Below are 60,948 nucleotides of genomic sequence, written 5' to 3'. Positions count from 1 at the left end.
TTAAGACAATGAATGTCAGTAACAGCTGGTTCCTTGGAGACTGAGGTAGTGCTTGTTTTTGTCACTGTTACCTTGTCGTTGAACCAAGATTCCTCCCTGCGAAACCTTTTTATAAATGTCTTGTCCAGGTAAAAAAAGATACAATGAATGGCTTAAATAATACCTGTTTTTATTTTGTATTTCTTCCCCATGACTTGCATACACTCTTGTACAGTATCAGAACAGGTACAACCATGTATACAATCAGACAAACAAAAACGAGTTGTCTTGTGTCTTATTTCTTATTGACATGAATCTGATGTGGGACTGCCAGATATTGTGGAAATCATTTGGTCTGCCTTTGATGTTACAGTAGGACCTAAATCTTGTCCTCGAGGATGAAGCTAGATATTTAATTTAGCCACTGTGTTCAAGTAGGAGGATTGTAGATTTACAGAATAATGTTATGCATTTCTTTGCTGCATACATAGACAGATCAATATATATTTTTCTGATACTTATTCCATGGATCTAGTTCACGAGTACCAAGCAGACACAAGCGAGGCGAGGCAGGGGTTGAAATCTCTAAATATCACTGTGAAAGCTGCTAAACTCGCTGTACTGCTGTGCTCTTTCCCCTTTGTGATTGTTAGGCTACCGTAATCAGTCATTAACTAATTGTTTTTACTTCAGAGAACAATAGGCCAACTGCTCTCAAAGACAAACTCTGTAACTCATAAACCATTATCTTTCAAAGTATGAACACTTTTGGTAAGACTTCTGTTGCCCTTTTCAAAAGTGTTCTTCCTTGGCAGCTTTTTCGAAGAATGTGAATATTTTTGTATGTCTGTGTGTGAACATGAACTCAGCTGCTCAACACCTTTTTGTCTTAGGGTGAAACTAGATGGGGTGTGCAGAGCCTGACGAGAGGGAGGGAGAGAGAGGAGGAGTGGAACAGGTGTACTGAATGTTCTGGATGGGTGGGGAGTGGGAGGGAGGAACCGACAGAACAACATAGCAACAACCTTATAAAGGAAAAGATGCTCCCTCTCTCTGGCTTCAGTTCATACAGCAAGTGAAGTCAACACCACAGTCCTCTCAGACAACATGCTCAGCCTCATTAAACTGCCCAGAGTCTTCACCATCCACCAAGTCCCAAAAGTAAGTTACTTTACTTCACTACGTTTTAGAATGACAAATCCTACAATATTATTTTCAGAGTCGAGGTTATATTTTATATTTAAGTCCAGTTAATTCAGAAGTTGAACATGTGGACATGGAATTTGAGTCTTGTGTTTATTCTTGACACTTAGCATGTCAAGAATGTATCATTGTGACTCCCCTCAAGAATCCCCTACTTTCACTGGGAAATATGTCAACATCATAACCATTGGGTTTATAGTAAACAGGTTCCTCTCCATATGTATCTAGATATAGCCTACTACTGTGTGGTGAATGAGTGTTGGCCAACTGTGCAGTAACCCTGGGTTTTGTTTTGTTTAGGTGTTCCATGAGGACAGCATCATCTCAGGCTACCGACACCCTCGCAGCTCAGCCACTGACTGCATCCTCAGCCTCTTCCAGCTGACCAATGAAACGCTCAATATCTGGACACACTTCCTGCCCACATGGTATAGCCGAGCGACGCCTGTTACACTTACGGGGTTCCTTGTGAACGCCACATAGGGGCACATGTTTTGGTCACACTTTTTATTTGGATCGTCCCACACAAGATGCTCTGTAGATGGTCATACTATCAACAAACTATCTGTTTAGCAATTGCTTGCTAAATTTGGCTTAGGTTAGGTTTATTATCATGGTTAGGGTTAGGGTTAGTGGATAGTTATTTCAATCAAACGTATTTATAAAGCCCTTCTTACATCAGCTGATGTCACAAAGTGCTGTACAGAAACATTGACATTTGTTTACAGTTATTGAACATCTACAAACCATCTACTTGGGACTATCTAAATAAAGTGTTACCCAGCACTAACACACCTAATTCAGGGTTGAATGGTTATTAGTTCATTAGTGGAATCAGATGTTTACGTGCTGGGTAAGAACTAAAATGTCCTGTCACAGCAGTGGCATGTGTCCTTAAGACAGAGTTGTACTAAATTCAAAACTTTAACATCCTTCATTGATTAAAACAAATTGAGCTCTTTTCCTTAGATTCTTTATTCAAAAAGTCTTCATCCCCAAAAAACAATGATCCGTATAGTTAAATGTGTGTCAGGTAATCCTGTGAATTTGAGTTAATAGGAGATGGGGGGGACTTCTCAAACTATTTAATAACCTATATAACATCTCTTTGAGGATCATTGTAGTATTCAATGCAGACCGAGACGAGAGTAAACAGTTGAACTTTTCTCTCATGTTTAGTGTTATCTTTATCATTTGGGTACGAACAATTAACATAATGTCTTTCAATGACAGAAAAGAAGCAACTGCATATTGAAACATGCTCTCTCACTCTCAATTCCCTGGAACAATGTTGCTTTGGATTTGGACTAAACCAGAAAACGTGATTAACAGGTTTTATTGAATAGCAGCTGAACCATATTCCACAGGCTTGAGGCCTTCCACAGGAAGTGGTAGTTGATTAGCAGTGTAGCATGGTGTATGTGACTGTCTACCTGATGACAGTCGTTAAGACACTTGCCTCTGCACTGCAAGGATCAAGGACTCCCCTTTCTATTTCTCTCTCCTCTCACAGCTCTCAAATGAGTTGCCACAATTAGTGAACAGCTCAGTGTAGCGATGGGGAAAACCACAAATAAGGTTTATTTGTTAATGAGGTGTGCAGAGACATGGAAACACAGCCTGCTGCCTCTGTAACTACTGTGTACAGGCCAGGGAAAACCTTGTGGTAGATACAGTAACTCACTGTGGTTGACTGAACTGGAGAATACGTTCATCTTACAAAAGACCAAGCTGGTTAAAGGGGATTTAAAAAAAAAATTTTTTTTAAAGCTATCACTGTGCTGTTTAGGCAAACAATCCAAAATAATGATTTCATTTTGAAGAATCATAATTAACTTGCATTCTGATTGAATGCTGAAACAAGTACCACAAAATTGTTAAAGGATTGCTCCCCCGATAAACAATTGGTCCTGAAGGAACGTGTCATCCAGGGCCAAACTAACCCTCTGTGTGTCCTGACAGGTACTTCTTATGGAAGCTGCTGACGGTGGTCCTGAAGGAACGTGTCATCCAGGGCCAAACTAACCCTCTGTGTGTCCTGACAGGTACTTCTTATGGAAGCTGCTGACGGTGGTCCTGAAGGAACGCGTCCTCCAGGGCCAAACTAACCTCTGTGTGTCCTGACAGGTACTTCTTATGGAAGCTGCTGACGGTGGTCCTGAAGGAACGCGTCCTCCAGGGCCAAACTAACCCTCTGTGTGTCCTGACAGGTACTTCTTATGGAAGCTGCTGACGGTGGTCCTGAAGGAATGTGTCATCCAGGGCCAAACTAACCCTCTGTGTGTCCTGACAGGTACTTCTTATGGAAGCTGCTGACGGTGGTCCTGAAGGAACGTGTCATCCAGGGCCAAACTAACCCTCTGTGTGTCCTGACAGGTACTTCTTATGGAAGCTGCTGACGGTGGTCCTGAAGGAACGCGTCCTCCAGGGCCAAACTAACCCTCTGTGTGTCCTGACAGGTACTTCTTATGGAAGCTGCTGACGGTAGTCCTGAAGGAACGCGTCCTCCAGGGCCAAACTAACCCTCTGTGTGTCCTGACAGGTACTTCTTATGGAAGCTGCTGACGGTGGTCCTGATGCGAGACGTGTGGAGCGACTCGTTCACATGGCCCCTCCTGGTGTTCCTGATGTCGTGCTGTGTGTACCCGCTGGCCTCTAGCTGTGCCCACACCTTCAGCACCATGTCAACACGCGCACGACACATCTGCTTCTTCTTCGACTACGGAGCTCTGAGTCTCTACAGCCTGGGTGAGTAGACATGTCATAGAAATGGAATTTGCTTCAAAAGAACATTGTTGCCCCTAGCGACATGACTACTATGTTATGCAGGTGTATTCCTAGAGGGAACGGCATTGTATGGATTCTATCTAGTCAATGTATAAAGTTTTGAACCTGCAGGTCTTTTAACTGAGAGTCCTTGTATGATACCCTGATGGAGTTAGAATGGGTAGGAAGCACAGGAGGTTGGTGGCACCTTTATAGGGGAGGATGGGCTCGTGGTAATGGCTGGAGAGGAATCTGTGGAATGGTAAACATTGTTTGATGCCATTCCATTTGCTCCATTCCAGCCATTATTATGAGCTGTCCTCCCCTCAGCAGCCTCCACTGGTAGGAAGGGAATGTAGTCTCATTCAAATGGATGTTCTGTGGTGGGTACACTGGCCAGTCATACTTTTAATGTACAATTTGGAGTGTTGGATTGATCACATTAAACATCTATGCCTGTTTCATTTAATCTAATTCTGTGGTTTCCCCAATCCCAAATCAACCCCTAGTCGCTTGTTAAAATGCCTCCTTACAGATCTGATGGAAGTGCATGTGTGTAAGATAAATGGCACCAACTGCCTGGCCTACCACAGGCTCTATGACCATATTTGGCCCATCCATTCAATCCTTTTGGATTTAGGAGTGGCTTACAAAAGGTGTCTAGGGGTGGCAGTAGGGGATGATCTGGAACAACGCATAATGGTTTGCATTTATATAGCTCTGCACCCAGTTTTAAAAATCCCTTTGTGTGTAGCAGGTCTTGAACAGGACATCATGTACAGTCAGGGTAACTATACCCTCAAACTAACTCATGTGTAGCACCAACCTGCCATACAAAGGGCGTTATTAGTTATGGAAATGCATCCAGGAATGTGCTTAAGCACATGTACCATGGATACTGAGACCTGGACCAGCCAGTCCTCAGATTGGAACCTACACTTCTTCCAGCATCTGCATGCTGAAGGGTGACAGTGTGTGTTTTGTATACACACGTATGAATGCCTTTCCCACATGAGTTCCCACATGGAGGATCTTAATTTGAGCCAGTTTGCAACAGTAGGAAAGATCCCCTGGAACAGGGTGATCAAATTAAGATCCTCCATCTGTATGTGTGTATATTATACACCGATATAGTCTATGGTATATACACATAGTTTGCAGTACCTGTGTATGCACACACATGTTTATGTATTTGTGCATATTCCTGCATGTATGGTTATGCATATTTGATTCCCTCCAGGCTCTGCCATAACATATTCTGCCTACGTGATTCCTGATAAGTGGGTGAACAGTTTGTTCCACCAGTACTATATCCCCATCGCTGTGGTAAACACTGTCATCTGTACCGCCTTAGCCTGCTACTCCAGGTAAGAGAGCTTTCTACTGGAAGGCCACTGTTGTTTGCAGGTTAGTGTTTTTCTCGTTCTGGAGGCAGCTCTGCAGAGTGGTCACTAGCTGGCACAGCCACAAAGTCATCAAATCTGATTTTAAACCTTAACCCCAACCTTAACCACACTGCTAAACCTAACCTTAAATGAAAACCAAAGAGCAAATGTTTGTTTTCATGAATGTTTACAATATGGCCTATCTAAGGGGAAAATGCTCAGTTCTGCCTCCAGGACAAGACTGGTGACAATAAATGTCAACCTGCCTGTTGTTTAGCAACCACTCAATCGCAGGCATCTCATAGTGCTAATGAGGATATTGTATAATTAGCTCTGGGTTTTAAAGGAATGTGATTGTACAACTTGACTCCTAGCTTTGGGAGTTGTGAATTAATAAGATTACAAAATAACAATGTTCCTCCAACCAGAAACAATCACATTTAGTCTAAATCCTACTGTGTGGACTCATATTTGACATGAAACATTTTAATGTACATTTCATGTAGATTTGATACACACACTGCTGTTATGAATTAATTTGGGGGAATGAAACTGCTCCTTTCAGTTCCTTTCTGTCAAAATATCATCAAATCAAATGTATTTATATATCCCTTCTTACATCAGCTGATATCTCAAAGTGCTGTACAGAAACCCAGCCTAAAACCCCAAACAGCAAGCAATGCAGGTGTAGAAACACGCATGATAGGTGGCAAATTGGACCTGTCTTTTACCTCAGTTTAGCTTCACTGTGTAGCAGCTATTGTGACTTCGCTTGTCATCGCACACTAAGCCTACACATTGTTGTTAAAACGCACACTGACTGGTTTGGCTACCTTTCTTCATAATTATTACTGAGTATTCTCTGCTTGATGGCATTCTCACAATGCTTCTCCCTCCTCTTTTCTGCTAAGGCTTGGTTTACCATATATCCAATATAACCATCACAGCATAAAAAGGTAAACATCATGTCATGCGTTTTCTTTTGCTATCTGTCAACTGCTGTGCTACTGCTAACCTAACTCAGTGTGCTACTGCTAACCTAACTCAGTGTGCTACTGCTAACCTAACTCAGTGTGCTACTGCTAACCTAACTCAGTGTGCTACTGCTAACCTAACTCAGTGTGCTACTGCTAACCTAACTCAGTGTGCTACTGCTAACCTAACTCAGTGTGCTACTGCTAACCTAACTCAGTGTGCTACTGCTAACCTAACTCAGTGTGCTACTGCTAACCTAACTCACTGTCTATCACAGGAGGTTGGTGGCACCTTAATTGGGGAGGATGGGCTCATGGTAGTGGCTGGAGCAGAATGGGTGGAATGGTTTCAAATACATCAAATGCATGATTTCCATTTTCACATATGTAGACACTGGTTTGGTGCTGGAGATAATGAATATGAGGTTGAAAAGTGGTGGAGTTGCCCTTGAAATATTAGTGGCACTATGCACCTCCCTTTTCAATTATGTGGGTGTGAGCTAACAAAAAAACATGTAGGCCTCGTCACTCCATAGATAGACTATCAAGTGCAGTTTTATTTGGAAGAGGTGGTAAGGAGAGGGAAGACATGTACAGTAGTTAGCAACAGATCGCGTGTTCTTTATGTGAAGAGGGAGTTGGCTTCATTTACACTGGAATGTGTTTCAAAGCTACAAAAACAGAATCAATTTTGCTAATCTGATCTGACAATGACTCAGCAGTTATATGATTGTGTGAAAGGTAAGGAGAGCAAGTGAGTGAATTTAATTAAAGCCGTGCATTCGGAAAGCATTCAGACCCCTTGACTTTTCCCACATTTGTTACCTTACAGCCTTAAAAAAAAAACGTTTTTGCTATTAGACTAGAAATTGAGCTCGTGTGCATCCTGTTTCCATTGATCCTCCTTGAGATGTTTCCACAACTTGATTGAAGACCGCCTGTGGCAAATTCAATTGATTGGATAAGATGTGGAAAAGCACATGTCTATTAAGGTCCCACAGTTGACAGTGCAGGTCAGAGCAAAAATCAAGCCATGAGGTTGAAGGAATTGTCCGTAGAGCTCCGAGACAGGATGGTGTCGAGGCACAGATCTGGGGAAGGGTACCAAAACATTTCTCCAGCATTGAAGGTCCCCAAGAACACTGGCCTCCATCATTCTTAAACGGAAGAAGTCCACTGGTCTCAATACTCTCCAAATGCACTGTAAGTGATTTGTGACGGGAATATAAAACCAGGAAAATGTCCTGTGTAATATTTAAACAAGATGAGTTCATACTAGATACAAAAATGCACTGAAAAAGTGTCTATTTGGGAGCAAGTTCATAAAGGCTACAGTTTATTCCCAAATTCAATAACGGGAAATGGGTTTCTAATCATTTTAATAACCTTGCAACAGTAATGCAATATTTTGATCCCTAGATGCTGTTAAGAGCATCTTCTATTCATCTATCCTTAATGCACAGAGATGGGGAACAAAGAGATGGCATACGTTGATTAATTAAAATCCATAATTATTTGCAGTGTATAACGAATGTGCATGGAATTGGCTCATTGTGATGACTGATAAAACAACCATAACTTTTTTTTCCTTCAGATTCTCAGAGTGTAAGAGCCCAAAGTTTGGCAAATTTCTCCGCATTCTAGCTTTCGCATTACCCTACCTGTTCGACAACATTCCTCTCTTCTACAGGGTGAGTCATTACATTTCTCACCCCTCTGTGACAGACTTCTTCTGTGCCTGAGGAAAAGTTAAAGTATAGAACAGTGTTTGTCATATTGAAGTGTACTGTGTCAATGTTTGATTCATGTGATGTTTTTATCGTTTTTAGTCAGATCATGGGACTAGGGATGAAAATGAGCTGAAGCTAGTATTGTCTGATTATTGTACGACTATATCTTTTGAAACCTAGCAAGCTCTGTACACTTTGTTGTCTGGTTAATGGTATAATTATGGTCAAGTCAGTGGAATGCAGGTGTACGTTTAAGTATTTATGAACAGTTCTGAAATTCTGTATGCACAGCTATTGGATCTTAATTTGACCAGTTTCTCACAGCAGTAAAATAATCCTGCAGCAACAGAAATGATGATTATAATTATAGATTATAATTCATGGACATTTTTGTATGGGTTTATACGTTTTATGTTGGGGCAAATCAAGTCTGAAATTTTGAACTGTAAATTAAAAATATTTTTTAAAGCTCAAATACACTACAAGTTGGTGTTTCCTGCTGTATAGGAAATGTCCTGCAACAACCGGGTGATCAAATTAATATCCTACACCTGTACCATGCTATCTTGGTTCAACAGCCATGTGGAGTATGACTGTGATGAAGCCTGTCACGTGACGTGAGGATAATACATTCTACTGTGTTTTGACAGCTCTACTTGTGTGTGGGTGAGGGCTGCACTGACAACGATACCAACGCTCTCCACCACACCCACATCGCCCTGGCCTTCTTGACCGCATTCCTCTTCGCCACACACCTACCAGAGCGCCTGGCCCCCGGCAGCTTCGACTACATAGGTCAGTGCATGTGCATGGTCTATCTGGAAAGGCTGCTTGTTTGATTAATTTCAGAATGATTTGTCACTGTATTGTGCAAGACTTGTGGTAATAGTGGATACTGATCAACACTGGCTTGACATTAGTGGTACGACATATGTAGCATTAAAACAACATAGTATTCTTTATATCACTGCCTCTGGGTCTCACTGTGCCTTCCTGTTTCCCCCTTATGCTGTGGAGGCCGGTTCCTCTGTTGCTGGCCAGTTACAGTTCTCCTCATTGAGTTCCGCTTCGTACCTCTCCTGTACCAATACTACTGTAGGTATTTAACCACAGTCCTTTTGCACCCTCTGCAGGTCACAGCCACCAACTGTTCCATGTGTTCGGCATAATCGGCACTCATTTCCAGATGGAGGCCATTGAGCAGGACATGGTGACGCGACGCCCGTGGCTCCTCACGTACTCTCTGCCCATCACCTTCACCAACACACTGGGGGCGGCACTGCTGAGTGTAACCCTCAGCCTTGGCATCATCTTCCTCTTTAGTCTGCCTCTGCTCTGGTCAGCCACCCGGGGAGAACACACTGAGAAGACACAGTCACATCCAATAGCCAAGGGCTGCCAGTACCACTAGCACTAGCCACATGCTAATGACAATGTATATGGGATGTAGGAACTGGATGGTTCAGTTGGTGGAGCATGGTGCCTGTAATGCCAGGATTGTGGATTTGATTCACAGGGCCACCCACAAGAAAAATGTATACAAACATGAATGTAAGTCACTTTGGATAAGAGCGTCTGCTAAATGGCATATATTTGTATTCTATTACTATGATTAAACTGGACACTGTGGTGGGGGTGGGCTTGGGAGAAGAGGTGAACAACTGAAGTGAACCACTATGGCTTCTTGGTGTTGGACAGAGGTGAAGTCCTGACAAGATACAATGTGGAAGGAGCAATGAACTGTTCTTCACATTGTCAACACGGATGAATAAACTGGTAGCTGAACAAGAGCTCCATATATACTGCAATGAGGGACAGACAGAGTTAGTGGTATCTTTGGTAGTATTACATTGACTATAGGACAAGTACACAGTACTAAACACGTAGGCCTTGCTTTTGTTCGCTGATTTACCAATGCTACTGAGGAGCAGAAAGAGACTGGAGCAGTTGGAAGTCAAACTGTATATGAAGAATCAATCCACTGAGGAGCAGGAAGAGACTGGAGCAGTTGGAAGTCAAACTGTATATGAAGAATCAATCCACTGAGGAGCAGGAAGAGACTGGAGCAGTTGGAAGTCACAAACTGTTTATGAAGAATCAATCCACTGAATGTTACATGAAGATGAATTTTCAATATTCCTTCAATTTAGTTTTTCTTTTTAAACACTATTTTTATACTAAATATATTTATCACTTGATCATTTTTATACACAAACAATGGATATGTACCACAAACACATCAACAATTTTAGGACCACAGTCTGTAGCCTAAGGGCTGTTAAGTAGAGGGTTTTGGTAGTAAATTGTAAACTAAAATCAGCACTGAAGGATACAGTAACTTATTAATGAAGTGTACAGTATGTATGATGGTCAGCTACTAAAGTGAAGCTGCCTTTTAGAGATAAAATTATACATGTCAGATCTTTTCTGTAAACTGTTAAGTACAGTATTATTTAAAGCATCACCAAGACATCATAGTTCTCCGTTACACATTAAACGTTTTCTTTGGCTCCTGTAAATCTTGTCTCATTTTAGTTCATATATTTTGAAATGTTATTTATTGTGAATTCTCATAAATAAAAGGTGTCTGTGTATTACCTTGAAATAAACTAGGGAGTAAAAACATCCTGTGAATGCAACACATGAACTAGGCCTACAGCAAACTCCAAACACTGTTTTCTCATTGTAGTACATTTGAAGAAGAGCTCACTTTGTTTTTCTTATTTCATTAATCACATGTCGGCTAGAGGATCACTTTGGATTTTATCATAGGCGCACAATATTCTTGAAAAAGACATTGTACACAATATTGTTTTTTATTGAATGATTATTGAAGATATGGTTAGTTTTATTCCCAACATATAATGCATTTGTGTGCAGCACACACTCAGCTGATCCTATATGTTCGGTCAGGAAAGATAAGAAGGTACTTTTGGGCGACACAAATGTAGGGGCGGGGCTTCCTTCGCATAATGATTAAGCTGTCTGCGTTTCTATTGGCGCAAAACCACCAACACTTACGTGACGTCACACGAGAGGGAATTTTCAAAAACTGAAGAAGCTCATCGAACTTAAGGGGAAAGATAAACAAAGGCAACATTAAAAATGCAAAGACCTGCGTAAGTACAATACTATTATGTAACGTTTTCATTCGTAAGGAGTTTAATAACGATAGCGAACAAGGTAGACAGCAGTTAGCATTTTAGCCTTCTAGCTAACTAAACCGGCAGATAACCTGCATTGATAACTAACTAGCCACAATGGCGTGATATCTAAGTATCATGTCGAATGTAATGTTCGCCAGTTTAGCAAGCTACTCCATAATGCATGGACGTTAGCCAACACAATAAATTGAGACGCCAGTTTGCGAGGTTGACTTGAACATGTATACTTTTCTGAAGGGTGGGCTGATTTTGTAGCCAGCAAATCCGACCCGCTTGCTTACAGCTGCACCAGGGTCTGACAGGCTAACTGTGTAGCTTAATGCACTAGGAAACAGTGCAAGATATATCTGAAAGGTACCTCAATGCAGGACTGAAGAAATACCTTGTACTCCGAATTGTCCCATTATCCCAATAGTTACACCGATAAGATTGAACAACGGTTAGTTTGAAGTAAACTGCCATCTGTCCTAATGCTAGCTACTAGTAGCCACATCGGCCATATTGGAATGGCATGTCAAGTTGAACAAGAAAAGGAGTTGATTGGCTGACACTGCCAGTCCAAAATGACTGCTGTGGCTTCTGCTACCTAGCATGAAAACGAAATGGACAGTTTTCCTGAGAAACATCTGGCGCTGACTCCATGGTTAATCAATCAAATGTATTTATAAAGCCCCTTTTTCCATCAGATTATGTCACAAAGTGCTGTACAGAAACCCAGCCTAAAACCCCAAACAGCAAGCAATGCAGATGTAGAAGCAGTGGCTAGGAAAAACTCCCTAGAAAGGCCAAAACCTAATGAAGAAACCTAGAGAGGGAACCGGCTGTACCTGGTGGAGATTATAACAGAACATGGCCAAGATGTTCAAATGTTCATAAATGACCATCCGGGTCAAATAATAATAATCACAGTGGTTGTAGAGGGTGCAACAGGTCAGCACCTCAGGAGTAAATGTCAGTTGGCTTTTCATAGCCGATCATTCAGAGTATCTATCACTCCAGTGTTTAATTGCTAAATTGTAATTACTTCGTCACTACGGCCTATTTATTGCCTTACCTCCCTAATCTTCTCATTTGCACACACTGTATATAGACCTTTTCTATTGTGTTGTTGGCTGTACGTTTGTTTATTCCATGTGTAACTCTGTTTTTTGTCACACTGCTTTACAACTGCGGCCAGGTCGCAGTTGTAAACTTGTTCTCAACCGGCCTACCTAAATAAAGGCTTAAAAAATATATACAATAATCTCTACCGCTCCTGCTGTCTCTAGAGAGTTGATAACAGCAGGTCTGGGACAGGTCAGGGTTCCATAGCCGCAGGCAGAACAGTTGAAACTGGAGCAGCAGCATGACCAGGTGGACTGGGGACAAATCAACGTTTATTTGTCACGTGCGCAGAATACAACCGGTGTAGACCTTACAGTGAAATGCTTACTTAGAGGCTCTAACCAATAGTGCAAAAAATGTATTGAACAATAGGTAAGTAAAGAAATAAAACAGTAAATAGACAGGCTATATACAGTAGCGAGGCTACATGCAGACACTGGTTAGTCAGGCTAATTGAGGTAGTATGTAGATATGGTTAAAGTGACTATGCATATATGATGAACAGAGAGTAGCAGTATGTAAAAGAGGGGTTGGTGGGTGGCGGGACACAATGCACATAGCCAGGTTAGCCAATGTGCGGGAGCACTGGTTGGTCGGCCAGTTGAGGTAGTATGTACATGAATGTATAGTTAACGTGACTATGCATATATGATAAACAGAGTAGCAGCAGCGTAAAAAGAGGGTTGGGGGCAAACAATGCAAATAGTCTGGGTAGCCATTTGATTACCTGTTCAGGAGTCTTATGGCTTGGGGGTAAAAACTGTTGAGAAGCCTTTTTGTCCTAGAGAACAGTCTATGGCTGGGGTCTTTTTGACCATTTTTAGGGCCTTAGTTATGCTAGCCGTGTCTTGCTGCAGTGTTGTTTTGTTCTGCCACTTTCTCCAAGTCCATCACTGTGTAAATGTACTGTAGCTACTCAACCTCTAAATGCCCCTCATTCGTTTCACAGAAAGGGCAAAACTCCACGGAGGCCTCCCCTGAAGAAAACATCCCACACACAAAAAGACCCAGTTGGTGTAAGTTGGTCACTGTCAGCTGTCACTTCAATTAATAGTTACTAAAGGCAAGGTGATAATGACTAAATAATGTATACGTAGCTAATGAATGACACGTCTTACAGTATGGTGATTTGCTGTGTGCAGGTGTACTGCCGTATCCGCCCTTTAGGAGCTACAGATGAGGAGTGTTGTATTGAAATGATCAGCAGCACCACCATTCAGCTGCATGCTCCTGATGGCATCAAAGCCAACCGCAATGGGGAATACAAAGAGGTACCGGTGTAACACAGCTAGCTACATTACATCTCTCTCTCTGATGCGTCTTCCTGTGTCATCTCATAATGATGTTCTTTCAATCTCTCTATGATGTCATCTCATAATGGTGTTTACGTGTTCTTTCTTTCATAGACCGTCTCTCTATGATGTCATCTCATAATGGTGTTTACTTTCATAGACCGTCTCTCTATGATGTCATCTCATAATGGTGTTTACTTTCATAGACCGTCTTTCTCTATGATGTCATCTCATAATGGTGTTTACTTTCATAGACTATGATGTCATCTCATAATGGTGTTTACTTTCATAGACCGTCTCTCTATGATGTCATCTCATAATGGTGTTTACTTTCATAGACCGTCTCTCTCTATGATGTCATCTCATAATGGTGTTTACTTTCATAGACCGTCTCTCTATGATGTCATCTCATAATGGTGTTTACTTTCATAGACCGTCTCTCTCTATGATGTCATCTCATAATGGTGTTTACTTTCTTTCATAGACCGTCTCTCTATGATGTCATCTCATAATGAACGTGTTCTTTCATAGACCGTCTCTCTATGATGTCATCTCATAATGGTGTTTACTTTCATAGACCGTCTCTCTATGATGTCATCTCATAATGGTGTTTACTTTCATAGACCGTCTCTCTCTATGATGTCATCTCATAATGGTGTTTACTTTCATAGACCGTCTCTCTATGATGTCATCTCATAATGAACGTGCTTTCTTTCACAGACTCAGTACTCCTTTAAAAAAGTGTTTGGAATTCAAACCTCCCAAATAGAGTTGTTTGAGGATGTTGCCAAACCACTTGTGGATGACCTTATTCACTGCAAGAATGGTAAGTGAGTGAAACTGCTCATTTATTTGTAATAATGCATACGTTTTTAAAGTATTCGTTTTCGACATGGTGTTGAGCGGCGATTTGTTTTTCTTTGCTGTCCATAGGATTGCTTTTCACTTATGGCGTCACAGGCAGTGGAAAGACGTTTACCATGACAGGCTCTCCTGGAGAAGGTGGTCTCCTCCCCCGCTCTCTGGACATGCTATTCAACAGCATCGGTCCATTACAGGCCAAGAGATTTGTAGGACTTATTTTCTGTCATATCTCTGGGTGTACAACTCTGTTCCTACAGAGCATCATTGTATGCTTTTGTCCTTGTCTTTTCATCAGAGATTTATACATTGAACTGAATGTGTTGGTGCATTAGCCAATCAAGTGCTTGTGAGAGACTTAACTTTGAGTTGGCCTTTTTATTCAACAGCAAATATGTGCAAAAAAGCCAATATTATTTGACTATTTGAATTTCAGGTTCTCCACATGTTAAATTGAGCGCTAATTCCTATACATCTAGCTTTCAAATGTTCAATCTTGCAGGTGTTTAGGACGGACGACAAGAATGGCATGGAGATCCAAGGTCAGGTGGACGCTCTCCTGGAGAGACAGAAGAGAGAATCAAATCAACAGTCCACCGTGCCCAAAACACCGTCCTCAAAGTATGCATGGGTTTTATAAGCCAAACATGTTTCCTGCACACATTTGTGATCACCCTCAGATGTAACTAGATGCTCGGCTATTGACATCTTTCATGCATTGATTTTAGTGTTTCAGAGACTATTTGGATGACATAAAGACAACCTGTTGAAATTATACTGGAAATGGCACTTTCTTGATTGTTGAAGCTGGTTTGAGACAGGTTTTGTGTTGGTTCTGTCTTTCAGGCAAAAACCTGACCCAGAGTTCGCAGACATGATCAGTCCAGAGGAGGCTTGCAAATGTGAGGGAGTTGACGAGGACAGCTGCTACAGTGTGTTTGTATCCTACATAGAAATATACAATAACTACATCTACGATCTGCTGGAAGACACGCCAATAGACCCCATACGACCCAAGTAAGTCCAGGCTTTGTGTTACCAGTAGTTATGTAATTTAATTAAAAAGATATATAAAGGGAGACCAGTAAATCATTCTGCCAGAGTGGTCCAACCCCACGTCTTTCCTGTCATTTGTATCTTCTACAGTTAATTTTAGTGTTCAGAATGCACCAGTCAATGTAAGATGTATTGTAGGTTGGAGATGTGAAATGTTTTGTGTTTGTTAGGCGACCCGGTGGAGGCACACCTCTACAGAACCCTGAGTTGATGTACGTGGTCTGTGTGAAACTAGCCTGGGACCACACTGATCAACTAGCTTTGTTTCACCTTTGAAGCAGTTTCATATATCTGGTCCCAGGCTAAGTGTATACAGTTTAAAAGTAGAAAAACATGTCAGAATTATCTAGCCATCATCCCTCCACTACATCCCCTCCCAATGTAGGGACCCTGTGTATAATGCGTATGGTACCATCATCCCTCCACTACATCCCCTCCCAATGTAGGGACCCTGTGTATAATGCGTATGGTACCATCATCCCTCCACTACATCCCCTCCCAATGTAGGGACCCTGTGTATAATGCGTATGGTACCATCATCCCTCCACTACATCCCCTCCCAATGTAGGGACCCTGTGTATAATGCGTATGGTACCATCATCCCCTCCCAATCTAGAACCCTGCATGTAATGCGTATGGTACCATCATCCCCTCCCAATCTAGAACCCTGCATGTAATGCGTATGGTACCATCATCCCCTCCCAATCTAGAACCCTGCATGTAATGCGTATGGTACCATCATCCCCTCCCAATCTAGAACCCTGCATGTAATGCGTATGGTACCATCATCCCCTCCCAATCTAGAACCCTGCATATGATGCGTATGGTATGTGGTGTTATTATATAGTATATACATTTAAACATGTCGTATTGCTTTTATCCCTCTGTCTCTGGTTGCCTTTGTAGAGGTAGTGTTTTTAAACTGCTGATTATCATGAGGTTGGTGTTCACACGTCCCTGAATGGCTTTGGGGAAACTGATCTGTGCTGCGGCTGGGAAGCTTGACATAATGCATGTCTTTTCCCCCTTGACTGTTTTGAACAGTCATAACCGTTGTTTTAACATTGTCATGTTGACTTTTTGCTTGTGGTTATAGTCTAGTTTATTTGTTGTAGGCTGTGTGGTGGTTAACCGTATTGTTGCTCTCCACGGTTGCAGACCGCCTCAATCAAAGATTTTACGTGAGGACCAGAACCACAACATGTATGTGTCGGGATGCACAGAGGTCGAGGTGAAGTCCACAGTGGAAGCCTTCGAAGTGTTTTGGCGGGGTGAGTGGGATTTTAGTCATTTCTTTTGAAGGAAAACAATTTTTTTCCCCTCTGTATTAGTCTACAGTATTTACTTCTTTCCAGGCCAAAAGAAAAGGAGGATTGCCGATACTCAGCTGAACCGCGAGTCCAGTCGCTCTCACAGTGTGTTCATTGTCAAACTGGCACAAGCTCCGCTGGACGCAGATGGAGACCACATTCTGCAGGTGACTTGAACCTTGCGTCTTTATATCTCGCCGATACAGTTCTTCATGTAGAAGTGAAGACAAAATCCACTACCTTGACCCAGGGATGGAACAAGGATTTTGGGCACTGGCCAGCCAGGCTAGTACACCACATTTTTTAGTAGCCTGGGTTTAATATCTGTGCCATGCGATATCTGAAAATACAAAATGTCTCTAGCCGGGAGGCTAGTTGGGAGAATGTGTGACCAGTACTAGCCTGGGCTCAGTGGCTTTGGTGTACTCTCCATCCTTGCCTTGACCTAACCTTAAGATAACAAACCAACTCAAACATCCTATAATTACTATGTGAGCTAGCACAATATATATCTGTTGCTCCGTCACTAGTAGACGCTGTGTTAGCTTATGTATGTTTCACTAGAAGACCCAATGCAGAGCAGGCAGGCTAACAGCTATCACTGGACCACATGGACTTCAACCAGTGCTAGCTCTGATAGCCTAGCCTCTGATAGCCTGGCTGTGTTACAGGACAAGAACCAGGTGACTGTTAGCCAGCTGTGTCTGGTGGACCTGGCAGGAAGTGAACGCACCAGCAGGACTAAAGCAGAGGGCAGCCGCCTCCGGGAAGCAGGTGAGCTGACAACGTAGGACCCATAGAAAAATCCTTTACTTTTCTGTTTGCCTAACAGCATCACTGACCTAGCCTGGGGACCACTCTGTTTAGCTAACATTCTGTTTGTCTAACAGCACCACTGACCTAGCCTGGGGACCAGTCTGTTTAGCTAACATTCTGTTTGTCTAACAGCATCACTGACCTAGCCTGGGGACCACTCTGTTTAGCTAACATTCTGTTTGTCTAACAGCACCACTGACCTAGCCTGGGGACCAGTCTGTTTAGCTAACATTCTGTTTGTCTAACAGCACCACTGACCTAGCCTGGGGACCAGTCTGTTTAGCTAACATTCAGTTTGTCTAACAGCACCACTGACCTAGCCTGGGGACCACTCTGTTTAGCTAACATTCTGTTTGTCTAACAGCACCACTGACCTAGCCTGGGGACCAGTCTGTTTAGCTAACATTCCACTCCTTGTGCTCTGTGTCATATGCCACATGTTTAGCATGACAGGAGTGGAATCATGGCTAAACAGACTGGTACCCAGACTAGTACTAACCTTCTGACAACTTCACAACATGCACCCATCTTTACCTGGCATCTCCACTCTTTCCCCAGGCAACATCAACCAGTCCCTGATGACCTTACGCACCTGTATAGAAGTCCTCCGAGAGAACCAGATGTGTGGAACAAACCGGGTTAGTCATTTTGAATGAATCTCTGTGTACTTGATAAAACTGTAGACCAGATGAGTCGAGCACTGATATTATGTCATAAAGTAACACAATGATACTGTGTGTTTTTGTTTCAGATGGTTCCTTACAGAGACTCTAAAGTCACTCATCTGTTCAAGAACTATTTTGACGGTGAAGGGAAAGTCCGCATGGTTGTGTGTGTCAACCCTAAAGCTGACGACTATGAAGAAACCATGGTAACTGATCTGAGTTAGATCCCAATAACAGCCCCAAGAAACCATGGTAACTGATCTGAGTTAGATCCCAATAACAGCCCCAAGAAACCATGGTAACTGATCTGAGTTAGATCCCAATAACAGCCCCAAGAAACCATGGTAACTGATCTGAGTTAGATCCCAATAACAGCCCCAAGAAACCATGGTAACTGATCTGAGTTAGATCCCAATAACAGCCCCAAGAAACCATGGTAACTGAGTTAGATCCCAATAACAGCCCCAAGAAACCATAGATCCCAATAACAGCCCCAAGAAATGGAAATATCAACCAGACGTAACCGTGTGTGTGTTCCTTCAGTTGGTCATGCGCTTTGCGGAGTTGACCCAGGAGGTTGAGGTGGCGCGGCCGGTGGACAGGCCTATTTGCAGCCTGGCGGCGGGCGGAGACACCGGAACCAGGCCTTCAGAGACGAGTTGTCACGACGCCAGGAGGAGCGCCCTGGGGGATCCAACAACACCGGTATGTACACACACATAATCACACGGAGAGAGAGAGAGATATATCTAGCTAGCTACAAAGCAGGAGGGCTTTCACATCTCATTTTAAAGCATCTGATTGTACATGGGTCATGTTAGAACCGTCCAATGTGACCACCTCAGCCAACACTAATGTTAAGTCAATCTGTTCTTCACTGATCTTCCAGAGGATGGCTCGGTGCTGAACCAGCTCCTGGACAGCCTGCCGGCCCTGCCTGCCTGTGAGTTGGTGGACCCCACCGATGAGCAGATCCTGCCCCGCCTCATAGAGGTGCTGGAGAGGAGGCACCGCATCCGCCAGATGATCACTGAGCAGTACACCAGAACTGGTACGGACCAGGCCACTATAGACCTAATTAAGGGTACTTTGTCAGTACAGGACCTCTATTTATTGTAAATGTATGTACTGTAGTTGTCTGTTTAATGTTCTGTATTATGTCATGTTCTGTGTTGACTCCAGGAAGAGTAGCTGCTGCTTCAGCAACGTCTTAAGGGACCCTCATAAAATACTATGGGCTTTAGAGCTGCACCTTTAGTCTCCTATTGTTTGAAATGTCATAGACGTCCTCTATTTAAATTCATCATTGTCTTTTGATGTTTATCTGGCTTTTCTTGGGGCATGTTTTGCTATACGTAAATGTTTAGTTAGTGTAAACATATTGTCTACCTTTAGTGGACAAGAGTAAAGTTACATTTGTACCAATGGATTCATTTCCATTCCTTTCCCCCCTTTACCAACAGCCAACACACTGAAATCCATGCTCCAGGAGTTTGATGGCCATCTGATGGCCAAGGAGAACTTTATCCATGAACAGCGGGGTAAACTAGGGGAGAAGGACAAGATCATGTTCAACCAGAAGAATGAGATGGATCGGCTGGAGAAGAAATCCAAAATGCTGGAATACAAGGTGAAGTCGCAGTCCTCCCTCTCTCTCTTCCCCCCGCCTCGTTCTCTCTTCCCCCCGCCTCGTTCTCTCTTCCCCCGCCTCGTTCTCTTCCCCCCCCCGCCTCGTTCTCTCTTCCCCCGCCTCGTTCTCTCTTCCCCCAACCTCGTTCTCTCTTCCCCCAACCTCGTTCTCTCTTCCCCCCCCGCCTCGTTCTCTCCTCCCCCCCAACCTCGTTCTCTCCTCCCCCCGCCTCGTTCTCTCCTCCCCCGCCTCGTTCTCTCCTCCCCCCCTCGTTCTCTCCTCCCCCGCCTCGTTCTCTGCTCCCCCCCGCCTCGTTCTCTCTTCCCCCCCAACCTCGTTCTCTCTTCCCCCAACCTCGTTCTCTCTTCCCCCAACCTCGTTCTCTCTTCCCCCAACCTCGTTCTCTCTTCCCCCAACCTCGTTCTCTCTTCCCCCAACCTCGTTCTCTCTTTTCCCCCAACCTCGTTCTCTCTTCAACCTCGTTCTCTCTTCCCCCCAACCTCGTTCTCTCTTCCCCCCCCCTCGTTCTCTCTTCCCCCCACCTCGTTCTCTCCTCCCCCCCCAACCTCGTTCTCTCTTCCCCCCAACCTCGTTCTCTCCTCCCCCAACCTCTTCTTCTTCCCCCCTCCTCCCGCCTCGTTCTCTCTTCCCCCCCTCGTTCTCTCTTCCCCCCGCCTCGTTCTCTCTTCCCCCGCCTCGTTCTCTCCTCCCCCAACCTCGTTCTCTCCCCCCCCCTGCCTCGTTCGCCCCTCGTTCTCTCCTCAGCTACATTTTTATATCACTGAAACCCATGCATTCGTACATCCTAATTGAACTAATTTCAAAATGATCCTGAACTTTTTACATACCTTTTAATGCCTTATGCCCATCCCTCTCAGATTGACATTCTTCAGAAGACCACCAATATCTATGAGGGGGACAAGCGGTCGCTGCAGCAGGAGCTGGAGAGCCGGGAGCAGAGGCTGCAGCGGGAGCTGTCGGAGAGGAAGCGCATGGAGGCACGCATGCAGGGCATGGTGTCTGACACCAAACACCAGTGGGAGAAGGAGTGTGTAAGTGGAGTGTTACCCTCCTCCCCTAAGCCCTCCCTCTACTCACTCAGCCCTCCCTCCACTCTTTCAATAGATCTGGTCACTAAGCTGCCAACTAACCACAGACTGTGAGGGGGTCACTCAGCTGCTAACTAAGCCCAGACTGTAAGGGGGTCACTCAGCTGCTAACTAAACCCATGCATTTGGGTAGCCTAGTGGTTAGAGCATTGGACTAGTAACCAAAAGGTTGTAAGTTCAAATCCCTGAGCTGACAAGGTACAAAATCTGTCGTTCTGCCCCTGAACAGGCAGTTAACCCACTGTACGCGCCGTCATTGAAAATAAGAATTTGTTCTTAACTGACTTGCCTAGTAAAATAAAGATAAAATAAACCACAGACTGTGAGGGGGTCACTCAGCTGCTAACTAACCACAGACTGTAAGGGGGTTACTCAGCTGCTAACTAACCCCAGACTGTGGGACTGTGGGGGGTCACTCAGCTGCTAACTAACCCCTGTGGGGGGTCAGACTGTGACTGGGGGGGTCACTCAGCTGCTAACTAACCCCAGACTGTGGGGGTCACTCAGCTGCTAACTAACCCCAGACTGTGGGGGGTCACTCAGCTGCTAACTAACCCCAGACTGTGGGGGGTCACTCAGCTGCTAACTAACCCCAGACTGTGGGGGGTCACTCAGCTGCTAACTAACCCCAGACTGTGGGGGTCACTCAGCTGCTAACTAACCCCAGACTGTGGGGGGTCACTCAGCTGCTAACTAACCCCAGACTGTGGGGGTCACTCAGCTGCTAACTAACCCCAGACTGTGGGGGTCACTCAGCTGCTAACTAACCCCAGACTGTGGGGGTCACTCAGCTGCTAACTAACCCCAGACTGTGGGGGGTCACTCAGCTGCTAACTAACCCCAGACTGTGGGGGTCACTCAGCTGCTAACTAACCCCAGACTGTGGGTCATAAACATAGTTGACGGTAGGTGTGGTGGTTGTCGTTCTACTTACATTTAGTTGAAGTTGTGTAGTTAACGTTTCCTCTTGCGACCTCAGGAGCGTCGTGTGAACGCCAAACAGCTGGAGATGCAGAACAAGCTGTGGGTGAAGGATGAGAAGCTGAAGCAGCTGAAGGCCATCGTATCAGAGAGCAACAACAGCACCACCTCAGAGCAGCAGCGTCCCCACCACCCCAGACAAGCCCCAGAGGAACTCCCGGGAGAAGGACCAGCCTCGCGTCCCCGAGAAGAGATCTCGCTCGCCATTGCCCGTGAGTTGTTACACCCGGTCACTGCCTCTCTTTCTCCCTCTCGCATCTCTCCGTCTCCCCCTCGCTCTGTCATTCTCTCTCCATCGCTCCATCTATAAATGATTGATTTGACGTTATTGTAGTGGATATTGACTGTGGAACTATTCTAATGTTGATGGACTGTTGTGTTGCATGGTGGGTTGAAGATGTATGAGTCTGTCTACTAAGCAGGTGCTGTGTCATCAGACCACATGTACTATTACTCTGCTGTCTCACTGTTACTGGCCACCTGCATGTGTTGTCCTCTGTTTCACACTGCTGATATTTGTGACATTACAGTGTTCAGATAGAAACTTGTTTGCTGTAGAACAGATATGATTTGTCTGTCATGTAGAATAGTGCATCGTGTTGGTTCTATTTGTTACAATGTTATCTACACTGTTGGAGATGCTACAGCCTTCATATAATACTCCCAGACTCCCTCCTGCTACCACCCCCAGGTCAGCACAGCTCAGTGCCACCCCCTCCCACCCTCCTCCTCTGCTGGTAGTCTCTCAGTAGCCTCCGTCATCTCTGAGTGGGAGCAGAGGTTCCCCAATGGTAGGGACCCCCCCGGGACACCCGGCGCGTACAGAACAGCGACCCCATACGGAAGCAGCAGTGTGGGCCGCAGGAGAGGCCAGCGATGGGCCCCTGAGACAGAGGCTCCGGGCCCCAGCCACACACATGGGCTAGACCTAGAGTCAAGCTCAAGGGTTAGTGTGTGTTAGAATTTCACTCTAAGGGACTGGTTTCCCAGACAAAGATGAAGCAATAGTCCTGCTTTTGGCTTAATCGGTGTCTTGGAAATCAGGAGGTAAACTTTAAGTAGCTGGATCTGCCGTGCTTTGTAAACCTGGATAGAACTACACCCTAGACCCGGGTAGAACTGTAGCTGCTTGGTTTGTATACTTACCTACTGTACATGTGCTAGCTATTAGGACCAGGCTGATACCAGTATGGATACTCCTTAGTGTCATGGCAAGAAAACAAAACACAATCTTACCTTGTAGCAGGTTTTTAAAGGCCGAAGAGTTGGGTCTGTTTCCTGGTTTAATTTTTGCCATGGAAACAAAAAATTGCGACGCTGGTATCATCACAGTAGTTAGATCTGCTATGCATGTAGTCCTGTAGGCTTTAATCTGTGTGTTTGTGTGTGTGTAGATGTACTGTAGCTAGTTCTGCTATGCTTGTAGTCCTGTAGGCTTTAATCTGTGTGTTTGTGTGTGTGTAGATGTACTGTAGCTATTTCTGCTATGCTTGTAGTCCTGTAGTCTTTAATCTGTGTGTTTGTGTGTGTGTAGATGTACTGTAGCCTGTTCTGCTATGCATGTAGTCCTGTAGGCTTTAATCTGTGTGTTTGTGTGTGTGTAGATGTACTGTAGCTAGTTCTGCTATGCTTGTAGTCCTGTAGGCTTTAATCTGTGTGTTTGTGTGTGTGTAGATGTACTGTAGCTATTTCTGCTATGCTTGTAGTCCTGTAGTCTTTAATCTGTGTGTTTGTGTGTGTGTAGATGTACTGTAGCCTGTTCTGCTATGCTTGTAGTCCTATAGGCTTTAATCTGTGTGTAGATTTACTGTAGCTAGTTCTGCTATGCTTGTAGATCCTTAAACAATCACCCTGCAGAATTGCATCAATAGCTGCTTGATGTGTGTGTTTGGTTGTCTGTAATGGCCACCACAGGACTGATAACCAGGGTGTCCTCATCACATTTATCATCACCATTATCCTCCCATGTTATGTTACCATGTCCCCTAGTGCAGGCTGCATTATCTACAGTAGGTAACATTTTTCAACACTTTCACATATACAATATTCACACATCTCCTCAGACTATTTGTGTACCCCAGGAAGAGTAGCTGCTTAAGCTAACGGGGATCCTAATCAACTACCAAGTACTAATAATACTCTTATGAAACAATCCATTCATAATGCTATAGATTGCTGCTGTAAAACTCATATCTAACCTGGTTTCAATCATAATGTTGGCAGCTAATGTGTATATACAGTGGCAAGAGAAAGTATGTGAAATACCTGGATTTCTGCATAAATTGATCATATATACAACAGTCTGCTTAAACTTACACAAACAATTATACTTTTCATTTGAACACACTGTAAACATTCACAGTGCAGGGTGGGAAAAGTATGTGAACCCTTGGATTTAATAACTGGTTGACCCTCCTTTGGCAGCAATAACCTCAACCAAACGTTTTCTGTAGTTGCGGATCAGACCTGCACAACGGTCAGGAGGAATTTTGGAACATTCCTCTTTACAAAACTGTTTCAGTTCAGAAATATTCTTGTGATGTCTGGTGTGAACTGCTCTCTTGAGGTCATGCCACAGCATCTCAATCAGGTTGAGGTCAGGACTGACTGGGCCAGACCAGAAGGTGTATTTTCTTCTGTTGAAGTCATTCTGTTGTTGATTTACTTCTGTGTTTTGGGTCATTGTCCTGTTGCATCACCCAACTTTTGTTGAGCTTCAATTGGCAGGCAGACAGCCTTACATTCTTCTGCAACAAGTCTTGATAACTTGAGTTAATTGTTCTGTCTGATAGCAAGCTGTCCCAGGCCCTGAGGCAGCAAAGCAGCCCCAAACCATGAGGCTCCCTCCACCATACTTTACAGTTGGGATGAGGTTTTCATGTTGCTGTGCATATTTCTTTCTCCACACATAGTGTTGTGTGTTCCTTCCAAACAACTTTAGTTTCATCTGTCCACAGAATATTTTGCCAGTAGCGCTGTGGAACATCCTGGTACTCTCTTGGACTCGTCAGATGTTAGCATGTTCCAGAGATTTCTGTAAGTCTTTAGCTGACACTCTAGGATTCTTCTTAACCTCATTGAGCATTCTGCACTGTGCTCTTGTAGTCATCTTTGCAGGACAGCCACTCCTAGGGAGAGTAGCAACAGTGCTGAACTTTCTCCATTATAGACAGTTTGTCTTACCCTGGACTGATGAACATCAAGGCTTTTAGAGATACTTTTGTCACCCTTTCCAGCTTTATGTGGGTCAACAATTCTTAATCTTATGGCTTCTGAGATCTCTTTTGTTCGAGGCATGGTTCACATCAGCCAATGCTTCTGAATAGCAAACTATTTTTTGTAAAACTTTGTTTATAGGGCAAGGCAGCTCTAACCAACATCTCATTGGTTGGACTCCAGGTTAGCTGACTCCAATTTAGCTTTTGGAGAAGTCATTAGCCTTGGGGTTCACATACTTTTTCCAACCTACACTGAAAGTTTAAATGATGTATTCAATATAGACAAAAAAACAATAGTTATTAGTTTAAGCACAGTGTCTATTGTTGTGACTTAGATGAAGATCAGATCAAATTTGAAAACCAATTAATGCAGAAATCCAGGTAATTCCAAAGGGTTCACCTACTTGCCACTGTATATTGACTTACAGTATACTTGTCATTGGTCTTCTATTAGCCAAGCTTACAGGAAGGGTTTTTAGAAAATTATCTGTTTTTATTTGAACCTCCACAGCATAGAGGATTGTCCAATTATACCTGGACATACCACCATACCACCTCAAACTATACTGTCTATAAACCATGGGCTTTATGTTCTGCCAGCCCACTCTACCCACACTAACGCCTGTGTTCTGCCAGCCCACTCTACCCACACTAACGCCTGTGTTCTGCCAGCCCACTCTACCCACACTAACGCCTGTGTTCTGCCAGCCCACTCTACCCACACTAACGCCTGTGTTCTGCCAGCCCACTCTACCCACACTAACGCCTGTGTTCTGCCAGCCCACTCTACCCACACTAACGCCTGTGTTCTGCCAGCCCACTCTACCCACACTAACGCCTGTGTTCTGCCAGCCCACTCTACCCACACTAACGCCTGTGTTCTGCCAGCCCACTCTACCCACACTAACGTCTGTGTTCTGCCAGCCCACTCTACCCACACTAACGCCTGTGTTCTACCAGCCCACTCTACCCACACTAACGCCTGTGTTCTGCCAGCCCACTCTACCCACACTAACGCCTGCCGCCGGTCCTCCATAGACGCTGCTACTACTAACCCGATGGCTCTTAACACCACAACTGTCAATAATTCCCTGATTTTGTCTTTTCCTCCCTGTTTTAAATGGGACCCACCAGACCACGGGGACACCGATTCGCCCGCACCACAGACGCTCACACTCAGCGGGTGGGCAGCGATGGGTAGATCACAAACCACTCTCTAATTTGGATTTAGACACCGTCATGCAGCCAATCATACCCAATGCAATCAAAGTGTCAGCGGCCAGCGAGAAAGCTCTGTCTAAATCCCACAAGTATGTTCTCACGCATCAGGAGCTTGCCTCCGATGGGGAGATTCAGACCAAACTGATCAAGGTAAAAAAAAATAAGAAAAAAAAAAATTTCCTCAATTGGTGTCTCTTTGTTTCTGTCTCATTTTAGACTTTTTCACCTTCTGGGTTTGAATCTTTCCGACTACTATTGAATGATCTTGCTACCTGAGCAATGAGTTGTAGTAATAATGTTTCAAACAGAAATAGAGATTTATACTGCTACAACCATGTACAGTGCATTTGGAAAGTGTTCAGACCCCTTGACTTTTTCCACATTTTGTTACGTTACAACCTTATTCAAAAATAGATTAAATAGTTTTTTCCCCTCATCAATTTAGACACAATACCCCATAATGACAAGGCAAAAACAGGTTTCTGCAGATGTTTTTTTTTTTTTTTACGGACACATTTACATAAGTATTCAGACCCTTTACTCAGTACTTTGTACCTTTTGGAAGCGATTACACCCTCGTCTTCTTGGGTATGATGCTACAAACATCCCCACAACATGATGCTGCCAACACCATGCTTCACCGTAGGGAGGGTGCCAGGTTTCCTCCATATCTGACTCTTGGCATTCAGGCCAAAGAGTTCAATCTTGGTTTCATAAGAGCAGAGAATCTTGTTTCTCATGGTCAGAGTCCTTTAGGTGTCTTTTGGCAAACTCCAAGCAGGCTGTCTTGTGCCTTCTACTGAGGAGTGGCTTCCGTCTGGCCACTCTACCATAAAGGTCTGATTGGTGGAGTGCTGCAGAGATGGTTGTCCTTCTGGAAGGTTCTCCCATCTCCTCAGAGGAACTCTGGAGCTCTTTCAGAGTGACCATCAGGTTCTTGGTCACCTCCTTGACAAAGGCTCTTCTCCCCCGATTGCTCAGTTTGGAGTCTTAGTGGTTCCAAACTTCACAGGTGTGTGTGTGCGCCTTTCCAAATCATGTCCAATCAATTGAATTTACCACAGGTGGACTCCCAAGTTGTAGAAACATCTCAAGGATGATCAATGGAAACAAGATGCACCTGAGCTCAATTTTGAGTCTTGTAGCAAAGGGTCTGAATACTTTATTTAAAATGTAATAAACTGTTCTTTGTCATTATGGGGTATTGTGTATAGATTTAGTTTTTTTTTTCTTAATCCATTTTAGAATAAGGCTATAACAAAATGTGGGAAAAGTGGTGGTCTGAATACTTACCGAATGCACTGTCCCTGATTTACCTGTGGAGGGGAATGCATTTGTATCCCTCACTTTGAGTGTTTCTGCGTGGTACATCTCTTAATCTGATAGTTGTCTACCTCTTCAGGGAGACGTGTTCAACGAGAGGTGGAGGACAAGCCGTGCAGTTCACAGACATCGAAACGCTTAGACAGGAATGCCCAACTGTTTCAAGGTATGCCCATTGGCCAACCCATCAGTTATTATGCTGACACTTTGACAGATTGTGTGTAGCGTTGCAAAATTCTGTTAACTTTCCCAACATTTCTAGGTTTCCAGAAATCCTGTTTGCATGATTCTGTATTTTGTGCTTATTTCCAGGAATATTCCAAGTGGTATTTCTGGAAAACTTTTGCAACCCTATCAGAAATCATCTTCTGTTGAGATGAGGACATATTACCTCACTGTCTCCTCTTCTTGAAATAATAGTTGGCTATGTTTTTAGTGTAGGTCATTCAGAGTCCTGATGTGAATATTTTCTGTTCCATGAAGTCGTAAGAGGAGGTCATCGGGAGACGGGCCAGGACAACATGATGGGAACAAGATGGACTGGAACGACAGAGAGAACAGGGTAAGCTGTCCCCACTACTGTCCATCACTCATTCACTTCGGCTGGAGTAAAACAGCTATTAGATTTTGTCATGATACCTGCTCATAAAGGTATAACACATGTTTTCTCCCAACAGGCACCAGTGGCAAGCACAAGCTCAGCTCTTGGTCTCCAGAATGGCTATCAGAAGTGAGAATTTATATCACATTCCAGTAGGGATTTTGACTGACAACATTGCATGTTTTCATAGTATTGACTAATCAACTGCTGATGACAAATTACACTTCTTTTCTCCATCCCTTTCAGACGCAGGAAGTAGGAACTGGACAGATCATCTTTTTCTATGCTGGAATTGTCTTGTGCGTTGGACTAGTGAACTTACCATCACTTTAAACTATGCATCTTGTTTTTTAAAGTCAAGCTTTTTACAGAACTTTTTCTAGATAAGTGATGATCAAGACCTGAGTTGTATTTAATCATGACTGTAGCTTAAAAGGGACATTTTCAATTAGATTTGTATTAGATGATTTAGAGAACTTGTTCTCTTGTCACATTGAATAGTGTCATTGTATAGCTTACCACCTTCACCTATGAAACTTTCCTTCACTGTTTTTTCACACCCAAAGACTATTTAGATGACAAAATGTAACTTTTTTTTTTTCTCAGTTTCAAGGTACTTGTTGTTGTATAATATTCACACACATAATCTGCAGAAAATCAATGTTAGAAGGCTGCTAGTGCAATGACCCCAATTATATACTTTGCTAAAGCCTGCCGGTCAGTCTCTGTCTGACTGCAAATACATGTATTTTTGAAGGAATGTACTATTTAAAAACTGGGGAAAAATAAATCAAGAAATGAGAATTATCTTTAACCAACTTGTTTATATTACTGTATAACCATGTGAATGGCAGGTCTTGCTTTGGAGGTAGATGTAGCGCTGCAGGCCCCAAACATAATCAATTGAAACCAGTTGGCATCCAAAAAGATTTGGTGTGACGACATGAGTACCAATCTATCAAATGTATTTTATTACGTTTAAAAAAAATTTTTTTAAGTCAGCAGTTATGTTAGGGAAACAGTGTTACACTCTACCTAATATCCTAACCCAACCTTCCCCCATCTTAACAGCGCCACTGCCAGACTCCTGTCTGAATAACTGCTGTCCTTGTAGTTCACATCCACTTATATTTGCCCCAGCCAGGCAGCCACAGGCACCAGCCTTTTTTAAATGGAATGGGTCGCTTGAAGACTTTGCTAAGCATGCAGAATGCTGTGCTAACAAACGGCCATTTTTATGTGGCTGGCACTGTTTGCTTGACATTCTTCGGTCTGTTGATGAGAAATGCCAAACAGAAGCGCTCACTAGCAAGTCTGTATAGTTTGTGGGGCCCCTGCTAAAGTCTTGTGTACTGCAGACGCTCTGCTAGTCTCCTGGTCAGGTTACATTCCATCAGCATGTTGCCAATGGTCCTGGGCATATTTACTATATCTGGCTGCTTTTGGACTGTCAATGGGTTGAAACCTCTTTCTTGTGGGAAGAACATATGCAATGATTGGTTTTGTGTACAATTGCCATCCAGCGTGCAGTATGAGTGTTGGAGAGAGGAAAGGCAGACAGTGTTGTTGTTGTTGCCTGATTTCACTTCTCTGTATGCTGAGTCATTTCACCAAGCCTCAGAAGTATTTGTAAACCTGGCCCATCAGACGTTCCATGTAGGCTAGCTGATATGTGTGTGTATAATGTTGGCTGTGTGTATAATTGGAGCTACAAGGTCAAATTCAATCACACAATTAGGAAACATTTGAATGTTCATTCATATTTTAAGATACATTTTATACATGCATCTAATGTTGCATGACTTACTTTAGCCGTATAATGTAATGACTCAAACGCATTACTGTTTGCCGCACACTGAGGAGCGCTTTACAGGGAATTCCTGTAATAATCATTACTAACAGCAGGTGGCAGCAGATACTGTACATTTTATAACGGGCCTTTTTATACTGGCACTGATTTTGTGACTGGCCTTATGGGACCACAGGTTATTCTGACTTGGAGAGTTGTCTGCTGGTAGCCATGGTAACCATGGTCAGGCTGGACAGCTGTGGTTCTGGACAGTGTAGATTGGTTGGTGTTGACGCAAAGGTTTGATCCAGTAGTTCCTCACAGACTGCATCCTTACCAGACACATTGGACATGACGCGTATACATGTGTTTCCATGCCAACAAACGGTCACGTGAATATGTAATAATTACCACATGCCCTAACTGAGCATACTAGTGCTCCATTTCCTCTCTTGTTATATTTTAACTGCATACTAGTGCTCCGTTTCCTCTGTCTTGTTATATTTAGGAGCCTTTCAGATCTCATTGTCTGTGAGTGACTCATTGTGCTGCAGAGAATATGGATGACAGTCTTGACACATTTGACAAGTTGGACTGTGAGTCCATGCCGTCAGCCACGGCCGTTGACTTTGGACAGCTCCAGATATCCTCTGCTCCTCTGCTTCACTGGGCTCGTTTCATAGTGAACGCTTGGTCGGAGGCGAGATCCTTGCACACTGCACTGCTGAATTGCTCTTCTGCTTGGATGAGGCCCGTCGTCTTTCGCCAAAACCGCTGCGTTATCACTTCATCGTAAACGAAGCGCGAGGAAATGTAAGTTAATAGGCAATGTGCACTTAGCAAATCGACTCCGGAGTATGATTTCTTGCTGGAGTGACGGGGGACTGAGTCTATCAAGTTCACTCTCCCCAGCCACTTACCTTATTCAGAGTTTGTATTTTATTTTACCTTTATTTTTAAGTAGGGAGTCACCATTGAGACCAGGGTCTCTTTCACAAGGGAATCCTGCATATACAATTTCATAAGACAAATCAAACACTATATAAAATAAACAATTACTTTCCTAAGTAAGAAGGTCCCCAATCAATGTGTTTTTATTACCAGAGCATTCAATTGTAATGTGTGTTGTAGTTGGTTCCAGCAATGAGGCTCTTTTAAGCTAAAAAGCCATTTAACCTGGTTCGACAGGAAAGTTCACTGTACAATGTGCTTCCTGCTATCTAGGGAGAGGCAAGATGTATTTTTAAAAAGCCCAAATCTTAGCTTTTTAACTAGCTCATCCATATTTTTTTTTTATCAAGTTTTGTCAATCCAAATGCCTAGATATTTAAAGGCGAGAACCCGATCGGCAAGAACCATCCAATGTGGTCCATCTGAAACATTTTTGTGATCATTAGAGAACAACATACAGTGGGGCAAAAAAGTATTTAGTCAGCAACAATTGTGCAAGTTCTCCCACTTAAAAAGATGAGAGAGGCCTGTAATTTTCATCATAGGTACACTTCAACTATGACAGACAAAATGAGAAAGAAAATCACTAGGATTTTTAATGAATTTATTTGCAAATTTATGGTGGAAAATAAACTTTTGTTATTGACCAAATACTTATCTCAATACTTTGTTATACCCTTTGCTGTCAATGACAGAGGTCAAACGTTTTCTGTAAGTCTTCACAAGGTTTTCACACACTTGCTGGTATTTTGGCCCATTCCTCCATGCAGATCTCCTCTAGAGCAGTGATGTTTTGGGGCTGTTGCTGGGCAACACGGACTTTCAACTCCCTCCAAAGATTTTCTATGGGGTTGAGATCTGGAGATTGGCTAGGCCACTCCAGGACCTTGAAATGCTTCTTACGAAGCCACTCTTTCGTTGCCTGGGCGGTGTGTTTGGGATCATTGTCATGCTGAAAGACCCAGCCACGTTTCATCTTCAATGCCCTTGCTGATGGAAGGAGGTTTTCACTCAAAATCTCCCGATGCATGGCCCCATTCATTCTTTCCTTTACACGGATCAGTCGTCCTGGTCCCTTTGCAGAAAAACAGCCCCAAAGCATGATGTTTCCAGTGGTCTTGTATGTCTTCCATTTCCTAATAATTGCTCCCACAGTTGATTTCTTCTAACCAAGCTGCTTACCTATTGCAGATAGGTCTTCCCAGCCTGGTGCAGGTCTACAATTTTGTTTATGGTGTCCTTTGACAGCTCTTTGGTCTTGGCCATAGTGGAGTTTGGAGGGTGACTGTTTGAGGTTGTGGACAGGTGTCTTTTAAACTGATAACAAGTTCAAACAGGTGCCATTAATACAGGTAACGAGTGGAGGACAGAGGAGCCTCTTAAATAAGAAGTTACAGGTCTGTGAGAGCCAGAAATCTTGTTTGTAGGTGACCAAATACTTATTTTCCACCATAATTTGCAAATTAATTAATTAAAAATCCTACAATGTGATTTCTCTATAAAAAAAATCTCATTTTGTCTGTCAGTTGAAGTGTAGCTATGATATAAATTACAGGCCTCATCTTTTTAAGTGGGAGAACGTGCACAATTGCTGGCTGACTAAATACGTTTTTGCCCCACTGTATATTTAGTCTTGCCTGCAAGGGTAGGCAGCATAAACGTAATGAATGGGTTTGTATTAGTACACACATCAAAAGTCCCAATGCAAAGTTACATGATTTAGCCAGTTGCTTTCATCACCTATCTTAGCTGCATTAAAGTAAACAAGTTTTGGAAATGCATAACGCAAAGAATGTTAGCTATCTGCAGTTATCTTAGCCCGCTAGTCTGCCAGCTAAAGCTAGCTATTTAGCCAACTAGCTGTTAGTGTCCGGAAATCTAGAGCCCAACTACTGGAGACCAGCTAGAGCACAACTAAAACATAACCGCAGATCAGCAGCAAAGAGAGAACAGAGACTTACAGATTGATGGCTGGGGCCCAGCCGATGGTGTAACATCTTAAGAGTGCAGGCTGAGTTAGCTACCAAAGCGAGGGGAAGGCTGGTGCTTCACCGGGCTGAGGGAGAGTCTGGGAAATCCAATAACTAAACTCAGCAACAAAAATAAGAAACTTCCCCTTTTTCAGGACCTTGTCTTTCAAAGATCATTCAGAAAAATCCAAATAACTTCACAGATCTTCATTGAAAAGGGTTTAAACACTGTTTTCCATGCTTGTTCAATGAACCATAAACAACGAACATGCACCTGTGTTATAGTCTGTAAGCCGTTAGTGTCTTAAGGAGATGGTAGGCAATTAAGGTCACAGTTGTGAAAGCTTTATGTTATGAAGGACAGTAAAGAGGCCTTTCTACTGACTCTGAAAAACAGAAAGATGCCCAGGGTCCCTGCTCATCTGCGTGAACGTGCCTTCGGCATGCTGCAAGGAGGCATGAGGACTGCAGACGTGGCCAGGGTAATAAATTGCAATGTCCGTACTGTGAGAAGCCTAAGACCACGCTACAGGATGGACAGCTCATAATCCTCGCATTGGAAGACCATGTGCACCTGCACAGGATCGGTACATCCGAACATCACACCTGCGGGACAGGTACAGGATGGCAACAAAAACTGCCCAAGTTACACAGGAACGCACAATCCCTCCATCAGTGCTCAGACTGTCCGCAATAGGTTGAGAGAGGCTGGACTGAGGGCTTGTAGGCCTGTTGTAAGGAAGGTCCTCACCAGACATCACCGGCAACAACGTCGCCTATGGGTACAAACCCACCATCGCTGGACCAGACAGGACTGGCAAAAGTGCTCTTCACTGACAAGTCGCGGCTTTGTCTCACCAGGGGTGATGGTCGGATTTGTGTTTTTCGTTGAAGGAATGAGCGTTACACTGATGCCTGTATTCTGGAGCGGGATCGATTTTGTAGGTGGAGGGTCGGTCATGGTCTGGAGCGGTGTGTCACAGCATCATCAGACTGAGCTTGTTGTCATTGCAGGCAATCTCAAAGCTGTGCATTACAGGGACGACATCCTCTTCCCTCATGTGGTACCCTTCCTGCAGGCTCATCCTGACATGACCCTCCAGCATGACAATGCCACCAGCCGTACTGCTCGTTCTGTGCGTGATTTCCTGCAAGACAGGCATGTCAGTGTTCTGCCATGGCCAGCGAAGAGCCTGGATCTCAATCCCATTGAGCACGTCTGGGACCTGTTGGATCAGAGGTTGAGGGCTGTCCATTCCCCCAGAAATGTCTGAGAACTTGCAGGTGCCTTGGTGGAAGAGTGGGGTAACATCTCACAGCAAGAACTGGCAAATCTGGTGCAGTCCATGAGGAGGCGATGCACTACAGTACTTGTATCTGGTGTGGCCACCAGCTGCATTGACTGTTACTTTTGATTTTGACCCCCCCTCAGGGACACATTATTCCATTTGTTAGTCACATGTCTGTTGAGCTTGTTCAGTTTGTCTCAGTTGTTGAATCTCCATGTTCATACAAATATTTACACATGTTATGTTTGCTGAAAATAAACGCAGTTGACAGTGAGAGGACTTTTTTTTTTTGCTGAGTATATAGCGAGAACAATCCAAAATAGGTCAGCTAGCACTAAACCAGGGTGGAAAAGTTACAAAACTCATGTGGCCAACTTCAGAGAACGTGCAAAAAGTTGACAAAACAAAATGGAGAACAGACGAGGTATTACATAATTAGAGCAAGCAGGTATGATTTTATTTCTCTTGTTTTGAGCCCGCGGCAAGAAGGCACCAGAGTGCCGTGCTGGTGGGATCCAACTAAATAGCCACAAAGTCTGTGAAGAGCATGCGGTATGACTAACATTAGCCAGCTTGAGCTAGCTACCGAGCTAGCATATGAACTCGGTAGCACATAGAGGAACTTTGCAGAAGTTTGCTGCATTCCCATCGTTCTCAGCTACACAGCTCAAGAAGTTTGACATTGCTTTTCTTACCAGAGAGGCATCCATTTCTCAAATGTCTAATGGACTGCCAGTCAGATGTAGTATCAGTCAATCTAGCCTTAGCCCAAGCTAAAAATCTTTCCTGGCATTTTTAAGAAAGGTCACTTGAATTCATGAATGAACCAAGTGACCTATCTTTTACTCTTTGTTTTTTTATATGGAGAATGCTTATCTGCGACAGTGTTAAACAGAAAAGTAAAACTATTTAGGGCCTGATCTGAGTCGGATACATGACACAATCACCCAGTCACACAACCTCCGATCAGACATGAAATGTTGATCATTAAAATTCCTAAAATGTGGGCTGGATCTAGGTATTTTAGCATCTTTATACAGGCAGTGGGACAATGGTCACTGAGCTCATTAGCTAAGATTCAATTGGCAGTGCACTTTTATAAGGGGCATTTGTTAGAATATCAAAAAACAAATGAGATTTTTCAGGGTTTTTAAAGTTGGAGTTGGTTTAGTTATCAGCTGTGTTAGAATTTAGTTCAGTACAAATGTCTTTCACACCATCTGATTCTGGCATCAACCAATCTAGATTAAAATCACCCAATATAAATTATTCACATTTAGAATGATCAGACAGTAATTCAGACACTTTGCTTAGAGCACAAGGTAGAGCTGAGGGAGGGGGGTAAATTCCCACTAGTTTCAGTTGGGCATTATTACCAGGGCCCACATTTGGGATTAGACATTCAAATTGCTTAGGGACAAGCAAGGTGGAAAGGGGCACATAAACATTTTAAGTTGTTCTTTAAGAATATGGAGACACCCCCCACCTCTGCCAACTCTGTTAGATCTATATATTATAACCAGCCAGAGACCTATATATTATAACCAGCCAGAGACCTATATATTATAACCCTTGAGACCTATATATTATAACCAGCCAGAGACCTATATATTATAACCAGCCAGAGACATCAGAATTCAGCATGGACTTCTTTAAACCAAGATTTTGTAATAAACAGAATGTCTGCGTTTAATTTGAGAAGCCAGAGTAACAATAAAATCTATTTTCAAAATCACATTTCTGGCATTTTATGAATCAGTCAAGGGCGGCAGGCAGCCTAATGGTTAGAGTGTTGAGCCAGTAACCGAAAGGTTGCTGGATCAAGTCCCTGAGCTGACTAGGTAAAAATCTGTCATTCTGCCCCTGAACAAGGCAGTTAACCCACTGTTCTTTACCATTTAGGTATCGAACGAGGATGTGACTTTAAACAATAGTCAATGAGGGTTAACTGTTGTAATTAAATTAAAAACGATTACAATCACAATACAGACAATGAGCAGTGAGCACATGCAGAGCAACCTAGGACAAGCAACACACAGTCAGAGCAACAGGACAAGCAACACGCAGAGCAACCTAGGACAAGCAACACACAGTCAGAGCAACAGGACAAGCATCACGCAGACAGAGCAACAGGACAAGCAACAAGCAGACAGAGCAACCATTTAGGACAAGCAACACACAGTCAGAGCAACAGGACAAGCAACACGCAGACAGAGCAACCTAGGACAAGCAACACACAGTCAGAGCAACAGGACAAGCAACACGCAGACAGAGCAACCTAGGACAAGCAACACACAGTCAGAGCAACAGGACAAGCAACACGCAGAGCAACCTAGGACAAGCAACACACAGTCAGAGCAACAGGACAAGCATCACGCAGACAGAGCAACAGGACAAGCAACAAGCAGACAGCAACACGCAGACGGAGCAACAAGCAGACAGCAACAGGACAAGCAACACGCAGACAGAGCAACAGGACACGCAGACAGAGAAACACAGGACAAGTAGCACACTGACAGAGCAACACAGGACAAGTAGCACGCAGACAGAGAAACACAGGACAAGTAGAACGCAGACAGAGAAACTGGACAAGTAGAACACAGACAGAGCAACACAGGACAAGTAGCACGCAGACAGAACAACTGGACAAGTAGCACGCAGACAGAGCAACACAGGACAAAAAGCATGCAGACAAATCTACAAGGACAGCAGTGTTTCACACAGACAGAACAGACTGACAGGGAAAGCAGACAGAACAACTGGACAAGCTAGCACGGACAGAGCAACAGGACAAAAAGTTTCAACACAACTAAATCCATAAAATGCTTCAGTGTTTCCACACATCACAAGCTACAGACGACAGGGAAAGCGGCAGTGACAGTCCATTCAGATCATGGGAAGCTACAGACGACAGGAAAGCAGGTGACTTTCTATTTCTATAGTGTCTGGTGGTCTGGTGGTTTATATACATGACTTTCTATAGTGACTGGTGGTTTATATACATGACTTTCTATAGTGTCTGGTGGTTTATAAACATGACTTTCTATAGTGTCTGGACTTTCAGGTTTTAAAATGACTTTCTATAGTGTCTGGTGGTTTATATACATGACTTTCTATAGTGTCTGGTGGTTTATATACATTTCTATAGTGTCTTTCTATAGTTCTGGTGGTTTATATACATGACTTTCTATAGTGTCTGGTGGTTTATATACATGACTTTCTATAGTGTCTGGTGGTTTATATACATGACTTTCTATAGTGTCTGGTGGTTTATATACATGACTTTCTATAGTGTCTGGTGGTTTATATACATGACTTTCTATAGTGCTGGTGGTTTTATATACATGACTTTCTGTAGTGTCTGGTGGTTTATATACATGACTTTCTATAGTGTCTGGTGGTTTATATACATGACTTTCTATAGTGTCTGGTGGTTTATATACATGACTTTCTATATGACTTTCTATAGTGTCTGGTGGTTTATATACATGACTTTCTATAGTGTCTGGTGGTTTATATACATGACTTTCTATAGTGTCTGGTGGTTTATATACATGACTTTCTATAGTGCTGGTGGTTTATATACATGACTTTCTATAGTGTCTGGTGGTTTATATACATGACTTTCTGTAGTGCCTGGTGGTTTATATACATGACTTTCTATAGTGTCTGGTGGTTTATATACATGACTTTCTGTAGTGCCTGGTGGTTTATATACATGACTTTCTATAGTGTCTGGTGGTTTATATACATGACTTTCTATAGTGTCTGGTGGTTTTCGCCCCCCTTTATTTGAGAGGGCCATGCTGACATGTCTGGTCTGACCGTTGTCCAGTCCAACGTCCTCTCCTGCCCAGTTTGAACAGCGAGTGGCAGCCCGGGCAGGAAACAGCTGTCAGTTGTCTCTCACTTCCAGCGGTCCTGTGTCTCCCAGCCTGCCTGTGAAAATATTGACCTTCCCCCACCGCCTGTTTAACCAGGCAGCCTTTAAGCACTGTTTGAGCAAATATCACATGGCCCTGGCGCTTTTCTAAATGACTCCTTTTACTCAAACATTCACTAATGGATGCTTAAATACCCCCTCTTATCCACTGTGTACGTTGTGTTTGCCTTGGAACATTGTATTGAATTGGTCACCTTTTCATGTCCTGAGGCTCTGGAGTAGAAAGTCTGAGAGATTAGCTACCTATTTGTGCTGTTTGTTCCCTTTTATGCCGGGCCTTTCCTTTATGTGGCCGTGTAGCTCAAATATAGATACAGAACAATTATGAGTAGTACAAGGTACACACACCAGGCAAGTCACAAGGCTACCTGCTAGCTACTACTGTTAATCTGACTGGTCTCGTTCTCATGACCCTGCTAGCTACTACTGTTAATCTGACTGGTCTCGTTCTCATGACCCTGCTAGCTACTACTGTTAATCTGACTGGTCTCGTTCTCATGACCCTGCTAGCTACTACTGTTAATCTGACTGGACTGGTCTCGTTCTCATGACCCTGCTAGCTACTACTGTTAATCTGACTGGTCTCGTTCTCATGACCCTGCTAGCTACTACTGTTAATCTGACTGGTCTCGTTCTCATGACCCTGCTAGCTACTACTGTTAATCTGACTGGTCTCGTTCTCATGACCCTGCTAGCTACTACTGTTAATCTGACTGGTCTCGTTCTCATGACCCTGCTAGCTACTAGTGTTAATCTGACTGGTCTCGTTCTCATGACCCTGCTAGCTACTACTGTTAATCTGACTGGTCTCGTTCTCATGACCCTGCTAGCTACTACTGTTAATCTGACTGGTCTCATTCTCATGACCCTGCTAGCTACTACTGTTAATCTGACTGGTCTCGTTCTCATGACCCTGCTAGCTACTACTGTTAATCTGACTGGTCTCGTTCTCATGACCCTGCTAGCTACTACTGTTAATCTGACTGGTCTCGTTCTCATGACCCTGCTAGCTACTACTGTTAATCTGACTGGTCTTGTTCTCATGACCCTGCTAGCTACTACTGTTAATCTGACTGGTTTCGTTCTCATGACCCTGCTAGCTACTACTGTTAATCTGACTGGTCTCGTTCTCATGACCCTGCTAGCTACTACTGTTAATCTGACTGGTCTCGTTCTCATGACCCTGCTAGCTACTACTGTTAATCTGACTGGTTTCGTTCTCATGACCCTGCTAGCTACTACTGTTAATCTGACTGGTCTCGTTCTCATGACCCTGCTAGCTACTACTGTTAATCTGACTGGTCTCGTTCTCATGACCCTGCTAGCTACTACTGTTAATCTGACTGGTCTCGTTCTCATGACCCTGCTAGCTACTACTGTTAATCTGACTGGTTTCGTTCTCATGACCCTGCTAGCTACTACTGTTAATCTGACTGGTCTCGTTCTCATGACCCTGCTAGCTACTACTGTTAATCTGACTGGTCTCGTTCTCATGACCCTGCTAGCTACTACTGTTAATCTGACTGGTCTTGTTCTCATGACCCTGCTAGCTACTACTGTTAATCTGACTGGTCTCGTTCTCATGACCCTGCTAGCTACTACTGTTAATCTGACTGGTCTTGTTCTCATGACCCTGCTAGCTACTACTGTTAATCTGACTGGTTTCGTTCTCATGACCCTGCTAGCTACTACTGTTAATCTGACTGGTCTCGTTCTCATGACCCTGCTAGCTACTACTGTTAATCTGACTGGTCTCGTTCTCATGACCCTGCTAGCTACTACTGTTAATCTGACTGGTCTCGTTCTCATGACCCTGCTAGCTACTACTGTTAATCTGACTGGTCTCGTTCTCATGACCCTGCTAGCTACTACTGTTAATCTGACTGGTCTCATTCTCATGACCCTGCTAGCTACTACTGTTAATCTGACTGGTCTCGTTCTCATGACCCTGCTAGCTACTACTGTTAATCTGACTGGTCTCATTCTCATGACCCTGCTAGCTACTACTGTTAATCTGACTGGTCTCGTTCTCATGACCCTGCTAGCTACTACTGTTAATCTGACTGGTCTCGTTCTCATGACCCTGCTAGCTACTACTGCTAATGTGACTGGTCTTGTTTTCAACTCCTATACATTTTCATTCAGTTAGGGCTTGGAGAGTACGTGTTTGTGTTTGTGTGTGTGTGTGTGTGGACGGTTCGAAGCAGCCAAAGAATACCTGAGCCTTTCACTAACAGAGCAGCATCATGTCACAAAGTACAAGTAGGTCAACTCTATTTCAATTTTAGTGTAAAATCAATGACCCACACGATACTGCTGTCTACACCTGTTTTACAGTCTAAAGGTACAGTCAAATTCCATGAGGTTTGTTTACGTTGTTATTTACTTAATTAATGTCAAACGTTGTTTGACTGATGACCACTCTGGGAGGAGATCATCATTGTTGGAACTGCAGAATTGTGTGTGTGTGTCACTGTGTGTGTGTCACTGTGTGTGTGTCACTGTGTGTGTGTCACTGTGTGTGTGTGTCACTGTGTGTGTGTGTCACTGTGTGTGTGTCACTGTGTGTGTGTGTCACTGTGTGTGTGTGTGTCACTGTGTGTGTGTGTGTGTGTGTGTGTGTGTGTGTGTGTGTGTGTGTCACTGTGTGTGTGTGTGTGTGTGTGTGTGTGTGTGTGTGTGTGTGTGTGTCACTGTGTGTGTGTGTGTGTGTGTGTGTGTCACTGTGTGTGTGTGTGTGTCACTGTGTGTGTGTGTGTGTGTGTGTGTGTGTGTGTGTGTGTGTCACTGTGTGTGTGTGTGTGTGTGTCACTGTGTGTGTGTGTGTGTCACTGTGTGTGTGTGTCACTGTGTGTCACTGTGTGTGTTCTTTAGTGTGACTTGTCCCCTTAGCAACGCTCTATTTCTCCTTCCTCTATTGTCTTCAGTAAATAATGGCTTCTCTCAAACAAACTGACCTCTCTCTCCCCACTCCCTCTCTGTCTCTCTGTCTCTCTGTCTCTCTGTCTCTCTCTGTCTCTCTCTGTCTCTCTCTGTCTCTCTCTGTGTCTCTCTGTCTCTCTCTGTCTCTCTCTGTCTCTGTCTCTCTCTCTCTCTCTGTCTCTCTCTGTCTCTCTCTCTGTCTCTCTCTCTCTCTCTCTCTCTCTCTCTCTCTCTCTCTCTCTCTGTCTCTCTCTCTCTGTCTGAAACCTGTCTGAAAACCCTTTCTACAATGCTACGCCCATAGATGAATCATACTCCTGCAAAACCAACTGCATCCCTTTGTAGTTCTCACTAGTATTGTTGTGGTAGCGCATTATGAAACCATTAATAAGCATTTTTTTGAGTGTGTCTCTTACAAAGCACCATGAGTCATTGGTTATTGATACTTGTATTTGACACTGGAATACCCTATACATGCATTACAACACACACCGGTGGACCATAAAGTCTAATCAGTGTTGTTTCACACCTTATAAAATATGAGATAATCGATATGGATAAACGAGAGTCGCTCGATAGTCGTCGTAAACGGCAGGTAACCAATGGAAGGGCAGCTATATCAAAGGCCGTACTTGCCTTGGGACATATTTCAGTTGCAAAGAGCAAGTGCCATGTCATGTAAACAGAGTCCATATGGAGAAAACGTTAGGTAATATTGGGCCGTATTCATTTGGGGCGCACCGTCGCAAAATGTTTTGCTGCAATGGAAAATGTAGTGTTTCTTATTGGACAAGTTCAGGTAGTTCCTCCCTGTTTCAGTCTTTTCTTCCGTTTTGGTGCCTGGTGAATACGACCCTGCTATAGCCAATGGCCCTCAAGGTCAATGTTCACTTGCAGGCCGACAGCATGCCAGGTCCTAATGCTAGGCATCAACAGCCAATCCTGTAGGCACTTCCTTATAATCTCCATGATTCCTGTAAATTGCGCATCCCTTGTATAACACACAGTTACATTTCACAGGTCACTATTGCACGTTCTGACTAGGTGGGTCGGTTGATAGCTACTGTATCATATATTACGGATTCCACATATCAATGAGTGATGGGGGAAAACATCTGTACAGTTACATATCACAATATTATTTTGGACTATATTATATCGATACTTTAACTCCAAGTATCTTGTTTTTTTGTTGTTGCTAGGTAGCTTTAGCAAGCGCCAGACAGCTGTACCGGTGCCAAAACTCTGGTATTTTTCATCTTATAGCTTGTTCTCCATCTTCTTTTTTAAATAGTGAGCCAACATGTTTTCATCACTTTTATATCCATGACTTATCAAAACAAATTTAATAATAGTAGAATAAAAAAATAAAATAAAAATTTAGTCATTTACCTGGTGCTTATTCTGAGTGATTTACAGGAGCAATTAGGGTTAAGTGCTTTGCTCAATGGCACATCGACAGATTTTTCACGTAGTCTGCTCGAGGATTCGAAACGGCAACCTTTTGGTTACTGGCCCCATGCTCTTAACCACTATGCTACCTGCAGGAGACCTATACTGAGCAATATGTTTTGGAATTGCAACACTTATAGAATCATGAGAATCGCAATGCATATCTCATCGGCATCTAAGTATTGTAATATGACGTCCCTGGGAATTTCCATCCCTTTATTGCTGTTTTAGTGTTTTGCATGTAGATAGTGTGTGTGTGTGTGTGTGTGTGTGTGAGAGACAGGGTGAGTGTGTGTGTGTGTGTGTGTGTGTGTGTGTGTGAGAGACAGGGTGAGTGTGTGTGTGTGTGTGTGTGTGTGTGAGAGAGAGAGAGACAGGGTGAGTGTGTGTGAGAGAGAGAGACAGGGTGAGTGTGTGTGTGTGTGTGTGAGACAGGGTGAGTGTGTGTGTGTGTGTGAGAGAGAGACAGGGTGAGAGAGAGAGACAGGGTGAGTGTGTGTGTGTGTGTGTGTGTGTGAGAGAGAGAGAGAGAGAGACAGGGTGAGTGTGTGTGTGTGTGTGTGTGTGAGACAGGGTGAGTGTGTCTGTGTGTTTACACCTGATTGTTAACGTTTCTAAAAACGGGTCTGTTTGTGTGTTAGCCTACGATGACAGACAACTGGAGGGTCACCACTATCTCTGTTTACTTTCTTAACCCTTTTTCTAACGCACTGAGACACCACTGTCCTGTAAAATACAAGATGTCCTACTTCCCTCAGTCTATCCCTCCTCCCCACCTCCCCCTGATTCAACACAGTGTGTTTGTACAGCCGTCAGTGTGTGGCCACTGCATACAATGGGGGTTTGTCGCCGTGTTGGGTCGCCTCGTTTCCTCATCTTCAGGTTGCATTAAACTGTCAGAACCCAGAGTTCCTTCCAGGGCCGAGTGATGACGGTCCTCATCTCTCTTTCTAGGCCTGTTCCTTCCAGGGCCAAGTGATGGCGGTCCTCATCTCTCTTTCTAGGCCTGTTCCTTCCAGGGCCGAGTGATGACGGTCCTCATCTCTCTTTCTAGGCCTGTTCCTTCCAGGGCCAAGTGATGACGGTCCTCATCTCTCTTTCTAGGCCTGTTCCTTCCAGGGCCAATGACGGTCCTCATCTCTCTTTTAGGCCTGTTCCTTCCAGGGCCAAGTGATGAAGGTCCTCATCTCTCTTTCTAGGCCTGTTCCTTCCAGGGCCAAGTGATGAAGGTCCTCATCTCTCTTTTTAAGCCTGTTCCTTCCAGGGCCAAGTGATGAAGGTCCTCATCTCTCTTTTAGGCCAAGTGTGAAGGTCCTCATCTCTCTTTTTAGGCCTGTTCCTCGCTGCTTGACTCGTTGCAGTTTCAACGTTATTCAACGTATTTTATCAATGTAGTGATGATGCTGCACCAATGTAACTGGCTGGTTTGAAAATTGCAAAACATTATTAATAAATTCACATTGGTTGACAACTCAATTAGATATCAACCAGAATGAGATGGCTGATGTGTTGTTTACCTGGTGGGTTCAACAGGGAAGCTTAGTAGACTTCCAGAAAGATCTTCATTAACTTCTAGATTTGGGTGTTCAGAAACATTCACATAGACGGGATGTGTTCTGAATCCCTTGTGGTCCTCTGTAGCTCAGTTATTAGAGCATAGTGCTTGCAACGCCAGTATAGTGGGTTCAATTCCTGGGACCAACCGTGCCTAAAATGTATTCACGCATGACTCTAAGTCACTTTGGATAAAAGTGTGTGATAATTGCAAATATTGTTATTTGCTAAAAAGGCTGTAACATAAAAAAACACAATGTGAGGTTGGAGTGGGGGAATCTGTCAGGATTATTTAATGCAGTAGGTAAAGAACATACTAAATCCAGCTTAGCATCACTCCAATGCGGTTGGGGCTTTTGGCTCTTCCTACATTCAGAACTGACTGCTGTGTGTTGGATAGGAGCGTTTTGAGTGACTGCATGCAGGATTAAGAATGTGTGTCTGTGTCTCTCACAGGCTGTTATCATGGTAAAACACCTGGGCCTAAACATCCATGAGTTCAGTGTGGTCGTTGGCTACACTTACTGCCACTGTCTCTACCAGATCAATTCAGAGTTGGAATAGGTGAGACCCCAGAGGGAAAACAGGAAGACACACACACTTAGTGGAACACGTTTCTGTGTGAACTGAACATTGTCACATCTCTCTCACTCACTCTCTCACACTCACAAACTCTCTCTCACACTCACAAACTCTCTCACACACACACAAACACAGAGGCTTGTTGTCACAGTGACCCTGCTGTGTGTCTCTGTCTGTGTAAATATTTGTCTGTGTGTGTGCATGGGTGTGAGACGAGGCTTTGTGTGACCTGTGAAAGCCCACCACTATTTGACCCCTGCAATCATCCTTTTCAATGCTGGAGGGTTAGGGAGGGAGATAAATGCTGTGGCTTGTGTGCCAAAGCTGTAACGTCCTACACATGAGACTTGCTCTGTTTTACTAGTGCCGTCTACTGTTGATCTAGCTAAAGGTGTTGGCTAACTTCCCTCTGAGACACACACACACACAACGTCTCTGTGTGTGTTGACCCTATTTAAACCTACATTAATAAAGGCTTTTACATCTCGCCGAATAATCTGGCCTTGGGTCACTAGTCAAACAAATCTTTAGTCACACGCCTTCACAACACCTGTCCTCTAGCTCTGAGGGAAAAACTCACACAAGGACAAAGCTGGGACTGTTCCACTTTCAGACATGGAAGTAGCTCAACCATTACAATGCATAACATTGTCTTTCCATTGCATCTCTGAAATTGTAAAGCCATCAAACTTCAAAAATGTTCACAAGTCATTTGAAAAAGCGCGTATCCTTTGTACATGGTTGTTTCTCCCCAAGTTAACAGCAAGATATTTTAGTTCATTGGACTGGGTGACGTCGGGGAACGCTCTTTTTCTTTCTCTTTTCATGTGTGCTTCCATAAGTCTGAATGGGAAGGGAGGCAGGCCAGCTTGGAGGCGGTGATGTGGAGTGAGACCCATGCTGTACGCAGTGTCTCACTGAACGCAGCGTCTCACTGTACGCAGCGTCTCGCTGAACGCAGCGTCTCGCTGTACGCAGTGTCTCGCTGTACGCAGTGTCTCACTGTACGCAGTGTCTCGCTGTACGCAGCGTCTCGCTGTACGCAGCGTCTCGCTGTACGCAGCGTCTCGCTGTACGCAGCGTCTCGCTGTACGCTCTCTGTGCCTGAGGGGGAAAGAGGGTGAGGAAGGCAGATTTGCATCAGAAGTCTTCACCAGTCCAAAAAGTTGGACCCGTTCTGAAATGGACCTGGGACTTTCTCACTTGGACCCGATATGCATAAATATATATATTTTTAAGATCGAGACCTGTTCTGAACGGACCCGAGGACAACTAGACGCGTCCCATATAGACCTGGTTGAAATCACACCCAGCTTGATCCCGGTGAGGGAAGCAGCAGAAAAGTCTATTTTTTTAAGCTACTTTATTAACCGTAGCTGATAAAACGATAGAGGCTGTAGCAGGCGGGGGAGGGACTGTACTGTGAGTGACACAGGGAGCAGCTCTCCCTGTACCTCTTTCTCTTTCTCGCTCCCTAATTATCTTATACTCTCTCTCTCTCTCTCTCTCTTTCTCTCTTTCTCTCTCTCTTTCTCTCTTTCTCTCTCTCTCTTTCTCTCTTTCTCTCTCTCTGTCTTCTGTCTCTCTGCTGTGTATGTTTGTCATCATTGTGTATCTGTCTGTCTGTCTGTCTGTCTGTGTATGTTTGTCTTGTCTGTCTGTCTGTCTGTCATGTCTGTCTGTCTGTCTGTCATGTCTGTCTGTTTGTCATCATTGTCTGTTTGTCTGTCTGTGTATGTCTTCTGTCATCATTGTGTCTGTTTGCTCTCATTGTGTATGTTTGTCATCATTGTCGCTGTTTGTCATCATTGTGTATGTTTGTCATCATTGTGTATGTTTGTCATCATCATGTGTATGTTTGTCATCATTGTGTATGTTTGTCATCATTGTGTATGTTTGTCATCATTGTGTATGTTTGTCATCATTGTATGTTTGTCATCATTGTGTATGCTCATCATTGTGTATGTTTGTCATCTCTTGTCTCTATGTCTTCTCTCTCATTCAATTGGATTTTTGTCATCATTGTGTATGTTTGTCATCATTGTGTATGTTTGTCTGTGGTTTTTTTCACAATTTTACAGATAAACTGAAAAAATCATTTTAAAAACAAGTCAGTCTGTATAATTCACAAAACTATTTGTGTACAAAGGGAACAAGTAAAGTAGTATGTCTTTCTGAGGCTGTTCTTATTCTCCTGATCCCTACAGGCCTCCTTGTGGGATGAACCTGAACCTGTGCAGGATGCAAAAATAGCTGTGCTGCACCTGGAAATAGCTGTGCAGGATGAACCTGGAAATAGCTGTGCAGGATGAACCTGGAAATATCTGTGCAGGATGCACCTGGAAATAGCTGTGCAGGATGAACCTGGAAATAGCTGTGCAGGATGAACCTGGAAATAGCTGTGCAGGATGCACCTGGAAATAGCTGTGCAGGATGAACCTGGAAATAGCTGTGCAGGATGAACCTGGAAATAGCTGTGCAGGATGAACCTGGAAATAGCTGTGCAGGATGAACCTGGAAATAGCTGTGCAGGATGAACCTGGAAATAGCTGTGCAGGATGAACCTGGAAATAGCTGTGCAGGATGCACCTGGAAATATCTGTGCAGGATGCACCTGAGCTCAACAGCCCAGACAACGCAGAAGTGGCTTTGGGACAACTTGAACCCGATCAAACAGCTGTGCAGCGACACTCTCCTTCCAACCTAACAGAGCTTGAGAGGATCTGCAGAGAAGAATGGGAGAAACTCCCCAATACAAGTGTGCCTAGCTTGTAGCGTCTTACCCAAGAAGACTTGAGGCTGTAGTCGCTGCCAAAGATGCTTTTAACAAAGTACTGAGTAAAGGTTCTGAATAATTATGTAAATGTGCTATTTCAGTTTTTTTCTTGATACATTTGCATAAATGTATAAAAAACGTTTTGGTTTTGTAATTATGGGGTATTGTGTGTAAATTGATGAGGGGGGAAAAAACTACAATTTGAATCCATTTTAGAATTAGGCTGTAATGTAACAAAATGTGGAAAAAGTGGGTAGCTATTGGTTAACTATTTAACTAAACAGATATTCTGGGTAGCTATTGGTTAACTATTTAACTAAATCAAATCACATTTTATTGGTCACATACACATTTAGCAGATGTTATTGCGGGTGTAGCAAATTGCTTGTTGCCAACTCCAACAGTGCAGTAGTATCTAGCAATTCACAACAATACACACAAATCTAAAAGTAAAAGAATGGAATTAAGAAATATGTAAATATTAGATTGAGCAATGTTGGAGTAGCATTGACTAAAATACAGTAGAATAGAGTACAATATAAATGAGATGAGTAAAGCGGTATGTAAACATTATTAAAGTGGCCAGTGATTCCAAGTGTATGTATATAGGGCAGCAGCCTCTAAGGTGCAGGGTTGCGTGGCCAGCTAGTGATGGCTATTTAACAGTCTGATGGCCTTGAGATAGAAGCTGTTTTTCAGTCTCTCGGTCCCAGCTTTGATGCACATGTACTGACCTCGCCTTCTGGATGATAGTGGGGTGAACAGGCAGTGGCTCGGGTGGTTGATGTCCTTGTTGATCTTTTTGGCCTTCCTGTGACATCGGGTGCTGTAGGTGTCCTGGAGGACAGGTGATGCGTTGGGCAGACCGCACCAACCTCTGGAGAGCCCAGAGGGGGGGGAGGCACACAATGCAAATAGTCCGGGTAGCCATTTGATGACCTTTTCAGGAGTCTTATGGCTTGGGGGTAAAAACTGTTGAGAAGCCTTTTTGTCCTAGACTTGGCACTCCAATACCGCTTGCCATGCGGTAGTAGAGAGAACAGTCTATGGCTGGGGTGGCTGGGGTCTTTGACAATTTTTAGGGCCTTCCTCTGACACCGCCTGGTGTAGAGGTCCTGGATGGCAGGCAGCTTAGCCCCAGTGATGTACTGGGCTGTATGCACTTCCCTCTGTAGTGCCTTGCGGTCAGAGGCCAAGCAATTTACGTACCAGGCAGTGATGAAACCGGTCAGGATGCTCTCGATGGTGCAGCGGCAGAACCTTTTGAGGATCTCAGGACCCATGCCAAATCTTTTCAGTCTCCTGAGGGGGAATAGGCTTTGTTGTGTCCTCTTAACAACTGTCATGGTGTGTTTGGACCATTCTAGTTTGTTGTTGATGTGGACACCAAGGAACTTGAAGCTCTCAACCTGGTTGAATGCTCTCTGTCACTCTGTCACTCCCTCACTCTCTCTCACACTCTCAGTCTGTCTCTCTCTCTCTCTCTCTCTCTCTCTCTCTCTCTCACAGACACACCCTTAGTGCCTGCATGCCTGTGATCTCAGCTGCAGCCATGAGATGTCAGTATGGTCTGCTGATTCCCTGCCTCACCCCTGCACTTCTAAACTGTTGACTCTCTCTCCAACAGAAAACAGATGGGATATTTGCTGCGGGAAACCACCAAATGGAGCAAATTCTCATTACACTGTCTACAGTTGACCCTGCTTATTTTCATAAAGCCCCCCTCTCAGGGCAGCCTCTCTGTTCGGTTACCACCACCACCCACTCCGAATAGAATGTATTTGATGTCAGCTTGTCACATGTAATGCCTTGTTTGCTGATTGCAGGACATTTTAGTATCTTTAAGGCTAATGACAACCAGATGTCTCTTTTGAGTTTTTCTTCCAACAGTCAATTATCTTGCCATACAAACCACACCGCTTGTTATTTGAGCTGCTATTGTGTGACTGGTGGTGGTGGGAGCAGTGGGTTGGTAGTGAACCAGAATGTTTGAGGTTTCGGGGGTGTCGGCCAAAATGGAGCGAGCTACTTTAGGAGTGGGAAACAGTCAGTCACGACACCCCTATTATGGTGAGCAGTGAAGCGTATACAAATTATACACGTAAATGGCAAGTGGTGCAGTATCTATATGCTTGTTAGACTAATGTCAGTCTAATCTTGGTTAACCCAGAACTAAAGTCTCACGTAATTGGTCAGCTGCTTGATGAAGTTCTGGGTCCGTACGTGTTAAGAGAAGGGGATTAAGAGACACTAGAACAAGGAGTGGAACCAGAATGACAAGCTCCACCCTCTCTCTTATTGATGAAGTTCTGGGTCCGTACGTGTTAAGAGAAGGGGATTAAGAGACACTAGAACAAGGAGTGGAACCAGAATGACAAGCTCCACCCTCTCTCTTATTGATGAAGTTCTGGGTCCGTACGTGTTAAGAGAAGGGGATTAAGAGACACTAGAACAAGGAGTGGAACCAGAATGACAAGCTCCACCCTCTCTCTTATTGATGAAGTTCTGGGTCCGTACGTGTTAAGAGAAGGGGATTAAGAGACACTAGAACAAGGAGTGGAACCAGAATGACAAGCTCCACCCTCTCTCTTATTGATGAAGTTCTGGGTCCGTACGTGTTAAGAGAAGGGGATTAAGAGACACTAGAACAAGGAGCGGAACCAGAATGACAAGCTCCACCCTCTCTCTTATTGCAAGTTACTGTCCTAATGCCCCCTGCCCTTCCGAAAGTCAAAAGACACTAACACCTGCCAAATCATGTTTGGTCCAAATAACCAGTAACAAAAAACCCAAACATGAAGAACTACTGCTGCTCAGTATCCCACCCACCCCATTCCCGACAGATTCCAGGGTAACAGTTATGTTTACGTAGATCTGTCCAAGAGAGATGAATTTCAGTCAGACAACACCAGGGATTCAAACACCTACTACTGATTTGGACAAATCGCGATATCAGCCTCCTTAGCCTTCTCATCCAGACAAAAACATGGATCAAGTCCAATCAGACGTGTTCACACTGATTTTAGCTGACTGTTTTAATGCTACAGAAGGCACACTAAAACACACTCTGGGCTCTGTGCAATATTTAGTTTTTACTATGTATGTGATTTGTTTACTACTCAAATATTATCTGGTCCAACAGCAGTAGGTGCAATAACTTCTATGTGTAATGTCCTGACCTCGTTTTTTAATGTATGTACATTGTCTGTTTTGTATATAATGTTTTCATGTTTATGTGTTCACCTTCCTGGGGACTGTAGATGGAATTGAGCTAAAACACCTCACTTCTTACTTCTGAGACGTATGTTTTGTTGTACATGGTCCTTGTTCAAATAAACGTAATAAATAAAAAAAATATTAAAATAAATTAGAGTTGTAAATACGTATTTCGAATGTCAATTTCTGTTTCTATTTTTCAGGATGATAGGATCTAGGCACGAAACACACTTTTATTTCCCCACAGAGTCAGCAGCTGAAAGTATTTTTCTAGCCTTGTTGGTGAATGGAATATAAATGACATCATTACGTAATTTTCAATCTGGAGCCGCAGCAATATTCTATTCTGTGGGAGGCTCGGCTCGAGCTCCCCATATGCTGCGGACTCTCCCAGTCCCCCTTTTCACAGAGAATATTAAGGAGTTATTAAATTAATCTGTGCTTGCTGGTGCGTGTTATTGCAGTGCAGAGATTTACAGCGAATGAAGCCGTTAGGCCGCCTTTAAGCCGATTTATTAAGGGGTGCCGGGAATCACCAAATAAACCTGATAACCTGTTTTATTTTGCACAAGTGAACACTTACCGGCCATCAAATCCGCTTATATTAACGCCCCCAGAGGAAATAGCAGAAGCGAGGAAGTTTTATATAAGTTTCCTATTTACGGTAAAGGAATTGTATACAGAGGAAATAGCTACTGTGTTTTCTTAAAGTCTACTGAATGGTCTACTGTGTTCAGAGTTTTCTTATCTCACCAGACTTCTTTGCTAATGCTACACTGTGTTCGGAATGTATTGTCTACTGTGTTCGGAATGTATTGTCTACTGTGTTCAGAATGTATTGTCTACTGTGTTCAGAATGTATTGTCTACTGTGTTCAGAATGTATTGTCTACTGTGTTCAGAATGTATTGTCTACTGTGTTCGGAATGTATTGTCTACTGTGTTCAGAATGTATTGTCTACTGTGTTCAGAATGTATTGTCTACTGTGTTCAGAATGTATTGTCTAGAATGTAGTGTGTTCAGTGGCTACTGTGTTCAGGTTGATGTGTTCAGAATGTAACTGTGTTCATTATTTCATCATTGCATGAGGATGTTTCATCTGCATGTCATTCTGACTCGTCATTGTTATTCACTGTATATTTATTCCTTGTGTCATTATTACAATTTTTTTAAATTTAGTATCTTTAATCTTTAACTCTGCATTGTTGGAAAAGGACCTGTCAGGAAGCATTTCACTGTTGGTCTACACCTGTTGTTTACCAAGCATGTGACAAATAACATTTGATTTGATTTTGATTTGTATGCTAGCTAAATAGGTTTATGTTCATCTTCTGCGCATCTTATTTCTATGGTCAGTGCTGTCCGGGATCCTTGGGACGTCCCTACCCTAAACCCTTACCTTGCCTTAACCTTATCCCTTAACCCTTACCATAACCTTAACCCTTACCTTACCCCTTAACTAACCCTAACCTTAACCATTACCTTATCCTAACCCTTACCTAACTCTTAACTAACCCTAACCTTAACCATTACCTTACCCTAACCCTTACCTATCTCTTAACTAACCCTAACCTTAACCCTTACCTAACCCTTACCTCCCAAGGAACCCAGATAGCACATACCATGTTTCTATGGAATATCACTTTAAGTTGAGTGGCAGCCATTTGTGTGTGTGTGTGTTTGTGTGTGTGTGTGTGTGTGTGTGTGTGTGTGTGTGTGTGTGTGTGTGTGTGTGTGTGTGTGTGTGTGTGTGTGTGTGACAGTATGACTACATGGCACATAAAAATAATTAGCTGAGAAAGTAATAGTGTATATATTGTGTGTTAAATAAAAACAGTAGGCCGTCTGTAGCTCATCTGTAAATAGCCCATCCAATCTACCTCGTCCCCATACTGTATTTATTTATTTATCTTGCTCCTTTGCACCCCAGTATCTCTACTTGCACATTCATCTTCTGCACATTCCACCATTCCAGTGTTTAATTGCTATATTGTAATTACTTTGCCACTATGGCCTATTTATTGCCTTATCTCTCTTATCTTACCTCATTTGCACATGCTGTATATAGACTTTTTCTACTGTATTATTGATTGTTGTATGTTTGTTTACTCCATGTGTAACTCTGTGTTGTTGTTGGTGTCGAACTGCTTTGCTTTATCTTGGCCAGGTCGCAGTTGCAAATGAGAAATTGTTCTCAACTAGCCTACCTTGTTAAATAAAGGTTAAATAAAAAAAGATTTAAAAAAGATTCAACCTCATCTCTCCCTATCAGTAGGGATAGAGGGTTCAATGAGTTTCAACACTCATTCCATCTCAGAACCTATGTGTCAATACATGGCGTTTATGAGGGAGTGTTGAATGGAGAAATAGCTTGACTAGGGAGTAGGGGACATTGAGGAGTGTTGTGTGTGTTTGTATCACAGGAGGTTGGTGGCACCTTAATTGGGGAGGATAGGCTTGTGGTAATGGCTGGAGAGGAATCGGTGTAATTTGCTCCGTTCCAGCCATTATTATGAGCCGTCCTCCCCTCAGGTGTGTCTGTCTGTGTGTGTGTGTGTCTCTGTGTGTTTGTCTGTGTGTGTGTCTGTCTGTCTGTGTGTCTGTGTGTGTGTGAGAGATCTCTCTTTTCTGACCAGATCAGCAGGGTTAGCACTCACTGATTCAGGCTCAGAATTGTAACCTCATTTACCAGAGTGTATGCCAGCAGTGTAAACATTTAATCCAGCCTCAGATTTCCGGGCTCCTTTGGGACAACAGTTTATCTGGTGTTTTTTTGGCTTCCAAACAATGTCTGCTTTAAATTACTCTGGCAAAATTGCTTTACAGGGTCCATGCATGATTAAATATTAATTATGTTAAACTAGGCACTTTCTTTGTATATAAATCCATATTAGATTTGGCTGGCAGGCTGCCTGAAGCCACATGAGATGGATTCCTGCTGTAAAAGCCGTTGACTCCTTAGCAGGTTCTTTCTTCTGGGTTTGTTTGTTTTTGTTCTGAGGTAAATGACAACTTGTTGATATTTCACTACCTTTTTGTCCAGTCGGCCCCGGCACACACGGGTCCTTTCAGAGAGGGGAAATGTCTGGATTTACGGCATGGGAGAATAAACAAGTCCAGCTGCAGGGAAGAGACACTGATCCCACTCAAAAACGGCCGAAGTGTGTGTGATGCAAGAGAAGAGGGGTGTGTGTGTGTGTGTATCTACATGCATGTGTTAAGGGAGGGGAAGAAGGCAACCATTCCTTTTCAAATAGGGCCAGCTTCCCCAAAAATATTTACCCAATATTTTATTTTTCCCAGCTAAATATACATCTTGATTGAAAAGATGACTTAAAAGACCTCATGGAAAATAAATTCTGAAGTATTTGGAATTCCTGTGTGGATTCACCGGAGCCGCTTAGCGTGAGCCAGTGTCTATTTGTTTTCCGACTGCAGGAGGGATTGGGGTTGTGTTAACACAGTAGGTAGGTGGTGTGTTGGGGTTGTGTTAACACAGTAGGTAGGTGGTGTGTTGGGGTTGTGTTGACACAGTAGGTAGGTGGTGTGTTGGGGTTGTGTTAACACAGTAGGTAGGTGGTGTGTTGGGGTTGTGTTAACACAGTAGGTAGGTGGTGTGTTGGGGTTGTGTTAACACAGTAGGTAGGTGGTGTGTTGGGGTTGTATTGACACAGTAGGTAGGTGGTGTGTTGGGGTTGTGTTAACACAGTAGGTAGGTGGTGTGTTGGGGTTGTGTTAACACAGTAGGTAGGTGGTGTTTTGGGGTTGTATTGACAGTAGATATGTGGTGTTTTGGGGTTGTATTGACAGTAGATATGTGGTGTGTTGGGGTTGTATTGACACAGTAGGTATGTGGTGTGTTGGGGTTGTATTGACACAGTAGGTATGTGGTGTGTTGGGGTTGTGTTAACACAGTAGGTAGGTGGTGTGTTGGGGTTGTGTTAACACAGTAGGTAGGTGGTGTGTTGGGGTTGTGTTAACACAGTAGGTAGGTGGTGTGTTGGGGTTGTGTTAACACAGTAGGTAGGTGGTGTGTTGGGGTTGTGTTAACACAGTAGGTAGGTGGTGTGTTGGGGTTGTGTTAACACAGTAGGTAGGTGGTGTGTTGGGGTTGTGTTAACACAGTAGGTAGGTGGTGTGTTGGGGTTGTGTTAACACAGTAGGTAGGTGGTGTGTTGGGGTTGTGTTAACACAGTAGGTAGGTGGTGTGTTGGGGTTGTGTTAACACAGTAGGTAGGTGGTGTGTTGGGGTTGTGTTAACACAGTAGGTAGGTGGTGTGTTGGGGTTGTGTTAACGCAGTAGGTAGGTGGTGTGTTGGGGTGTTGGTTAGGTGGTGGTGTTGGGGTTGTGTTAACACAGTAGATAGGTGGTGTGTTGGGGTTGTGTTAACACAGTAGGTAGGTGGTGTGTTGGGGTTGTGTTGACACAGTAGGTAGGTGGTGTGTTGGGGTTGTGTTAACACAGTAGGTAGGTGGTGTGTTGGGGTTGTGTTAACACAGTAGGTAGGTGGTGTGTTGGGGTTGTGTTAACACAGTAGGTAGGTGGTGTGTTGGGGTTGTGTTAACACAGTAGGTAGGTGGTGTGTTGGGGTTGTGTTGACACAGTAGGTAGGTGGTGTGTTGGGGTTGTATTAACACAGTAGATATGTGGTGTGTTGGGGTTTTGTTGACACAGTAGGTATGTGGTGTGTTGGGGTTGTGTTGACACAGTAGGTATGTGGTGTGTTGGGGTTGTGTTGACACAGTAGGTAGGTGGTGTGTTGGGGTTGTATTGACACAGTAGATATGTGGTGTGTTGGGGTTGTATTGACACAGTAGGTATGTGGTGTTTTGGGGTTGTATTGACACAGTAGGTATGTGGTGTGTTGGGGTTGTATTGACACAGTAGGTATGTGGTGTGTTGGGGTTGTATTGACACAGTAGGTATGTGGTGTGTTGGGGTTGTATTGACACAGTAGGTATGTGGTGTGTTGGGGTTGTGTTGACACAGTAGGTAGGTGGTGTGTGGTGTGTTGGGGTGTTGTATTGACACAGTAGGTATGTGTTGTGTTGGGGTTGTGTTGACACAGTAGGTATGTGGTGTGTTGGGGTTGTATTGACACAGTAGGTATGTGGTGTGTTGGGGTTGTGTTGACACACAGTAGGTAGGTGGTGTGTTGGGGTTGTATTGACACAGTAGGTAGGTGGTGTTGGGGTTGTGTTGACACAGTAGGTAGTGTGTATTGACACAGTAGGTAGGGGTTGTGTTGACACAGTAGGTAGGTGGTGTTGGGGTTGTATTGACACAGTAGGTAGGTGGTGTGTTGGGCTTGTATTGACACAGTAGGTAGGTGGTGTGTTGGGGTTGTGTTGACACAGTAGGTATGTGGTGTGTTGGGGTTGTGTTAACACAGTAGGTATGTGGTGTGTTGGGGTTGTGTTAACACAGTAGGTATGTGGTGTGTTGGGGTTGTGGTAGGTAGGTGGTGTGTTGGGGTTGTGTTGACACAGTAGGTATGTGGTGTGTTGGGGTTGTGTTGACACAGTAGGTATGTGGTGTGTTGGGGTTGTGTTGACACAGTAGGTAGGTGGTGTGTTGGGGTTGTGTTGACACAGTAGGTAGGTGGTGTGTTGGGGTTGTGTTAACACAGTAGGTATGTGGTGTGTTGGGGTTGTGTTAACACAGTAGGTATGTGGTGTGTTGGGGTTGTGTTGACACAGTAGGTATGTGGTGTGTTGGGGTTGTGTTGACACAGTAGGTATGTGGTGTTGGGGTTGTATTGACACAGTAGGTAGGTGGTGTTGGGGTTGTGTTGACACAGTAGGTAGTGGTGTTGGGGTTGTATTGACACAGTAGGTATGTGGTGTGTTGGGGTTGTGTTGACACAGTAGGTATGTGGTGTGTTGGGGTTGTGTTAACACAGTAGGTATGTGGTGTGTTGGGGTTGTGTTGACACAGTAGGTATGTGGTGTGTTGGGGTTGTGTTGACACAGTAGGTATGTGGTGTGTTGGGGTTGTGTTAACACAGTAGGTATGTGGTGTGTTGGGGTTGTGTTGACAGTAGGTAGGTGGTGTGTTGGGGTTGTGTTATGTGGTGTGTTGGGGTTGTGTTGACACAGTAGGTATGTGGTGTGTTGGGGTTGTGTTGACACAGTAGGTATGTGGTGTGTTGGGGTTGTGTTAACACAGTAGATATGTGGTGTGTTGGGGTTGTGTTGACACAGTAGGTATGTGGTGTGTTGGGGTTGTGTTAACACAGTAGGTATGTGGTGTGTTGGGGTTGTGTTGACACAGTAGGTGGTGTGTTGGGGTTGTATGTGGTGTGTTGGGGTTGTGTTAACACAGTAGGTATGTGGTGTGTTGGGGTTGTGTTAACACAGTAGATATGTGGTGTGTTGGGGTTGTGTTGACACAGTAGGTATGTGGTGTGTTGGGGTTGTATTGACACAGTAGGTATGTGGTGTGTTGGGGTTGTGTTGACACAGTAGGTATGTGGTGTGTTGGGGTTGTGTTAACACAGTAGGTATGTGGTGTGTTGGGGTTGTGTTAACACAGTAGGTATGTGGTGTGTTGGGGTTGTGTTAACACAGTAGATATGTGGTGTGTTGGGGTTGTATTGACACAGTAGGTAGGTGGTGTTGGGGTTGTATTGACACAGTAGGTATGTGGTGTATTGGGGTTGTATTAACACAGTAGATATGTGGTGTGTTGGGGTTGTGTTAACACAGTAGGTAGGTGGTTTGTTGGGGTTGTGTTAACACAGTAGGTAGGTGGTGTTGGGGTTGTATTGACACAGTAGGTATGTGGTGTGTTGGGGTTGCATTGACACAGTAGGTATGTGGCGTGTTGGGGTTGTGTTAACACAGTAGGTAGGTGGTGTTGGGGTTGTATTAACACAGTAGATATGTGGTGTGTTGGGGTTGTATTGACACAGTAGGTATGTGGTGTGTTGGGGTTGTATTAACACAGTAGGTAGGTGGTGTGTTGGGGTTGTATTGACACAGTAGGTATGTGGTGTGTTGGGGTTGTGTTGACACAGTAGGTAGGTGGTGTGTTGGGGTTGTATTAACACAGTAGATATGTGGTGTGTTGGGGTTGTATTAACACAGTAGATATGTGGTGTGTTGGGGTTTTGTTGACACAGTAGGTATGTGGTGTGTTGGGGTTGTGTTGACACAGTAGGTATGTTGTGTGTTGGGGTTGTATTGACACAGTAGGTAGGTGGTGTGTTGGGGTTGTATTGACACAGTAGGTATGTGGTGTGTTGGGGTTGTATTGACACAGTAGGTATGTGGTGTGTTGGGGTTGTATTGACACAGTAGGTATGTGGTGTGTTGGGGTTGTATTAACACAGTAGGTATGTGGTGTGTTGGGGTTGTATTAACACAGTAGGTATGTGGTGTGTTGGGGTTGTATTGACACAGTAGGTATGTGGTGTGTTGGGGTTGTATTAACACAGTAGGTATGTGGTGTGTTGGGGTTGTATTGACACAGTAGGTATGTGGTGTGTTGGGGTTGTATTGACACAGTAGGTATGTGGTGTGTTGCGGTTGTATTGACACAGTAGGTATGTGGTGTGTTGGGGTTGTATTAACACAGTAGGTATGTGGTGTGTTGGGGTTGTATTAACACAGTAGTTATGTGGTGTCTCTTGTTATGGACGTCATGAAGCTCCTCTCTGTCTTTACAGATGGTAACTTGACAAACTCAAAGCAGCTGTCCACCGACATTCTTCATGTTTGTTGTTGTTGAAACATCCTTAAAAAACCTCCATATTTGTGCCTTGGCCAAGCAATATGTTGAATAATTTGCTACTGTGGTTTTGCAAGTCGTTTCTCCAGTGTTTTATTAAACCCCGGGCCAACGGGTGCACTCGTCCGTTTCATACATTCCTACCTTCGGCTCTGCAACCTGCAGCTTGGCCCAGAGCTCTGAGGGCACTCTGATCTGGAGGGCTGCGGCTGGCGGTGCGCGAGAGAGGAATGCATATCGTTCATGATTGGATTGGACATGCCAGACCACGGAAAGAGAGAGCCCAATATTCCATGTAACAACATCTTGAGAAAGGGAAAAGGTAATAGCCAAAAGCCTCAGTGCCACCCTGAAGCTGGACAGAGGCATGGAGGATAGGAGACTTCTGCCAGGCGTTGAGAAGACTGCTTTACACTTGACTGTATGGACTGATCTATATGGTTTGACATATGTTTATGTAGAAAGTCCCAGGACCACAGTGAATGTGGGTTGGCTGGCGCTGGTGCAGCACAGAGAGAATGCTGCTTTTGCAGTAACATAACACGTCCCCTGTTTCAGAGTCAGGATTGAAGAGGAAGCCACTTGGCCACACACACACACACACACACACACAGAGCCCAGACCAGAGTCCACTGACTAAGCCACACTGCTGACTTCCATAAGGTCAGTCACCCTCCCTTCCTCCCACTCAGGATATGACTGCTGTGTGCCAACTACCTGTCTAGCTGTCACCAGTGGAACTCTATGGCTGCCACACAGGGCTCATTGACAAGAGGAAGGAAACTCCAGCACATTGGCAGTCTTTTTCTGCTCCCCAATGCTCCGTGTTAGTAACATATTACAGGGCTACTCATGAATGGGTGAATGGGTTCAGAATTTGTTGCGGTAATAATAGTAATAATTGCATGAACTTTTTAGACTCATGTGTCAGCGAAAATGTGGATTTACCTTGTAGTCTAAGCATTCTGTTTGACCTATACTGTTTCTGTACCAAAACTACAGTTTCCTTGATGAAGACATCAGGGCAGTGCATGCAATGAATAAACACTGTAATACGACATGTAAAGACCCCCCTCTCCACCCCTCACTTCCTCTTCCTCATCCACCTAGTTTCTCTAGACCGACGGGTTCCCTCCCACAATGGAACCCAAGTCCCAGCTGTCCTAGGTCTGGGTTATTCTGAGACTACCATCTAACCATCTCCCCAGTCAGTCACCTTGGCAGTCACACGGCTGTCCTTCACCCTGCCTGTCCTATAATACCACCATCCTGTCCATGTCACAGACAGGACACGGAACCGGCGTCTGAAGCAGCCAGGGGGCCAGCCGTGAAAATGGGTTATAGAGAACAATGGAGCTTTTCCATTATGGGAATGAATCTAATCGCACCGCCGGAGAGGAATATGTTAATGAGGCTTGTACAGTCAATTATCTTAATTGCTCCATTTATAGAGAACCTGACGAATGTTTCAGATGCAGGCGCTTGGAATTTAAGGGATGAGTTAAATCAATCCCCATAATTATAATTGTTGATAGATTCGCTAACGAGCGAAGGGGCGGGCGGCTGCGATGGGCGGACGGAGGGGTAACTGCGTATCAGTGGCGGAGAAGTGATGAGGTCGTCGGGGATGTCGAGGCACGGATGAAGAAGGTTCAGGTACGGACATATCAGATAGAAACGGGAAGACACTCCACATTGGGAGGGAAAGGAGTTTGTTCACTGCATTCAGTGATGATAATATGTCATGTGACAAAACAAGGTGATTGCTTGCTATGTGTGTGCTTTCTACAGGCTAGTATTCACGTGGCTACATGGTCAGGTTCATCGTCAGCTCAGCTCCTCCTGTCAACTGACTTGCCGCTAACCACAAAAGCTACATTGTATATTTTTCCATGTGTCTGGGCCTCCTACACTATCTACTACCCTCACTCCTATGACGATTCCTCCACGGCCGTTGTCGCGCCAGAGGAATAGCCTCGATAAATCACAGTAGCGGGTGATGGATTATTCTCACCTGCCGTGCGATGGGACGGTCTGGTGCACTGTCACCGTGTGAGCATCGAAGCCCAATCTACAGCGACACCCGTGTCCCCTGATGTGGAAAAGCCTCATTGCTGGGCTCTCCATGCATGAGGGAGCCTTCAGCCAAGCCCCCGGCAGGGAGGCTGTGTCCCCTGCACCCACAAACACATCTGCCCCAACCAAGTGCACCGTGAACCACTCCCAGAGACAACTCTCTTCTCTCCTATCTCCATGTGGTCTCCTGGGCTCCACCAATCCACAGTTAACACGTTTGGGGAAGAGGCAAGGGGAGAGGGAGCCAGCCAGCGAAGGGGAGTTAAGAAAGGTAGGTAGATCGGTAGGTAGGCAGGTAGGGACGGTAG

At 44.0% G+C, this 60,948-nt stretch overlaps 1 protein-coding gene and 1 pseudogene across 2 annotated transcripts; both read left to right on the top strand.

Moving 5' to 3' along the window:
* The first annotated feature begins 987 nt into the window (after nucleotides 1–987).
* On the top strand, nucleotides 988–10,556 carry LOC121845509 (membrane progestin receptor gamma-B-like). Of its 2 annotated transcripts, XM_042317014.1 has the most exons (8): nucleotides 988–1,140; nucleotides 1,483–1,610; nucleotides 3,725–3,930; nucleotides 5,189–5,315; nucleotides 6,245–6,289; nucleotides 7,902–7,998; nucleotides 8,688–8,832; nucleotides 9,171–10,556. In XM_042317014.1, the coding sequence occupies exons 1-8, from the start codon at nucleotides 1,087–1,089 to the stop codon at nucleotides 9,446–9,448; spliced, it is 1,080 nt and encodes a 359-aa protein (XP_042172948.1). In that variant the 5' UTR covers nucleotides 988–1,086; the 3' UTR covers nucleotides 9,449–10,556. The 2 variants fall into 2 exon arrangements, with proteins under 2 accessions (XP_042172948.1, XP_042172949.1); XM_042317015.1 differs by lacking the exon at nucleotides 6,245–6,289.
* A 474-nt stretch (nucleotides 10,557–11,030) lies between these two features.
* LOC112249393 lies at nucleotides 11,031–29,202 on the top strand (annotated as a pseudogene).
* The last annotated feature ends 31,746 nt before the right edge of the window (nucleotides 29,203–60,948 follow it).

The sequence above is a fragment of the Oncorhynchus tshawytscha genome, unplaced genomic scaffold (assembly GCF_018296145.1).
Source record: "Oncorhynchus tshawytscha isolate Ot180627B unplaced genomic scaffold, Otsh_v2.0 Un_contig_3847_pilon_pilon, whole genome shotgun sequence".
NCBI classification, from domain to species: domain Eukaryota; kingdom Metazoa; phylum Chordata; class Actinopteri; order Salmoniformes; family Salmonidae; genus Oncorhynchus; species Oncorhynchus tshawytscha.
This window is presented reverse-complemented; position numbering and strand designations above follow the sequence as displayed.

Excerpts from the sequence above, each read along its gene's own strand:
- LOC121845509 (XM_042317014.1), top strand. The coding sequence starts at position 1,087 with ATGCTCAGCCTCATTAAACTGCCCAGAGTCTTCACCATCCACCAAGTC. Across the intron at positions 1,141-1,482 it reads CCATCCACCAAGTCCCAAAA|GTGTTCCATGAGGACAGCAT; the intron begins GTAAGTTACTTT and ends TGTTTTGTTTAG. Across the intron at positions 7,999-8,687 it reads ACATTCCTCTCTTCTACAGG|CTCTACTTGTGTGTGGGTGA; the intron begins GTGAGTCATTAC and ends GTGTTTTGACAG.